This window comes from Mytilus trossulus, chromosome 3 (genome assembly GCF_036588685.1).
Source record: "Mytilus trossulus isolate FHL-02 chromosome 3, PNRI_Mtr1.1.1.hap1, whole genome shotgun sequence".
Lineage (NCBI taxonomy): Eukaryota > Metazoa > Mollusca > Bivalvia > Mytilida > Mytilidae > Mytilus > Mytilus trossulus.
In genome coordinates this window covers 49,009,665-49,081,753 of record NC_086375.1, presented here as the reverse complement: position 1 = coordinate 49,081,753, position 72,089 = coordinate 49,009,665, and the positions used below count along the sequence as shown (strand labels likewise).

Genomic DNA, 72,089 nt, shown 5'->3' with positions numbered 1-72,089 from the left:
TAAAATGATGTGTCTTTTTAAATCATAGGTCAAAGAAATTTCTATAATTATTAAAAATTCTCTCCGTGTTCATCTTCAGATTAAAACAATATTACTTCTTAATGTCCTTTAAAGTATCAGTTCTTAATTACAATTTCTTCTTGATTGAACTCAAGTTTAACTTATTTGAAAGCTGTACTTTTAGTAAAATTATTCATTTACGAGAATAATTAAAGGTTGTAATTACAAGTAGGCGAACTCCATATCGTTTTAGGAACTAATTACTTGCACGTGTTCGCATTTATCGGTAAAGAATGACAAAGAAAGCCCTTATAATCGGTAAATATGACATCTTTGCTACGCTTTGTTCATAGATCCGTAAAGTTCTTTCCCGCATAGTCTCCGGTGTTTATTTTTCTCAAACTGCGGGTTAACCTTACAGAGTTTCTTAGTTTCCTATAGATCTTGAATCATTTTTTAATGTGTTTTAAAGTAAATATCAATTTGATATTAATATGTTATTGTTCTACAGCGCATTCACGCTACCTTGAGTCGGAGATTACATCATAAATTTGACAACAACTTAATGAAGCCATTTCAGTCCAGTACAATTCAAAATGAAAGCAACACCAGATTTAGTTATGCTATGATCTTCATGTAATATCGAAAGTTGTTGCATTATATTATATGATTCTCTTCAACTCGCATCGTAGAAATTTAATGTTTTGTATGATAAGGGAGCAATAAGAGAGCAACAATTTAACGTCAAGGAAGAGGGAGGTAAAGTTTTTTTCGTCTGGGTCAGAATGTCTTTTTCGTTCAATACACGAACAGTTTTATTTTATTTTGCAACGCTATCAATCAAATTATTTTGTTCAAAATTTAACACTATAAGGTATGGAGAAATTCTGGAATCAGAATATTATTTTTTGTCCTCTGCTTGAAAGGAATAAAATTAAATCGTCAAATTGGGGATCAGAATATTTTTTGGGGGAAACACCATAACCACCCTTGAAGTTAAATGGTGGTTTCCCTTAAAACATCTAATTTCATCAATTTGTTTTTAACGGAAAAAAAATATTAACAAGCAAACAGTGTGCCTAAAATCTAAGAGTTGTTCTTCAGAGTGGTTAAAGCCAGAGACATTTTCAAATGAGATCTTCATAAATTTATAATAATGATTGTGTTCTTATTCATGTAAAATCTTTTATTTTTAAATTGTTTGACAAACGACCATTCTGTCTAGTTTAAAAAGAACATTAGAAAAGTAAAAACGTAAACATTAAGACAATGTATGATACTGTTAGGATCTCATCTGTGCTAAGGAGTGAATGTATGTATATATGATAGATTTGGCGTCACTAAAAGTATATGTACGTTATATTTGATAATTGTCTGAACTCATTATATTTCTATAAGTTTCGTTTCTTTCTATCGAAAGGACGTTAAATCATCCACTAGGGTGATTCAATATCTTGTGTTGAATATTATAGTACAGACTGATGAAAAATAACAGTCCCAAGGCCCGACTTATTGTTCCTGGAATAGAATTGTATGAAATATAGGTATCATCTTTCTACAGACTTAAAAATCAATCATCGACTCTTTAGGAAGCAATCTAACTTAGTTGTTATGAGGTTTTTGGTATCTTAACATATTAATTATGTAAGATGCTTTTAGTTTGATTAGTAATGTTGGGAATTGTTTCTTTCGTTGTCCTTTGAGAATATTATTACTCAATTATCAGCCAAGTTCACTGTCGCTGTATAGAATCTTGACTCTGTTGTCATCGCTAAGATTTTTTTTTGGTTCCATATTTGCAACATTAATGATCAAAATATTGAGAAACTTATTTAGACATTCAATACAAAGGAAAACTATATCTCTTTACTCGGTAACAAGTAAATTATTGAGATAGTTATCGACTATCTATTAATTAGATTAATTTCAGCATACAAAATGCTCATGTGAGAAAGGAGAAATTTTAACATCATTATTTTCTTTTGTCATAAAGATATGATACTATTGGTTTAAAAATCCTTAAAAACAAAATAAATATATCTATTTTATCAGTATGTGTAATTGAGTGGGGTAGACATTTCCCCATTTACTAATAGGAAACATTAAATTTCTTTAAATATTTGGAGAATCCCTGTTTGTTTCAACACATTATTTCCTCTTTAAATACTACAGATCTGTGTACTGTATATTCTGTTTGTCTTTTTATTTTTAGCCATGACGTTGTCAGTTTATTTTCAATCTATGAGTTTGACTGTTCCTCTAGTATCTTTCGTCCCACCTACATATACATACAACTCATCAAAATAGTGAAGTATTCCGATATCTCATATTGTGATTGTCAACTTACATAAAACAAAACAAAAAAAATGTTGCAAATTTTTAAATATTTGAACCCTTTATACGTATGTCCGATTAACAAAATGTTTACTTTATCTCCAACAGTATATAAAAAGGGCCTTCGTTACATTTGTTCAGATATTCAAAAATCGTTATCTTATTACTTTGACAGTAGTTTTTCTTTAAGAAATTCAAAACGTTTAGGGATATTGTGCACAACTTATAGAAGTAGCAATTTTTAAAACAAGCATCTGTTATGACATTAGACAAAAGTTAACTCAAAGCTAAACATGAAAATCCTCTGTAATGTTGAACATTTTAGTCTGTTATGATTCTAAAAGTAAAAATATACTTATACTGAGTACTTCTTTTGATTTTCACTGTTATTCACATTTGGTCGTTTCAGTTCTAGATAACACTAAAACGGTAGCAAATGCTGAATATTCAGTGCTTTATATGCTTTCATATTATGTCTGGGAAAACTGGAATCATTTAATACGAACCATGCTGATAACTCGAACAATTCAATGTTTCCTTATTAATATTTCAGTAGTTGTATTGTGTGGCATTAATATACTATGCAATATACAAAGGGATACTACCCGTCGAAAAGCGCATCAGGTGTTCTCCAAAATGTTTCGTCCATTTTATGACTACGTTGGAAATTATCTAGCTCCGCATGCAGCACACAGGATAAATATGATTATATCGTCAGAAATTAGTTTAACATAGTATCGAATTAATTTCGACGAGGTTGAGAAATAAGTGCTGAAAATAACTTGTGCATACTATTATTTTACTAGATTAGCTATGATACCAAGCATTTGTAATGAATTTTGGACTAAATTGTTTCTGAAACAAAGTTTTTGGTCAGTGAAAGAAGTCATCGAATTTGACAATCTTGTTTTTAGTACAACTTCATCACTTTTAAACTGTGTAAAGTCTTGAGACTTATTACGTATATATATATATATATATATATATATATGTTGGTTGAAGGAACTGCATTTAATTATAAATAGCTAGTCTCCACAAAATCTGCTATTGTACTTTCTGATCCCATAAAAGATAGTACACTGTACCAACTTTCTGTACAGAGTACTATCTTTTAATAAGGAAGTGAACAACAAGATAGTACTATGTACAAACTTGCCTGTACTTAGTTCTATCTTTTTACTAGGAAGTAAAACAACAAGACAGTTCTATGCACAAACCTTCTGTACAGAGTACTATCTTTTAACCAGGAAGTAAAACGACAAGAAAGTACTATGTACAAACTTTCTGTACAGTACTATACAAAGTTTAAATTGTATTTTTGTCGGCTTACTTCGGCCATCGTAATTATGTAATATAAACTCGAACAGCATCAAAGGGATACTAGCCGTCGAAAAGCTCATCAGGTGTTCTCCAAAAAGTGTCGTCTATTTTATGACTTCATGTATATACCTACATTGTCAGAAATTAGTATAACATAGTATCAAATTAATTCGACGAAGTTACAAAAACAAGTGCTGAAAATAACTTGTGCATACTGTTATTTTACTAGATTAGCTATGATACCAAGCATTTGTAATGAATTTGGGACTAAATTGTTTCTGAAACAAAGTTTAAGGTCAGTTAAAGAAGTCATTGAATTTGACAATCTTGTTTTTAGTACAACTTCATCCCTTGTAAACTGAAAATTTAATCAGAAATGCCACATGATCTTCAAGTTATGTCAATACTTAAGCACTGGTACAAGGATAAAATATTTAAACTGGTGGTTATCATTATGAAGTAAACTTTCGACGAAAGTTCACTCAGAGCTAACATGAAAATCCTCTGTAATGTTGACCATTTTAGTCTCTTATGATTCTAAAAGTTAAAATGTACTTATACTGAGTACTAGTACTTCTTTTGATTTTCACTGACATTCGGTTTTGATGGTTTCCGTTTTAGATAACCCTGAAACCGTAGCAAATGCTGAATATTCAGTGCGTTAAATGAATTCATATAGCTGTCAATGTATGTTAGGGAAAACTTGAATCATTAAATACAAACCATGCTGATAACTCGAATATTGATACTTAAACACACGTACAAGCATGAAATATATTAACTGGTGGTTATAAATAAAAAGTATATCAAAGACAAAAGCGTGAATTTCAAGCTTGTTAAGCATGCTTTCTAAAATGGTAATGCATAATCATCTGTTATCGTATGGGTGTTAAGTTTGCGAAAATCAACGCACATTCGAAGAAAACTTTTTTTCCCTAGTCTATTACTACGTTTACTACGTGCGATGAAAATTGTAAGTGGGACTTTTTAATAATCCCTGTTATCGAAAACTAGTGACTGTTAGAATTTATTACCTCGTACACGGGTGGTGTATGGTGAATATCTCTGTTTAAAATTATGGTAAACGTCAAGGTTAATCTCAAAGATAATGCAAAATTCATGTGGTGTTGCGGACTGAATTTGGATGAACCATTACTGATGTTAGATGGTATGGTATATCTGTGTCGATAAAGCCCGAAATGCATATGATGAACTTCGATGGTATAGTAATATGAACTGTGCTACATTCTTGATGACTGTCAATTGAAAATTGGTCCCCTCTAGCACCTTTTCTCGTAAAATGATGCAGCAGAGATATGTACACTAACGTGGGATTATATTTGCAGACTGTAGAAGTGTAAATCCGTGTCGTTGACGGAATGTTTCCATGATGTGTGTAAAGGAATTGGTACCAAGTATTCGCTGTCAAAAACAAATATACAATTGTGGTTCTGATCTAACTGTTTGATGTTATAATTCAACTTCTTAAATTCGAATGTTGTTTGGTATGTACTATCTACAAACGTTATATGTACAAGTCGATGGAAGGTCTGTATAGCTATATGTTGAAAAGCTGGTTGTAGCAGACGGTAGATCCAGTGTCTTATAAGACAGTTGATTGATGATAATTAATAACTGTTTTATCAGTCGATGTACCACTAAGTCCGAGTGACATCTTTTTAGTTTCAGTACTTTTACAAATCTACTGTGTGTGGCTGCTATCATGAATGTCCACTTCCCGTCCCTTAGAGTAGACATCTTGGTGTTTAAATGCTGCAACAAACCAAAGTTAAGTGTTACTTTACTTATTTGGAATTCAAATTTTTACGAAGAAACTTTGAAAAATTTGGTAATTGTCTTATGAATATAAGGTGTTAGGTGGTAATAGATATATAGCGAAAATTATTTGAATATTGAGTGAAAACTAATTTAAACTTAATATTACGTGAAAAAAAATAATGATACCAAGTCCTCAATTTATACTCATAAAATTGCAAAGTCGAAGAAGACGAAGTTAAATATCACATTATCAATTTGTACATTATATATTTAAATAAGCAATTTTTTTTTCATTTAAAAGAAAATATATATTAAGCCCTGGTAGAAAAGCAGAACACTAAAATGTTTATTAAATCTATAAATTAATATAGATGCAAAGAATAAGTTTATTCTTAACATTTATTTATTGATTTTTTTTAAATATTTTTTTTTTTTTATTCTATTTTTCGGATAAACTAAAACACAATTTTTAATTAACCCATATATCTATTGTAAAGCAAATTTATCATTATAATGAAAAGAAAAAAGACACAGTCTGTGTATTATCATTTACTACATTATCATATATATCATTGTCAATAAACGATTAACTTTCGATAACAACCAGAAAAGTGTTACGCCGCAAAAACAATACTACTTTATCATGCGACTGTTTTTTCATCTCATTAAATTACACTTTACCAAATAAAAACAAAGGCATTTGTAGACTCGATCAGTAGCAACATGTGGGAATAATGTCAACGAATAGCCGTTGGTGTCATATACTTTACTACTTGGATATGAAATATGTCGTCGTGGCATGCAACACCCAATGCGATACAACCATGTGTGACCAGCGTCAGTTACTGGCAGACGACACTGATCACACGTGCTGTTAAGACAAAATGATTGGCTCTGATGTCTCAAGACAGTCGTGTCTAAGAAAGTAAAATCTGTATTCTTTACCAATAAATGAATTAACCACGAATCAATATCGTCTTAAGGAAGAAAACAGTAGGATATGTTAGAATAAAGAAAAATTACTGGTTAAGATTATATATGCAGAGCCAATGGAATTCTATACCTTGTTTATTTTTTTTAACTAAAATAATATTAACCATTTCTTGAACACATTACGCGGAAATAAGTATAATTTAAATAAAGAAAGCATACACATTGTTTGAAGACAGAAATGTATTATCAAGAAGCATATTAATTTAAAATAGTATGCTGTACTTGAGGTTGAGTTTATAATATAATCAGAATTATTTTGAAAATAAATGTTTTGGAACCAAGAATAGTCGGAAGTCCAGACACAAATAGTTGACGACTATATTGATAAACTTTGGTTAGTTTAGTTTCACGGATATTTTTGAAAAAAGCAAAATAAAAAAAATCTTTTGGTTTTATTTACTTTTACTCTTCTCCGAATTATTATTGTTAAACTGTCTGATTAGTATGTCAATTATATAGTGGATACACAAATAAAAACGAGAAACCTATGTCATACTGTCAATTATTGCGTGTGCAATAACACTATGACACTTTGTAAGTATCGTAAATGTCATATTATAACGCTGGTAGATGCTTCTGTTGTTAATCAGAAAGATCATGCATCTATAAAAGTAAGAAATATGGATAACATAATGTCAGAACCTGTAGGATGCACATTTTAAATATGTATGCTAAATTTTAAAGCTCAAATGTACTGGAAGTTACTGATTATTACTGTCTTATTGATCTTCCCTTTCTTGGGATACTAAGTAATTAAAACTCAGATAATAAAGCGCCCACTACCAACTACTAGTATTTTAATAGAGTAGTCGTAGTAACGACTGTGCTGTTCGGATAAAGATAGTAAATTGATGAGGATTGACTAGTCAGAAAACAGTCCATATGTAATCTGTCTTTTTATAGGCAGGAATACTGAAACTGGTTGTTGTTGAGAGCCAGTTTTATCCAGAAACGTTGTGTCGATGGAATATATTTAGTTGTCACTTCAATTTCAAAAGAATTCACATCTTGTGTGGAATCGGGCTATTAACATCTTGGAATAGGGTTCATTCACTTGACTTTTGTGCAAGACAGAATGTCACTAGATTTTATTTTTTTAATTTATGATATTGATGGGTTCTTATCTTATTGACAAGCTACCTTTTTCATATTTGTTTAAATGCATTCACGGGTCTTCCCATAGGACTAGTGGTCATTAAATATTGAAAATTAAACAACATCCATCCGAAGTTCATAGACAATACAAAATATGCAAATGAATGTAAACAGTCTTGTGAGAAATTGTGTTGTAAGTAGTAATTAATCATTTAGAGTACAGTTGTCTTTCAGACAATAGCTCTTGAAAACGGTTTGTAGTTCTGAACAATAATTATCAAATAAAAGAAATTTTATTATGAATATTATAGCTTTTATCTGCAAAATCATCACAGACTTCAGGAAGTCGTTGTACTTTTTGCATTATCTTTCTCTTTCAGCTTATAGTCTAGCTCTTCTGGGAAAAAGACTAGAAAAGTGTAATCGAAGAAGAAACATTTATCATTCCGCAATTAATGAAGCATTTGTTATTGATTGGTCTAGAAAGATATTAATTTCTTCTCAGGTAAATTTTACGTTGACGCTTTAGGAGGAAAACGACGTTTACCGTAAGAAAATAAATATTTAATTGCCGTTCTAGTCTTGTATCTTGGTGATATTCATTTGACGAGATTGATCAAAGCCAGCCATTATCTACAAACTGCAAAGAACAACACTGAATATTTCTTTTAATTGAAATTCGAAGCAAATTAAATATTATGATGAAACAGACGGTTGATGAGATAGAATGGAACCCTCGAGACATTTTAGTGTCAACAAAAATACGGATATGTGTCGACTTGGCCATTAGATTTTCCTTTTTATGTTCACTGCGGCAATCACCTGTTTCTCAATATTGATATGCTAACTTATTGGAAAAGAAGCAATTTCTTATTGCTTCATAAAGGTTGTCCTAGCAGGTAGAAATAAAACTGTTTATTCAACAAATGAAATTATCTTTTAGCTGGATGCCGGAAGAAATATACGGTAAAACTTTGTTTACATGTACTTGACTCTGAATATCATCCGGAAAGACAAAGAAAATTGAAGTGGGTTCTTTTCCGAAAACAAAGAAATGATATAAGTGTTTTAAAAGCCTTTAAGTCTATAAGGTTATTCAGAAACTACAAAATTAAAAAGAAAATGTCTGTTTCCAGAATAAAAAGATAACTGTCAACTCGATATTCACCATTTGAAATTCTAAAAAAAAAAAAAAGGAGAAGACATTGTAAGGTTTAAGGGCATAGATTTTTTTTATTACAGGTGCCAGGATTATAATTTTATACACGAGACGCGCGTTTCGTCTGCATAAGACTCATAAGTGACGCTCAGATCAATAGTTATAAAGCCAAAGTACAAAGATAAATAGTTTTGAGGACCCAAAAATCCAAAAAGTTGTTCCAAATACGGCTAAGGTAATCTATTCCTGGGATAAGAAAATCCTTAGTTTTTCGAAAATTTTTGTGAACGAGAAATTTATAAAAATGACCATATAATTGATATTCGTGTCAACATACTGGGCAGGTGATACCCTCGGGGACGAAAGGTCTACCAGCACTGGTATCGACCCAGTGGTTTAAAAAATTACCAAAGGTACTAGGTTTATATTTGGGGCAGAGGAAAGGCGTGGAGAATGATAAATCTAATTGATTTCCACTTGGTTATTTTTTCCAAAATCGTATTTATTCTTTAACATGACTTACCTGCATGTTACCAATAATATAAAAAGATGGGGTATGATTGCTAATTAATCAGCTATTCACAAGAGACCAATTCGCGTAAATTCAAAAAGATATAGATATAGGAAGATGTGGTGTGAGTGCCAATGAGACAACTCTCCATCCAAATAACAATTTAAAAAATAAACCATTACAGGTTAAAGTACGGCCTTCAACACGGAGCCTTGGCTCACACCGAACAACAAGCTATAAAGGGCCCCAAAATTACTAGTGTAAAACCATTCAAACGGGGAAACCAACGGTCTAATCTATATAAACAAAAGGTATACATATGTTTTCAACACATTTAACAAGTAAATGCCGGTACTATTTTCCATTTAGTAATTAAATCTGTACATACTGTTTTCGAATTAAGTAGTATATTACACGCGAAGCAATGAATGTGGGTTTTTTTTTAATTTGATGTTTTTGTGCTTTTCTGTAAATGATTGTTTGTTTTGAGATTTTAACACAGTGATGACTGCTGTACCCAAATTTGTACTTTTATTTATTATGTCTGTTTTGTTCACGCATCGTTGTAAATATAACGGAATTTGATGCGACTGTCATATAAGTGAGAGGTTTCGCGCTATAAAACCCGGTTCAATCCACCATTTTCGACATTTGAAAATGCCTGTACCAAGTCAGAAATATGACAGTTGTTGTCCATTTGTTTGATGAATTTTGTTACTTTTTGTTTTCGCCATTAGATTACGGACTTTACGATTGAACTTTTCACGTAGTTCAGTATTTTTGTAATTTTTGAACTTTTTACATTTATTATTCGAAAAAGTAAGAAAAAAAATTTACTTTTTCCAAGGATTTCTGTAATAACAATTACGATACAAAATCTTGCTTTTCTTAAGATTTATTTGTTTACAAACCATAAATGCTCCTTGTTTTGCACAAGTCAAACCTTAACAGATGACAATTATTGGTTGTTGTCTATAATTGTGTAGGAAATACTGAAGCCGATATTTAAATGTTAAAGAGTGCAGGGATAGATCACATTGAACTGGATTCCATACTCTGAGGGCATTTGATGTCGATTTTTATACTTTTTTGTTACATTATTTATTTGATTATTTTCTTCTTCTTTTTCTTTAATATATTCATCAAAATATAGTATTGTGTTAGTTCTTAGAAAAAGAACCATCAGATTGGCAATCGAAATCACTGTTTTGTCATTGTAAGATTAAACAAATGTTCAAACAATAAGTAAAAACACAAATTCCACTAACACTACAAGGAAAACGAATGATGGAGCTACACTGACGGGGACAACTAAATAAAGGCAACAGTAGTATACCGCTGTTCGAAATTCATAAATCGATTGAGAATAAAAACAAATCCGGGTTACAAACTAAAACTGAAGGAAACACATCAAATATTAGAGAAGAACTACGACACAACAGAAACACAACAGTAAAATGTAACACACACAGAAACGAACTATAATCGGCGTTTTGCATTTGCGCCGATCTGCATTTCATTTGCGCCGTTTTTTTCTTTCATTTGCGCCGATTTTTGTTTTCATTTGCGCCGATTTTTTTTTTAGGTAAATTACAGGTGAAATGATATAAGAAGATGTGGTATGAGTGCCAATGAAACAACTCTCCATCCCAGTAATGTTATTTTCATTTATAATTAAAGACCTATTCCGTCAGCCAGTTGTACATATGTTATGAATTGTCAATCATAACATGTATATGTATATTGCTATAATATAGCAATGGCCATTTTCCTGACTTGTTGGGTTGAACTGAGTTTTGCTGCATGACAATCCACCCGCTTTTTTGGCAATGTTGAAAGAACATTAAAATGACAATTTCACATAACAAGACTATACAATACAAATAAATGGGAGAACATATAATACAGAGAAACACACGAATAATAGCTCAGAAAGAAAAAGGTACTAGGTTTAAAATTGAATACGACAGACGCGCGTTTCGTCCACACAATACTAACCAGTGACGCTCAGATGAAAAATTTTCGAAAGCCAAAGCAAGTACAAACTTGAAGAGCATTTTTATAGATACTTTTGTAAACAGTATTTTTTTCATAAGAAAAACAATTCTAGAATTACTCCAAAATTTGACAAGTGTTAAGTACCTCCAAAGGTCAACAAAATTTTAATTATTAAAATGAACTGGTGCATTAATGATTTTAAACAGGCAATCCGGCTATTGCAGAGTCAAAAAAAATGTCAACTTGTCGACCGTAATATTTGACAATTTATCATGGATGTAGACATTTTTTTTTGTCTACTTGACGACCTGTCTACTTGTAAACCTCAGTACAAGTTTGTTTTAAATTTTAATTTTCAACTTATAGAATGAAGTTAGTTTAAAGTCGACACTTATAAACAATATTTGAAAAAAATCACTCATTTATTCTCTAGAAAAAAAACAAAATCTGTAAGAAACTAAATATCCGTATACCCGCTAAGTGTTCCTGCTGCAGGTTATGACAGAAAAATATGTCTGGCGCAACGGAACTGTATTTTTAAACGTGTATCTTCTAACACCTCGGGAACATCTTTTATTTTGCAGGGCTGGTGTTGCTCAGAGATTAGTTTACTATATAGGGTAACGGGTTTAGTGGGTTCCTCAACAACTTCGAATGAGTTTTGAATGTCCCCTTGGTCGCATAATTTTTTAAATTGTCAAAGAAATTTTAAACTTTTTTTGTTATAAACGACAGCGAGACAGGTGGCAAAGTATGGGAAACCGGTTTTGAAGGACAATATTTTTTTTCTTATATTAGCATTGTTTTCGAAAAATCGATCTAGTCCTAGAAGATATCATAACAAAAGGGAAGCCTTCAAGTACATCTAACTCTTGAAATAACACTATAATCTATGTGAAATCTTATTTTAAAACAAATTTCTCATAAGAACAAATAGAGGTTTAAAAACAGATTTGTCAGTTCAAACAGTTTCTAAATAATATTAAATCATATCAAACTACAACAAGTTAAAAAAAAAAATACCTATGTTTTACATAGCGTAAAAAAACAATAACTTATAAAAAGCTATTCCATACCATCAACCGTCTGTCATTTTAAGTGTCACATTTTTTTGTTTGCTTTCAACAATGCGCATTTATATGTACTCCTCTGCCATACGGAATGTGTATTTTTTCCAAAAAAAGACACCCATTCAAAGTCAAAGCAAGCCAATATTGACAAAGTTTGGTAAAAAAAATCACGCAAAACTATACCTTGACAATTTTCTATAAAAGAAATTCTACTGTCTTTTTATAATTAAAATTGCAGTACAAAAAATATCCGGGTTTTCCTGTCTCTGTGATTTGATTTATTTATATGCACAGTTAATGTGTGGTAATTAAAATTAACCTATCCTAACTAGAAGGCTTATGGCCCTATTGTTATACAATTGAGGAATTCCGGTATGGTGACAAGTACCATTGATAATGATGACAATATTTGTTCGATTGTCATATTGTTGGAGTATTTTCCGAATGTCTTAAGTGTAAATATCTTTGAGATACCGGTCACACAAAGTATTTAGCAATTATTCATATTGTTTTCTAAAGAAATGTGGTCTTTGATCAATTGATTAAAGAAATAGCTTGTTAACACGAGACAATTATGATTAAAGAAATACAACTTTGTATTGGAGGAGAACAAATAGATAATGATTGAACTCCTCGAATCACTTAACTGGATAAAAATTTAAAAAACCAGATCAAGGATATGGTGGCAAATTTGACGCCACCAAGGGTCAACCGCACTAGAAGAGAACAAAATATAACAACATTTAATATATCTTTCTGTTGTTCATAGTATTGTCTGTCTGTCTTCTTTTTCTTGTTTTTTGAATGTCCGCTTTGGGTTTTTTCTGCTTCGTTGCCCATAGATTGTTCATAACCATAACCAATCTTTTGTCAATTTGTTTTCCATCGATTTTTTTTGGGTTTTTTTGTTACAGTTATGGGAAAAACATCTTGTTTTTTTTATTACCGTTTGTAAAACACGTGGATAAATAGGTACGCTTGATACAAATAATTTGAGAAGCAAATATAAATTAAAACGGTGAGAAGAACAAACTCACGCAAAACAGTCATATAAGCCAACTTGTCTGAAGTATACAAAATTTTTGAAAACGACAAACGGATTATGATCTTTGCTATTTGCAACACAGGTAGTCCGACAGCCAGCTTAGTTATGACAAATATCGATTTTTTACTCTTACGTTATATCTGACAACCTTTCTTTTGTTTAGTTTTCATGTAAGCAACCTTCATAAAAACAGGAAATCGTGAAATTGTGAATATCATGTTTTGTAATTAAATATTGGCTGAAGAAGAAAAAAGTTACCATCAGAAAGAAAAATCTGTCAACACTAGATATTTCAGAAGTGCTTTTCTCTTCTCACTTTATATATAAATATAAATCTTTAAATCTTTGAAATCATATGGCCGAAATGTAGATGAATTTGTATGTTCCAATAGCAATGTCAAAGCCATAACGGGTTAACTTTTCTGCTATATGCAGTTGTTTAGTCCATCTCGTTTAATTGCATCGACATTGGTACATGGCCATTTATTAAATACGGATGGGAAAAAAACAAGAAATAAAGATACCATAGGATATTTTTACAGTTTAAGAAAGATTCGGCGATGAATCGGATACAAGTTTTGTGCATGTTTCTGTCATAACTAGTTATGCTTCAGAATCTATAGACTTTGACCATTTCCAGAAATTACCAATACTGAATTAGATATTCGGATGAATGTTGACGATATTCTTATCCTTTGGAGACACCTACCGCTTTCTACCCGAGTTACTTTTGTTATTTCCCGCGCAACTTACACCGATGTCATTATCTTCTTATCTTACATGTATATTTCATATTTTTATAGAAGTTGTAGATAAGTCACTTTCAAAAGTCTTGGTCGAAGAAAAAAAATTAAATGTGTAATTATTGTTGTTTGAAATTAAAGCTGAAATTATGTATGCTGTAATAGATGTTCCATTAACGAATATTACTGTAAAAAGATATTCATATCCTTACAACCATACAATAATGAAAACACAATAAAATGGATTTCTTTTATTCACTTTAAATAATCGACAAAAGCTTTCATATGTCCTGGTAAAAATTTAATGCGCGCTCAATACAAAGGTATCTTTTTGAAAAGCTTTGATGGGGTAAAGTTGCTTAACAATTGAAAATACGAATGGCATAGACAATTGATGCATTATCTTTGGAAGCTTAAACAATTGTGCAAGTTTTATTGATGATTGAAGATGAGAATAGTGGATGTAAAAGGAACCGGTTATTAGAAATTAGTAGAAAATTTGATAAAGCGTTTCAAATAACACGAATCAAGGTGGAATCAATCGAACGTTTTATTGTTGTATAAACGCTTGACAGACTTTGGAATTGGACTTGAATATGATATGAAGAAAAGAATCATCTTGCTAATATTCAAAGCTCATCTCGCAAGTTTTAAATTTCAAAGTACAATATTCAGAGGTTAAAAAGAACATCGAAATCACATTATTATAAATCAAGCTATTTTCCTGTTACAGTTTGACATCTTCAGTGAATAGATATGATTTTATCGTTAAGCTATAGTTTTATAAAAAGTAAATAAAGCAATTGACAAAAGGAGGCTGATGACAACGCGAAAAAAACATTATGAATAAGTTCTTACAATGACATCTTCAAATCAAATATAAGTGGACACCATTGTCTCGCCTAATTACGAGGATGTTGATTCAAATAAAAGTTAAAATGTAAATTATTGAATAATTAAGGTGAACTTAACTAGAACGGAAAAAGAATGTGGGCAGTCATACTACTTTTGCTTTGTGTTTGTGAACACAGGAACACTTAACTGATATTGAAGGAAAATATGCGGCATCCCAAATGCTATGTTTTAGCGGTATTTGGTTTTGTCAATACAATGTCCATACAACTGTTGAGTATAACCGGCTTAATTGGTTCACGAACATAATATATTGACTATTCCCATCATGATTGTTTCAAAATTTGTATAGTATAGTTTTGAAATTGTATTAATTAAAACCTCGAGAAAATCAGCCCCTCGTATTTGATTGTTATGTTATCAAGGACTTTTAAGATTATAAAATGATATGGTTATAAGAAGTTTCGAAGACAAACCAATTATTGATAGTTTCGCAGACCATGCCAATTATTAAATAGTTTGGCAGACTTTGCCAATTATTAAATAGTTTCGCAGACCCTGCCAATTATTAGATAGTTTCGCACACCATGCCTTTATAAAATAGTTTCGCAGACTATGCCAATTATTAAAAAAGTTTCGCACTCCATGCCAATTATAAAATAGTTTCGCAAACGATGCCTATTATCAAATAGTTTCGCAGACCTTGCCAAATATCAAATAGTTTCGCAGAACATGCCAATTATTAAACAACAGTTTCGCAATCCATGCAAATTATAAACAAATTTCGCAGACCATGAAAATCATCAAATAGTTTCGTAGACCAAACCAATTATTAAATCAAATTTTGCTCCGTTTAATGGATGTGCAGTTCTGCGTTGACCTTCATCAGGAGTGCACAGGATCAATAGGAAGTAGAACCGAATAACGTCCTTGACTTTTTTCCTTGACGAAATTATTATTTAAGTGAAATGTAAAGAATTTCCTACATAAAAGTGAATAAGTACAGTTCAGTCTCCCGCGTTATTTGATGGCAACCTTTATGATTCGACGAGGCGGTAATTGGAAACAAATCATAATAGACCAATATGGACCTTTACAGTATTATAAATGTCTTTCTTCAAATAAAAAAATCTCCACAGTTCAAGACACGAATAATACCAAAACGATAAAAAAAAAATCCACGTAAGAAAAAGGTATCAATTTTCTCTTAATTTCAAGTTTCAGATTTGAATAATAGATATTACAATTGTTTTATCATAATGGTTATTAATTTTATGATATTTCTAATGCCCGCGTCACACTGTCCCGATTTTTATATACGATGCACACCCGAATGCAAAAATTGTAAGTTCGTACGAAGTTGGTTCCGATCTCGTTAAAAGGCCAAAAAGTTACCGAAGCAAGTACGACGAATAACGAAGTCTATACGATGGTGCCGAAATTATATACGATAGCAAAAGATGGACATACGAAGGTTAACCGAAGACGGGTATTTAAGCTTCATATCTCAGCCGAAGCCTACACGATGGATTGCGATGATGGCGCGATGGCCATACGATGTCTAAAAGACATCGTGTACAGCTTATTATCCCTTCGCCTTCTACATATAAGTTGCTTGTAGATAAAATTGTTATGCACACCCTAGAACCAAAATGCTCAAAACTTGGTATGGTGTTACTCGTTAGGAATATCTTAAGCGATATTGACTTTAAAGTTCAAAGGTGAAGGTCACAGTTACAGTTGTAATACAAGGCAATATCACCCTTGTGGACACTCTAAAACCAATATGCTTCAAAAGATTTTAACCACATTTGGTATATTGTTCCTCCTTGTATAAATGATCTGACATTTTTTACGTTCAAGGCCAAAGGTCAAGGTCATGCAGATGGACTTGTTTTTTCTCCTTGAAATAACATAATACACAGGAAATTGGTTGCTATTTTTTTACCTGGTGGTTCTAAAGACAATATTAAAGGTATTTCCAGTTACTGAATGTTTTGGTTGATTTCTAAAAAAATAGTTTATGTATCAAATATGCATATTCAATTTACCATTTTCTGCATGTGTCATATCTACAAATATAGTGTCCATATTTGTCCCCAATATGTTACATACGAGGGGATGCCACGCTCCGCATTGCCTTGTTTGAACTGTAAAATGAGTACACTAGTCTAAATAATCACCAATAAATATGCCAATGTTAACTGATCTATCTTAAAGGTAAGGTAATGGGTTCGTTGATCCCTTTTATTCAAAAAGAGCTCTTCCCAGGAGAATAACATTAATATAGACAAAAGGAAGGATTTGGGGAAAGCAACAAATGCGGCAAAATATGACATATATAGAAAACAAAATGGTTATGGAATAAACATTCGTGTGACAACAACTCAGACGATACATAAAAAAATCAGAATAATGAAGAAAAAAATGGTTTCCCTATATACGTGTACCTGCAGTGTTACTTGATATGAAAAATTGACAAAAAATAATAGTTTACTAGTAAAAGTAAATCCTGAACCTGAAATAGCTAGCTGCTCTTCTTGTTCTATTTGAATTAATAGAAACAACGCTGTTGCCTTTCTTGTTCTGATAGGATGATATGCTTTGAGCTCCATGTTTTGTGCACGTCTTTCTTAACTGTCGTATTACACGCCCAGTGCATATCGCGCTTGGCACTTTAAATGTATTTTAGCGCGAAAATAAACTTACATTTAGCTGGATATATTGCCGTCGTAGTTCCATCTTGTCGCCTTAGTACTTTTAATCGATGGCAACACGACGGGATTACGAGGTCTTTACGAAGTCGTGTTGCCATCGTATGACCTTCGGGTAGCTTCGTGATTCATTCGTGTAGACATCGTGATGTCAAAACTGCCCGATGGAAACGATGGAAACACGAAAGCAATACGATGTTCGAAGATGCATTCCCGGTGACATTACGATGGTAAGGATGGTGATACGAACTCAATAAGAACCCTCAACATCGGACGCACCTTCGGGGATTTTTTAACATGTTAAAAAATTTAGAACCCTTCCCGAAGTTGTTCCCGAAGGCTAGAAAAAGTGCCCGATGGTTAAAGATAACACTACGAATAGCCCGATCTGGATACGATTAGTCCCGATTTTGAAAATTTCCATAATCGTGTTGTCATCGGCGTTAAAATCGGGACAGTGTGACGCGGGCATAATCATAGGCATAGGAAGATCAGTGTGGTATGCGTGCCAATGAGACAACTCCATCCAAGTCACAATTTATAAAAGTTAACATTATAAGTCAATGTACGGTCTTCAACACACTGAACATCACGCTATAAATGGTCCAAAAAAAATACAAGTGTAAAACCATTAAAACGAGAAAACCAACAGGTAATCTATATAAAAAACGAGAAAGCCATAATGATAGCTTCGGTGCTATACATTATTATTGAAATACAGTGTTGATGCAATATGAAAATTGACCATTGAAGAATGCTGTTTAAAATCCCTTTTGGTTATACATGATCATCTCCCAACGTTTTGAATGTATTTACACATCACGGGCGTTTAAATGTTTCAGTTTGTGCATGGTGTATATAGTACTTTTCATTTTGAGGATATCTTTATAGCCAACGTGCGGTTTATTTTAGTATAGAATGGAACGTAGGAAAAGTGCTCTGGTATAAAATAAATGTATAAGCAACTAAATATTGATTTGTGAGTAAACTTCATACTTATACACACATACTCCAGATTGGCATCAGTTAAATTTGGCATTTGCGCGTTCGATCATTGTTGTGGTTTTGTTTGGAAACTAGTTTATGATAAGATATCTACATTTAATATCTACATTTATTTTTTTCTTGGTATATTTTTCTTTTTTAGAATAGAGGTTTTTACTCGATAAATATAGATATTGAGTTTTGATCTGATCTTCCGCTGTATCATTATCTGCCTGGTACTGCGAGTACTAAATTTCCTTTTAGAAAGTAAAAAGAAGTTGTCCAACTGGATAGGAAATATATGTTAATACTTTATATCTATAGGAGGAAATACTTCATATTGGCTGAGAAAAGTTCCGTGTCAGGCTTGTTTGATCACCGGTTTTATACAATGAAAATCACACGTGTGGTTAATTGTTGAATTGTCTAAATTAACATTAGGAAGTTATTAGAGTGAAATTAAGTTTTGAAAGGTTTAATAAGTACGAAGACAAATGCAAAATATTTTTTTCATTTAAAGTATGTCCCAGTATTGATGCATACTTTCTTGCGGTTCTTTTCTGAGATAATGAAAAAAAGTTTTAAAAAAACAACATGATTGTTTTAGTTTTTTTAGTCAGTATAACGTCGTTCAGGATTGCCGTTTGTTGCTGTCTACCATATTTGTTTCTCTTAACGTTTATCAGATATTATTTGTAGTTTTGTTAGTTTAAACATATTTATTGAGAGTGGATTGGGAAACAAGTTTTGCAACTTATATTAATCCCTTTCCACTTTGCGGGTGCGAGTGCTGCCTTGAAGCGGCATTATCCTACTCTTTTTCGAAATCTACAAGAGTGTCTTTAACGTGCAAGATTATTATTTGTATACATTAAATCTGAATTGTTTCACAATTTCTCATGCCCGCGCCTTGTCATGATATTAGGCTAGGATACTGGACTCTTTGATGAAGGTCATTCGGTGATCATTAGTTGTCTACATAATCGTGTTTTGGTCTATGGTTGCTTGTTGTATTATTGGCAATCAAACCATTCTTCTTTATTTTAATATCTAACTTGTATTTCAAATTTGTTTTTCTTCAAAATTTCTAGTCAGACCATGACTTTAAAGTACCATGATATATTTAATAGTCGTAGTTGAAAGCGATAAGCCATTGTTAAAAGAAGACGATTCCTGATATTACTGTTAAATTGTTTTATTGACTAATTACTTGAAATTAGATCTTCTAGAAGGACGTTTAATATAGAAAGTGGAAAGACATATGATATATAATGAATATCTGATGATAAATGTATTGATAAAACGTAAAGATACGCATCCATTATTCAAAACCAATGCCCAGATGACCAAAGACCTGACGCAAAAACAAATTTACTTTTGTCTGTAGATTCGACACCTTTGAGCAGACGACAATGGATAACAACTGATGACACTTGACAAAAGAAACGCTTATTGTTGTCAATAAGATGAAAAGCTTCGTGATATTGAAAAGTGTGGAGGAGATGTGTTGATTAGAACTGGACATGTCATAAATGGTCATAATTATCATTTGTAGTCAGTCTGAAAATTTAATAAAGCCACCATTAGATTTCTTTACCAAAAAAATAATGCTTCAAACATGATAAAAAGACCAGTCCCCGCCGTATGCCGTTACAACTGTGGAATAACACATTGTATATTCAAATTGTAAACTTTAAAATAATTTAAAAGCTACAGTTCTACGATTGGGCTGATAAGATTTGACTCCACGATCGGACAAATGCGATATTATCAGAGACATCTATGTTCCACATGTCGTATTCGCTGTCTCCGGTTGTCGTTCTTAACCTCCGAGCTAAATCAATGTGTAACAGTAAATAATAAATGTAGATGCCACAAGATACGAAAAATTAATTGTCGCAAGATTATCATAATAATGATTACTTATCTTCTAGCGATAGGACAGCTGTTGTCATCATACAAGTCATAACATTACTTCAAACAATTAATTGTGGAAATATTCAATGTAAAATGAAGATGGGCCAATGATATGTATTAAACTGTATTCACATATTTACAATGGCTTTTTCTTTTATACTTGATTATGAAAATAAGAAGATATGGTATGATTGCGCAATGAGACAACTCTTCATCTGAAACAAATGTCATAGAAGGTTACCAACTGTTGAAGCTAATTTTGCTTCCTTCGTCTTACTTTGTTCTGATAACAATTGTGTGTTGGCTTTCCAACAAATATAAAACACGATGTTTAATGGAGGGTAACTATCTAAGACTGAGTTATAGTATTATTCGTAAGTTTCAAAAAGAATTAATCCATTAAGTTAGTTGCTTTCCATAATTAGTTAGGTTTTGTGGTTTTTAATTTCTACGAATATCTTCTTGATTTCCTACTGTCTTGTTGAATTTGAACAAAGTTGTTCATCGTATATCCATATTTGATATCTGGGACGCACGTGCGCGTCGTAGAGAGAAGCAAGTCAGCCCGACAACGCAAATATAGGGAAAACAATACCACTTGATTAATGAGTTAATTTACTAAAATGTGACACGTGCACAAATGTATTTATATTTTATTTGAAGAGACTGGAAAATATCGGTTGATGATTTAGCGTGTTCAGTATGTAACAGTTGGTCAGTCTATTTTGCCTGTGGCTTCTTCAGGCGCAGATAATCTTAAATTAAGTATTGTCTAACCAATAAGCACAACAATGTGTTTAATCTATAATCAGTTTACTGTCTGATTACGTCAGTTTTTGTTATTAGTAATAAATTCTGATGATCGTACACTAGATTCTTTTAGTTCTTCATTATTAAAAACCAAAAACAAAAAGTGAAATAAGTGTCCAAAACAGACATGATTGGCATTTGTATATGTTATTGTAAAATGTAATGACAAAAGATAGAGTAGACGGTTTACTTTTGTATACGGAAGACATTAAATTTGTTGATAACACACATTTTGGTAAATAAACCCCAGTGTTCGATTCTAAAATTTTGAAACTAAATACACAAAGATACAGCATTGTAAATGTTCCAATTCTGACCAAAAGTGGCTGCGATTTTAAATTTCCCGCAGAACCAAACGGATGCCAAAGTTCGACAATGATTTTACTATCACAACGGGTGAAGTCCATGGATTACCATATGTCTATACCAAATTTATCCTTGGGTTTGTTTGGAATTGAACATATAAAATAAGCATTGACAGCAAAGAATTAAACCAAGACTAAAAAGACAAACAAAAACCGCCTATATAATTAACAAATTTAGTGAGCTGATATTTTCCATATAAAATTACTATTTCAAGAAATGTGTATTTGCAGTAAATTGTTTTAATACCATTCCTATATTATATAAATATTTCCACACTTTGAAAAAGCACATTTTTAGTAATTTGGAGATTTTTGTGGATTTTTAACTTAGACTAAACGAGCCATATAAAGAAGATATGTTGTATTTTTTAAATTTTGTCTTTTACTATAATAATGAACTGTCAAAGAAAAAATGTAATAAATTTCAGATATCAATCTTGAAACATACAATTTAAGTAAATATTATATTTTCAAACTGTAAGAAAATCTAATATACACAAATAATAGTACATAAAGTACACAACATGTAAATTCTATACCAACATTTTTCTTCTTTGGTTAAATTGTCGGGCCAATTTAATCCTGCCAAAAATTTCGTGTGTTATATTTGTTTCTTTGCTCATATGGTTATTCATGAATGAAATATTTTAACTCTTCAATTCTTTAAAATGTCTTTTTTCATTAATCAATGAATAGAATTCTATAATATTTTATCACACCAGTGCAGTATAAATTATAATGACAATGTGAAGCCATAAAGATGACATTGACAAAACCGGATTTGACCATGAGTTTTATGTAAAATATAGATATAGAGAACGTCTTTAAATGATCTTAAATATCATTATACTTCTTCCTCTTTCGCAATATTTTGATAAACCTACTCGAGAATGAATTGTATTTTTATACCTTTTCACCTACAATTTTATACAAGGAGAGAAAATACCAGGGAAATCAAAACCCGTAAGTCGAAGAAAAAACCTTACAACACCATGTCTAACAGAAAAATGACAACACCATGCCAAACAGAAAACTGAAAACACTATGTATAAAATTACAACACCATGACTAAAAGAAAACTGAGCAGAGCAATACTTATCTTAAGTCGAAGAAAAACTGACAACACCATTTCTAACACCAAAATGAAAACACCATGATTAACAGAAAACAGACACATATTGTCTAAAATGATAACAAAATGACCAACATAAAACTGACAACATCATCACTAACAGAAAACTGACAACATCTTGAATAACAGACAACTGATAACATCGTGACTAACAGAAAACTGACAACATATATTGACTAACAGACAACTGACAACAGCATAACTAACAGACAACTGACAAAATCATGACTAACAGAAAACTGACAACACATATTGACTTACAGACAGCTGACAACATCATGACTAACAGACAACTGACAACATCATGACTAACAGACAACTGACAACATCATGACTAACAGAAAACTGACAACACATATTGACTTACAGACAGCTGACAACACAATGACTAACAAAAAACTGACAACATCATTACTAACAGAAAACTAACAACATCATGACTAACAAAATCTGACTACACCTTGACTAACACAAAACTAACATCATCATGACAACAGAAAACTGACAACACATCATGACTAAAAGAAAAACTGACAACATCATGACTAACAGAAATCTAACAACATCATGACTAACAGAAAACTGACAACAACATGACTAACAGAAAACTAACAACATTTTGACTTACAGAATACTGACAACATCATGACTAACAGAAATCTAACAACATCATGACTAAACAGAAAACTGACAACACATCATGACTAAAAGAAAAACTGACAACATCATGACTAACAGAAAACTGACAACAACATGACTAACAGAAAACTAACAACATTTTGACTTACAGAATACTGATAACATCATGACTAACAGAAATCTGACAACACTATGACTAAAAGAAAACTGACAAAACAAATGGTAACAGAAAATGATGAAAAAACAAAAGTCAACAAAGCACCACACAGAATATCAAAGATTGAGCAATATGTATTCTATCAAAAACCTGTATTGTTCCCAAGTTCTCTGGAATTGTTTCGTGGCATTGAGGTGTTTTGGCTTCCTAGCTACCTGGTTCCAGCCACGCCTATCAGAAACATTTAAGAAGTACAAAATAAGACTTATTGTTTCATGTATCTATTGGCAACCCGTTTGACGCAAGAAAAGTAATATACGCTTATTAACAAGGTGGAAAATACAATTACTTTAATCTCTTATTAGTCTGAAGGCTCGCTTTTCTTTAAACCATTCACACTTCCTACGGGTGATAATAACAGGTATTATACCTACCTTAATTATCTTTTGTGTATTAAAAGAAACATATGATAGTTCTTTCTTTATCACGATTCTTATATAAAAGTGATAAAGAGGGATAAATTGATCACCGATATTGTTGTTACATTGGTTTATTTTTCAGAAAACATCTGTCAAAATACTCAATGACGAAGGAAGCTGTATGTTCATTTCTATACATGTACATGTATCATATTGTCGTCTTGAAGGATTGTATTTCAGTGGATAGTTTCCAACTTTCTTAGTTATGAATTCTAAATATATATTTAATGTTTATTCTCTTGTTTTTTAGTTTTTCTTAAGGCACTTGGGCATGATTATTAAAAGCATTGATGGTAAGCACCACCTTGCTTCCTGTTTCATTAAAAATTCTCTTTAGCATTAAAGTTTTACAGGACTTTTCCCTGCAGTATATGTGAAGATTTGAACAACACTATTTTACGTTTGCTATTATAGCTTGGTTACGTCACAAACCGCATAAATTAAGCACCTTTACATATTTATTGTAGAAACTATTCATTGTATTCGTTAAAGGAGTAGGTTCAGTAAGACCCCTTTTTGGCCTCAAACTATAGTAGTTTTAGAAAATTGTGACACTGTAATATTTAAGCTATATTTTGGAAAGTAAAATGCTTCTGCTACATAAATATGAGCTGTTTTTGACAATTAAATGCAGAAATATCGCGTTCTAGCATCATTAAGTCATGTTAAGTTACTGAAATCTTAAAAAATTTTGCATTTTGGTTAATTTTTAGATGGTTTCCGTCTAAAATGAAAGTGGTCGCATTCGTGTTCATTCATAATATTGAAATGTTAGTTGTATTTGATGATATAAATACAAAACATATATATGGTTGTGGATGAGCACGGATGCGGCCACTTTCATTTTTGACAAAAACCATCTAAAAAGTGATGTTTTGTGGCATATCTGATAGAGTTGTCATATTTAAGCTTGAATCAGAGCGTTTTTAATGACTAAATCAGTTATAATCTTTTACATAAACTAATCAAATCACTTGAAAGAGACACTTTTAAAAGTGTTTAAAAGTGTCCAAAAACTTTCGTTAGATGAACCTGAAATTTGAGGCCAAAATCGGCCGGTACCGGACCTACTCCTTTGTTTTATAAACTTCAATTTCACGAAAACAAATATAAGTGGACTTTAAGCAGCAAATGCATTCCAAAATTCTGAAATGTTTAATCTCTGTAGAATGCTATGGTATATACAATGGCTAATTTTGTCGTTCAGAAGTTTTATCCTCGCGTTTCGGCTTTCACTGCGTTGTACTTTTAAATATCAGACGAAAGCTTCAATTTCAAGATGAATTTACCTGTTTGTAAACAATGCAATACTTGGATTAATAATCATGTGAGCGTCAATTAGTTCTTACGACTTAATAATCGTTACAGTTTTTCGCACATCTCTTGCTAATGTGTTTCTTTATTACCAATACAGGTTTCAGTTTGTTTCGTTTTGCATTCATATGTGAACAAAACAGGTAATAAATCGACATTTTCTCCTTCAATAGGCAATTTCTATTTCAAGAGCGTACAAAGGAAATACTTTTCTTCTACTTAAGCGACAAATGCAAAATTTGAATAGATCTTTTCAAAGCCTTTCTTGGTTCCACGATACTGAAAAGCATGATTTATAATGGTCTTATTTCATAAAAACTGTTTTCTAAAACCTCTTTTTGTATGGAAGACGTAGTCAACTTTGTTAAATAAAACCAGAAAGGATATTGGACAATAATATGGAATTCTTAGAAGAAATCAATCGTTCTGAATATAAAACATTCAAACACTAATTACACTATCGTTCGTTTCTAGAACATCACTGACAAATTATGGTTTAAACGAAACGAAAAAAGTATAAGCTTTAAATTTTCACGGGTGAATAATTTTGTAAAGAGTGAACTTTTAGGTACTGTTGCCTTGGTTTCTGTATGTTAAACATTTCCTTTGTCTTTTCTTTAACTTGCATCATGCACATACTTCCCTTGCATTGCAGACATTTTTTTATTACCACCAAACAAGCTGTTTGCATTATGCTGTAGGGATGTTAACTTTATATGTTAAAGACTCTTTGACATTATTTGTCAATGTAAAAAAGTCAATTATTTGCTGAAATATTTCCGTACCAAGAGAAAAGTTTCTCCCATCTGATGTCAATAAAGATGAAATAGTACACTCAAAACGCTCGATGAAAAAAAATATTTTCAATTAGCAAATTGAGACTTGCGTCTCAAGGCGGATAGCGAAAAAATAATTAAAATTTAGTTTGAACATGCTCCTATTACTAACGCTTTCGTTTCCAAGATGTTTGTTTTAAGGTCAAGAAAAGATTTCATAATTGGAAATTATTGATAAAAAATCAAATTACCACCGTTTCTTTAAACAGTTAAATGGAATCAATTTACCTGAGTAATTGGCCCATTCTTTGTTGCATAATCACTGTTGATTCTACCAAACAATGGAGATATAGTCAATGCAAAGATGCAAATAATGTGCACTTTATTTCTAGCCACGTTTTCTTTTCTTCAAGAGAAAAGTTCCAGTTGTGTCTAATATAATTCATACGCACGTATTGTTTGTAAACTGTCATTTTTAATTGAAGATTTTTATCGTTTTTGATTTTGTCTTTTGAATTAAAGAAAAAGTATGATAATTTCATGTTGAGATTTCACAGACAATCATTATCAAGCAAGTGGTTGATTAAGTTTATCTCATCGAGTCCAGATCTCAGCGATTCCATTTTTTTCCCTTTAATTCGGTAACATTTATCAATCAAATTTGATAAAACATGGTTGTTTAGGAAGATAGATATGACTTGCCCCGTGCCATGAGGTATATCGCGTCTCTAGCATAAAAAAAATAATTCAAAATGATTCGTTAAAATAAAACTTTCATGGTCCGTAGCTGAGGCTAAACGGTTTTGCCCAACAATCCATTTATTCCATGTAACAGTCAAAATGCGTTCCACTTTTTGTTTCGTATCTCGCTCCCGATTTCCACTTTATATGCATGTATCGTCTCGGTATAGCCTCTTTGTGCAACTGGACTGTTTAAAAACATTAACCAAAACATAGATTGAATTTCATATTTGACTAAAAACATAGGTTTTTTTTAATTTTCTTACCAGATTCTTTTATGATAAACTTTCTGCAGTTGAATGAATAACTGACATTTATAAAATCAAGCACCAAAAACCACGCGGTTTTATTTTCCCGAATTTTATCTGCGAACACATATTTTTGTTTATTTTTATATGGATATAAATTATTCTATCATTTTAGTTCTGATAGTATTGGGTATTCTATATTTATGATATTCGCTGCTTGTAACATCGGAACTTCTAATGATGTCAGACAGCAAGCAACATCTTTAAGTGATTCTGTGACCGATAAATTTATTGTGTAATGACATTTAAAAAGTCAATGGTCTAACTAATAACCATCAGAAGTAACCACCGCCATCATCATCCCCTCATCAGTCAATAGGATAGAAAAATACAATGTTTACGATGCACTCCTAAAGAACAAAACCTTTTTCATAAGAAAACAAGCTAAAAAGGATTAGACATCATTATTTTATTTTTAAGTACTTGGGTCAACATAATATCTCTCTAGAGCCGGCGTCTTTTGATGAATGAAGATGTTCTCGAGACCACATTTACACTGTATCCCGAAAAACTTAATAACCAATATCATTATATTTTTTCTATTCATTCTTTTTTCTTGTCACCGTATTGTGTTTGTTTGACAATCAATTCAAAATCTGAAATTACAATACGTTGTCTAAGGGCAGATGTTAAAAGACAATAAAAAATGCCCACTTAAAACTTTTTCAACACGAAAGCGTTAAGAAATGATATCCCCGACCGAGTTTTGACAAAATTTGATTTAAGGTGATTTTCTGTGGCGTGAAGCGGCAAACAATTTAATAGATAAAATCCATCACATTTTGCGACAATCTTGCCGCAATATGATTAGATGCCCCGGTCATATATTTAAAATTTTAAATTGGGGTACCTCATTAGAAGAGCACATTAAAAAGCTTGTAAATCATTGATAATGCACTCGCAGGTGCATCAAGATGTGTTTAAAATCACTTCATTACATAATGACATCACTCAAAATTACGCAAAACGGGGGAATATTACTTGCAATTTCTTATTTGTCCTTTGAAAGGCCTCACAAAGACATTAATCAAATGATCACTATCGCCTTTACACTGTAAGTACCGCCACAAGGTCTTAAAATCTGGACAATTTAATTTTTCATTTGGACAAAAGACGTGATAATGTTCCTTGCTACAGGTGAGATCATAATGAGATGTAAATATGAATACAAGTGTTGACAGTAGGCACGTGTCCAGTTTTACACCGTTAACCATGCTTATCCGAAAGTGAGATATTTGCACCATAGCGTGTAAAGGGCATGACGAGATAAATCGTCACGACAAAAGTGATAGATGAGTAGGAAAGATTGTGACAGAACGGAGAAGTTGATTCCGGAATCAAAAAAAGCATTAGCGCATTAGCGTGCATTATATTTAAATATTTGTAAAATTAAAAAAAAATATTGAGTAATCATGAAAAAGATATGAAGATAAAAAAAAAGTTGCGTTTTTTCTTGTGTGGCTTGGTAAATAAGAAGGGGTCTGTTTATCTTGTGTTGTTCATCATTAATAATACGTTAACAAAGAAACATACAAACGTACACACGCTAAAAAGATCCAAGAACATATAAAACGATTGATTCTTTTGGTCAACTATCCAATATGCCTTGCTTTTTAAGGAAAAGAGTAATGCAAGGGAGGAAAATTTGGCTTGCAATAGGGAAATTATGGTATTTTGGATGAGGATAGAATTGAGTTATCAGAAGTTACAGGTCATTTTGTCACAAAATAATAATGCATTCATGACCTTTTAGTCTTTTCGTCGAGTTAACAGCGATATTGTATAGAAGTTGTTACAAAAAATATGATACACACTTGAGTTTCATTTTTAAAAAGTTGAAATGAAAATTTATCAATTAGAATCTTTTTGATATTTTATACTCAAGGGACAAGATTAGAATAAACTATTCTTTCATATAAAATGAATGCATTCGGTCTCATAATATTGACAGTTGTACATGTATTTAAATTATTATATCAGAAAATTCCAGTTTTTGTTCTGGGTTATCACAGTTCAAAACTAGTAAGCAGCAAAATTGACTTAAGTCGCTTTTTTTGCTCCCATTCTTGCATTGTTTTATACCTTTTGAAATTTTCTATCCTACCTCATAATATCAAGACATCACTTTATGTCGGTAAATTAGCATTTATGATTTTTGTCACAGGCACTTGTCTCAGAAAAAACCCCACCTATATTCCTTAATATGCTATCTTCTGAGACACGTGCCTGTGCTTTTTGTACTTAATTGGGAACTTCAGATATAATTATTTTACTTTTCTCACCAGTATAAACCAAACAATATGACACACTGTCTTTAAAGAAAAAATTCTGTAGTTTTTCAGTTGTAAGCGATATAAGTTTGCTTAAAAAGACTTCTCACATTAAAAATCGATTATTTAAAAAAAAAAATTGTCAAAACGTGGTTTCTCAGCAATGAAAGGTTAATTTTGTTTCAATAAATAACATACTACTCACGATTTCCCACCCACATATTACACACATAAATTAATTGAGTATGATGATGAATGACAACCTTATTGGAAAAAAATTATCATTTCTATAATTTCCAATAAGCAGAATACAATGTAAACGCTTAGCAAGATCTTAATGTTATGATAAATTCTATAAGAATATTTCTACCCATTTAGAAAACTCAATATTTATATCTTTTCATTCACCAAAATTGATTTTACATTAGGGTCAGATTTAATTTATGTGTGAACATTTGTAGATTTTACATGTTTAATGATCCTACTATTTAATTGTGTTTCAGAAAAAAATCGAACCAGACCAAATGACAGGTATTTTTGTCGGTCTTGTCTGAATTTAATGTGTTCTACATATCAACCCTGTTGTCAGAGTTCATTACCTGACAAATGTTTAGCTCATTTTTATCAATTTTGAAACCGTCCAAAGCATTGTCATCGCAGTTTGATTTGTATGATACAGATTTGTGAAAAAGTGTGTACTACTTCAGTTTACAAACTTTATGATAAAGTATGCGAATAATAGCATTTCTCAGAAAACTTCCAACTGTATTACGGTATGGACAGGTTGTATTCTACATATTTTTTGCGGTCTTATACACACGCACACATACTGTAGATCATTATTTCCTTGATAAAGGATTACTGAATCAAGGTTTCTAAGTGCAAAAGTTAAAGTCATTCCTTCGAATATTTTACGGACGCCCCCATGATTTGGTTGACCGTATATAATTGTGTCACAAAGGACCATGCAAATGTTCCACTTTTCGTTACCAAAATCCCGTTCTCTTTCCCCATTTGAGACATTATCGAATTCTACGTATCATCAGATTTAATTTGCATGAGCAATATGTACGACCGGAGCAACATAAGGAGCAGAACTTCTGTACCCTTCCGCGGCACCTGCAGTTACCTTGATTTTTGGTGGGGTTTGTGTTACACAAACTTTGTTTTTTCTGTGAAATGTTTTGTTTCATGATGCAGGCTTTATTTTCGTCTTTTTAATATTTTTCGTGATGTTGAAATTTTACGGCTGTCTCCTTTATATTTCCGGGAGAGATCCGTTTGCGCTAAAAATGCGTCCTTTTACGCCACAACTTTTTTCTCCAATGCTTCGTTTGCGCCAACTGTTTCAAAACTACATCAGTGGTATCATTTCCGCCAAAAATAAAACATACGAATGCGCCAATTAGTAGAAAAATGTCTTCCCTCCTCCTTTATTCGGACTTAGAACCGGCGGTTTACACGGCAAATGTTTTCTTTTCTGAAACACATCATCTTCTTTCTGCTGCCGCATGGGTACTTCCCAATTTAATGTATATAGTTGCTTATAACTTTACTTTATTGTCCAAAAACACAAACATTAGAAAGTTTGAAATGCATAAAATAGTTCATACAAATTCCATTTCAAATTCCATCTGTTCCATTACTGGTTCGTCTTGCGGTAGATAGGTTAGGCTCATAAACATGTGGCTAAAACATAATCAGAAAAAGCTTCTTTTTCTTCATTTAGCATATCTTGTATTAAATATTAAGCAAAGCAATAAGTTTTCTTCTCTCTGTACATGTACTATCTAATACATGTTATGTCATTTCTCTCTATATGCTCATTTTCATGGTGAAATATCTCCGGATAAATGATACTTTTTAAGCCAAAAAGTATAATAAATTATATTTATCATTAATATTTATCATAGATATGTGTACAGGTAAATCGGCGCAAATAAGCTCCGAATATAAGGGCAAAAGATACATTTAGAAAAAAAAATTGGCGCATATGATACCCCTGAAAAACAGTAATTGGCGCAAAAAGACTCCTGCCATATTTTCTCCGTCTCTCCTTAAGCCTGTCTGGCAAATTGTCAACGACTTCGTTACATACGACATTTTTTTGGGGGGGAGGGGGGCATCTTTTTGGAATCAACTGTCATAATGTTAACGCCTACTTGCTCTTTTAAAACAATTTAAACAGGCTTCATACTCGAATCTTTGCAGAAGCAAAATCCTTTTAACTTTATTTTCTTCTATATAAATGAGGAACCATGTCTTTTAGTTTATAATTTAAAGTTTGTTGACTATTTTGAATGCATCTATCCATTTATCAAACTTGAAATAACGGATAAAACAGATAGAGTCTAGTTAAAGCATGATTTACTATTAAAATCACTAACTAATAAATAAATAAAGGCAACAGTAGTATAGCTCTGTTCAAAAGTAATAAATCGCTTGAGATAAACAAGAGGAAAACAACAGAACAACAAAAACAAACGCTTACATACAAGAGAAGAACCACGACACAACAGAAACACAACACTAAAATGCAACATACACAGAAACGAACTGTTAGATATAACAATGGCCATATTCCTGACTTGGTACTTGACATTTTAAGAATAAATGATGCGTTCAACCTGATTTTATGGGTCTTATGTAGACGAAACGCGCGTCTGGCGTATTTCAATTATAAGCCTGGTATCTTTTGATAGCTATTAATTGTGTGTTTCTTTGTCTTTTGTGTTCACTCATTTATTTGTATTGTATACGTAGTCCTGTCATGTAATATTGTCGTTATGAAGTTATGATTTACATTGCCATAAAAGCGGAAGGTTTGGCTAGACACAAAACTAGGTTCAACCCATTATTTTTTCTTAAAATGTCCAATTCAGAAAAATGGCCATTGTTATATGTAACAGTTCGTTTCTGTGTATGTTGCATTTAGTGTTGTGTTTCTGTTGTGTCATGGGTCTCCTCTTATATTTGATGTGTTTCTTTGTTTTAGTTTGTATCCCGGATTTGCTTTTATTTCTCAATCGATTTATGAATTTCAAACAGCGGTATAAAACTGTTGCCTGTATATAAAGATAACCAAATCTCCCGCTTATATGGCAATGTTAAAAAATATCTCTAAAATGACAACACAACGTAACAGGAATACGGTACAAACAAACGCTTAAATCACTCAGAACAGATAATCGTTGAATCAAATTATATAAAAGTACACAAGTAACATGTAAACCATGTACATTTGACATGGATCATTTCAGTACCAGAACAAACTCGACGATTCTAATTTTGAGACTATCAATTTCTCACACCTCACTTAGCAATATACCTACTTCACCGGCACATTATATATCGTTACCTAACTTATTCAGTATTCAACTAGAGCGTGCAGCTCCTACTCAGACTTTGTAAAACATCACCAGTGTATGAGCGGAAAGTTGATGAACAAAGGGTAGGTCAAAGAAAGTCTTGTCGTTTTCTAAAATAAAGTTCATCGAAAGGTACCACGACCTTGTTGGTGAATATTCCGTATCAACTTCACAAATATTTCTAGTACAAGGTGGTCTTGAATTGTAGATTCTCGGTATATTACTTTTACTGTTTAGTCTGTTTTTGTTGATATCCATTTGACGTGGCTTGTTACTTGTACATCCCGTCATTGTCTTATTGTTCTATGATATTTCTCGTATTATTGTCTTTCATTTTTGCCAATGTGCTTTGTCTATATGCCTTTTGGTTGTTTTTTTTATACATATGACATGGTTGTGTACTTGTACATTCCAGTATTGTGCTATTGTAAACACTTCTGTATTCTTGTCTTTCATTTTTGCTAAAATGCTTTGTATATATGCCTTTTTATGTTTTTATGATACATATATATGACGTGATGTTAGATTATTTTTTAATTTGATGTTACTATCATTTTTTTTCGTTTTAGTTGAATTTTTCATATCCAACCTATTTATTATGATTTAAAGACGTATTGTGCATTTCGATGTTGATTTCCAGTTTTATTTAATACCTTGTTAATGATATATTTGTATGTTCTTGTCTTTAATTGTTGCTTATTTGTTTGGTCTGTATGCCATTTTGTGCTTGCATTGTTCCACTTTTTTTTAATAGTAATAAAGATTAAAATACAATGTTGACTGATGTACCCCTGTTTTTGACATTTTACACACTAAAAATAAAATTGAGAACAGAAATGGGGAATGTGTCAAATAGACAACAACCCGACCAAATAAAAAAACAACAGCAGAAGGTCACCAACAGGTCTTCAATGTAGCGAGAAATTCCCGCACCCGGAGGCGTCCTTCAGCTGGCCCCTAAACAAATATATACTAGTTCAGTGATAATGAACGCCATACTAATTTCCAAATTGTACACAAGAAACTAAAATTAAAATAATACAAGACTAACAAAGGCCAGAGGCTCCTGACTTGGGACAGACGCAAAAATGCGGCGGGGTTAAACATGTTTGTGAGATCTCAACCCTCCCCCTATACCTCTAACCAATGTAGAAAAGTAAACGCATAACAATACGCACATTAAAATTCAGTTCAAGAGAAGTCCGAGTCTGATGTCAGAAGATGTAACCAAAGAAAATAAACAAAATGACAATAATACATATATAACAACAGACTACTAGCAGTTAACTGACATGCCAGCTCCAGACTTCAATTAAACTGACTAAAAGATTATGATTTCATCATATGAACATCAGGCACAATCCTTCCCGTAAGGGGTTTAGTATCATACCATCATAACATATATGAGAAGAACATAACCCGTGTCATGCCAAAAACTGTTTTTAGAATAAATGTGTTTAGTTCCTACGCAAAGACCTTATCAGTGACTCAATATTAACGCCAAAATATGCAATCTTTAATGACTTGACAACAGTATCGTAATTATATCCCTTCTTAATAAGTCTATTCAAAGGTTTTGTAAGTTTCGGGGGTGAATACTGACACCTTTGTGCTTTATAAAGATTATTTCCATAAAAAATTGGATGTGGAATACCTGAACGTATAAGAAGTCTGCATGTTGAGCTATATTTACGAATGATGTCTTTATACCGATGATAAAATTTAGTAAATGTTTTGACTAGTTTGTGATATCGAAAACCCTGGTGTAATAATTTTTCAGTAATACATAAATTTCTCTCATTAAAATCTAAAACATTGTTACATACACGAGCGAATCGTACAAGTTGAGATATATAAACACCGTAAGATGGTGACAAGGGAACGTAAGTTTGTTTTTTTTGTTCACTCATCGTAGTCAATTTAATGGAATTTGTTGCAACTGTCATACAAGTGAGAGATTTAGCTAGCTTTAAACCAGCTTTTATCTACCATTTTCTACATAAGAAAATGTCTATACTAAGTCAGGAATATGATAGTTGTTAACCATTCGTGTGATGTGTTTGAGCTGTCAATTTTGCCATTTGATTAGGGACTTTCCTTTTTGAATTTTCCTCGGAGTTCAGTAATTTTGTGAATTTACTTTTCCTTGGAGTTTAGTGTTTTTGTTATTTTACTTTTTATTTTACGAATTGATTTATTTTATGTCATGACAGGTCCTCAGTTAGTTTAAATATCAAACGGCATGGGTTTTGCTCAGATTGAAAGCCATATGGTGATCCATAGTTGTGTACTTCCACGTCCTTTTGTCTCTGGCAGATAATTGCCTCATTGTCGTTTCTGTGTGTGTTACATATTGGTGTTGTGTTTCTGTTGTGTCGTCGTTCTCCTATACTTGATACGTTTCCCCCAGTTTTAGTTTGTAACCCGGTTTTGTTTTTTCTCTATCGATTTATGAATTTCAAACAGCAGTATACTACTGTTGCCTTTATTTGTCGACCATGCCACATCTCCTAATAGATGCAAAACCTGTGTGTCATGCCTATCAGTATCAACGTAAAGTGTGTTGATGTTTTCTAAGTGTTTATAGTTCCCATTAGGATGGGTATAATTTACTAAAAGGCATTTCACTTTTTTTAACTGTATCGGATGACTATCGACAAATTTACATTCTATATAAGACATCATTATAATCTCATAACTTTCACAGACAAACTTTGTCTGTATTTGATATTATTGAAATTTGAATCAGTAAATTAAAAAGATAAATTATGCCGAAGGTTTCACAGCTTTTATGACTCTCCTGGATGTGATTATACATATTTCGTGAGGGCACCTTCTCCTTTCTGATACAAACTGGTACTTAATTGAGGTCTTAATTGCTTCATTCAAGATTTATTGTGCTCAAGGTGTAAAACTTGTGATGGTGCCCTAGATTGGATATGCAGGTGATTTGCAGATGATATTTGCAGTTTGCTTAAAAAAACTCAGGAAACTTAATATGAGCTTAAGTATTGTTTATAGACGTAGTAATATTCGCTATCTGTTATATAAATTTGTAGTGTGTCTTTCATAGCTGAACGTATGATGACATTATTACGAAGGTAGTTAAAAAACAATTGAAAAGAACAGACGACAACATGATAAGAAAACAAAGAAAAACGCAAAAAAAGAAACGACACGAGACGAGACGAGACGAGAGGAGACGACACACAATTGTCCTAGAAACTTTCAAATAATAAAGATTACCCCTAATACATAGTGTACCCCTAGAACACAGTTATTCTATGACTTAAATTATTAAGATCAAATAATACAAATATAAAAAAAATGCACGTGTATTTCTCAATAAGGTATAACAGTGAGGTGCGCTACTTTTGGGACTGATTATATCAAAATTATATAAAAAAAAATGTATGGTCAATTTTATGTAAAGTGGTTTTCAATTCAGTTTGCAGCTTCATTCATTTTTGATACCTTTATCAGTTAGACCAATCTATACTTTACCTCAGTTCAAAGGGGTCCTTGCTGTCAAATTCATGTCCCCCGATTTGACACACATTCTCGTATTTTGTTTATACCATACTTGCTGTAATGTATCAACGTTTCGTGCGTGTGTGAGGCTTAGTTGACATTTAGTTATCCATCGAGATGACCTCCGAAGACTGTTGATCGTCATATTACCCAATATACGTGCAAAAAGTCAATATACGTGCAAACGTTAAATAGGGATTATTCTAGGTCTGTTTGATTTCATGTCAAAGGTTCAAAATATATAAATACACTCATGATTGATACCAGGACTAAATTTTGTATATACGTCAGACGTGCGTTTCGTCTACAAAAGACTCATCAGTGACGCTCGAATCCAAAAAGTTAAAAGGGCCAAATAAAGTACGAAGTTGAAGAGCAGTACGGACCTAAATTCCTAAAAAATTGCCAAATACAGCCAAGGTAATCTATGTCTGAGGTAGAAAAGCCTTAGAATAACAAAAATTCTAAATTTTGTAAACAGTTAATTATAAATATAACCATATCAATGATAATTCATGTCAGCACAAAAGTGCTGACTACTGGGCTGGTGATACGCTCGGTGAAATAACTTGATCTCCACCAGCAGTGGCATCGACCCAGCGGTTGTAAATAAACTTATCATAGATACCAGGACTAAATTTTGTATATACGCCAGACGCGCGTTATAAGACTCGAAAATGACGCTCAAATCCAAAAAGTAAAAAGGGTCAAATAAAGTACGAAGTTGAAGAGCAGTACGGACAGGAATTCCTAAAAGTTTTGCAAAATACAGCTGAGGTATTCTATGCCTGAGTTAGAAAAGCCTTAGAATTTCAAAAATTCTAAATTTTGTAAAGGGTTAATCTATAAATATAACTATATCAATGATAATTCATGTTAGCACAAAAGTGATGACTACTGGGCTGGTGATACCCTCTGGGAAATAAATCTCCACCAGCAGTGGCATCGACCCAGTGGTTGTAAATAAACTCATCATATATACCAGGACTAAATCTTGTATATACGCCAGACGCGCGCTATAAGACTCGTCAGTGACGCTCAAATCCAAAAAGTAAAAAGGGCCAAATAAAGTACGAAGTTGAAGAGCAGTACGGACAGGAATTCCCAAAAGTTTTGCAAAATATAGCTGAGGTATTCTATGCCTGAGTTAGAAAAGCCTGAGAATTTCAAAAATTCTAAATTTTGTAAAGAGTTAATTTATAAATATAACTATATCAATGATAATTCATGTTAGCACAAAAGTGCTGACTACTGGGCTGGTGATACCCTCTGGGAAATAAATCTCCACCAGCAGTGGCATCGACCCAGTGGTTGTAAATAAACTCATCATAGATATCAGGACTAAATTTTGTATATACGCCAAATGCGCGCTATAAGACTCGTCAGTGACGCTCAAATCCAAAAAGTAAAAAGGGCCAAATAAAGTACGAAGTGGAAGAGCAGTACGGACCGGAATTCCCAAAAGTTTGGCAAAATATAGCTGAGGTATTCTATGCCTGAGTTAGAAAAGCCTGAGAATTTCAAAAATTCTAAATTTTGTAAAGAGTTAATTTATAAATATAACTATATCAATGATAATTCATGTTAGCAAAAATGTGCTGACTACTGGGCTGGTAATACCCTCTGGGAAATAAATCTCCACCAGCATTGGCATCTACCCAGTGGTTGTAAATAAACTCATCATAGATACCAGGACTAAATTGTGTATATACGCCAGACGCTCGTTATAAAACTCGTCAGTGACGCACAAATCCAAAAAGTTAAAAGGGCCAAATAAAGTACGGAGTTGAAGAGCAGTACGGACCAAAATTCCTAAAAGTTTTGCCAATTACAGCTAAGGTAATCTATGCCTGAGTTAGAAAAGCCTTAAAATTTCAAAAATTCTAAATTTTGTAAAGAGTTAATTTATAAATATAACCATTTCAATGATGATTCATGTCATCACAAAAGTGCTGACTACTGGGCTGGTGATACCCTCGGTTAAAATAAATATTCACCAGCAGTGGTATCGACCCAGTGGTTGTAAATAAACTCATCATAGAAACCAGGACTTAATTTTGCATATACGCCAGATGCGCGTTTCGTCTACAAAAGACTCATCGTTTTACCTGTATAATAACGATTTTTCTTGTCCGGATTAAGAAACAAAATTAGCATTCCTGGTGTTTCATTTGTTTTACGTTTCAATGTTTTGGTTGAAAGAACATGTTGACAACATTTTGAACAAATGCACAAACCATCTTCGCTAGAGGTAAAATCAAAGGTAACATACATACGGATTTTAAAAAAATTGAGTTATTGACTTGCAAGCCAATAATACATCCTATTTTAGCTCATTTTCAATAAATCGAACCATACTGACTGCTTATAGAGAAAGTATTCCCATTAAAGCAGTAAAATTTTAGAGTAAACGAGTTCAAACCCAAAATTTTCCGTATTTAGTTGAGTTGGTGTTGTTCAATCTTTAGTTTTATTGAATTTGTTTTGTGGGCAATTCTGTCCTTGTTTATTTTTCGTCTTAAGGCTAAGGTATTGTATGTCTTTCCTCAACTTATGACTTGTCGTCAGGTGTGAGAAACATTACAGGTGCAATATTTGGAGCAGGTTCTGCTTACCCTTCTTGAGGAAGCATCTGAGATCGCCGTTGTTTTTTGTTTAGGTTTTTACTTTTTTCTGTTGTGTTTTGATTACTGTTGATTGTTTTTGGCTTGGTTTTTATCCTTGTCATCTCGTTTTCAAATTATGAGTTTGAATCCTTTTGCTACCTTTCACCTTTCTTTTATGGTCTCTTCTTACTTGATTATTGCACTTATCTTGTAAATTAGCTTTACAATGCAGTCAGACATAAAAATTAGGAGATATAATTTCTAATGCGATTACTTTTCATAAAAGACACAACACACCGACTTGAACAACTTCTGATCCCCATACAGCTTTCAATGATGAGCAAAACGAAAACTAGGTTGACAAAATGTGAAACAATTCAAAAGAGAAAAACAACCACCTAAATTATACCATACAAGATGAAAAACAATTATGGCAATAACAATCACCAGATTCCAGGCTTCTGGCTTGGGCTAGGCACACAAAGAATTTGGTAGTGTTAAATTTGCATCTGGTCTAAATGGTGTAATCAGTATCATAACCAACATCAGTATTGCGGTTGTCAATACTGTTATGAAAATGATTCTTTAATTACTGTGTACATTAGGCACGAACAAGAACAGCATCTATATTTTCTAAAATTTCAGAGAGCATCAGAGACAAAGATACCAAAATCTTTCTCATTTCAAATAATTTTATTCTTCTATTCTAAAGAATTGTTTACAGAAATGGAAAAATATGTCATCATATACATAACATCTTTAACAATCTTGTATTATATATGAAGGAATGTCATAAAATTGGTTGACGATTAACTTGGATTGGTTTAGATCAAGCACAAAATACATAACAAAATATCTGGACAAAAACATTATATATTTACAAGACATCAAATAATATCATATTAATCCTGAAAGATCCTTTACACATACACCATAGGTAATGACATGTAATAATCAAAAGTAACCTGGTTTTAAAAGATACTAAAATTATCTTTGTATTTTGTCTCATCTTAAAGTATTTTTGTCACTAATAATCATGTATTTCCAGTGAAAGTAACTTTTACCTGCAGGAACAAGCCAAATATACAGGAAATATTTTACTTAAATTTCATTAAACTTATCTTATGGTAATTAACTTTGCGTTTCGTAGCATTTATATTTTATTTAAATAAAATTCTACGCTACATGCTTCTTTCAAATGAATTTTACTAAATATTTTCATTTAATATACATTTATAATTTTACCATTTTCAGAATGTCATTCATGGAATAGTAATCAAATGAATTATATGTAAAAAAACAAAAAAAATATCAAATCGAAGAAAATACTTTTATATTTAATTCTAATATATTTTATTATAATTACAAAAAATAATTATATTGTGTAAGGTTATATAACATTAGATATACTATGTTAAATTAATGACCAACTACCACCAATTAATTTATATTGCACAAATCTGAGACAATGACTGTTTTTTACATATATATATTGCACAAAAAAAAAGTTTTGATATAGAAAAATGATTGTAAATGACAAAGCAATATAAAAAATGTGTGGAATTCTACAGAATAAAACATGTACGACTATCATCATAAAATTTAAGAGATCATTGAGAACGGACAAAATGAAACTGTATTTTATTTAAGGGCCTACTACAAAGGACAAAAGCACTTTACGTGAGTAAACACATTCAAAATAACAAATTTTTACATCTGCCATTTAAGGCTGTAACTTAATTCAAATTTGTTCTTTTGATTTTTAAATAACTTAATAACAATCTTTTAAAACCTAATTATTTTCTATCAATAAAAGAGACACATTGAAATCAATTGTTAATAAATTTCAAACGCCAATTTATTGACATAAACTACTTTACTTAACAATTAAGAAATAAAAACGGTCTAACACAAGATGTCACCTATCAGAAACAATATGTCAATTTTTGGAGAGCTACATTTACTTGTTAGAAGAGAAAAAACATTCATACTTTTCAGCTGTAACAGGTGGCAGCACCTACATATTGTTTACAAGTCATTTGATTGGTTAAGTGGCACTACCACCATATTGTCTGTTGGTGTTGTAATTGGATAGGTAACTTTTCTCCAAGGGAGGTCTTGGAAGAAAACATGTAATAATTTTCTACTAATTAATTTTAAACAGATAGTTAATCTTCCATGACAAATGTTTCATTAGGACTCCAGTAGAGAGTTATAAAAATCACACAAATGTCAAACACCATATATAGGGTAAATAATTACACCTTTACTTCCAAGACACTGAGTGTTTGATTATTTAAATTAACACTTTCCCTAAGAAATTCAAAGTGTCATCAAGTTTATACATTTTTGTGTTTATATTTGTAGCTCACAAACTAACAAACTGTGATATACATAAAATAAATAACTAATTTTCAGGGTAGTGTTTTTAGACGTCTTTTATTACTTCAGGACTCCCCCTTAGTTCTTATTTTTTGCAATATCATGTGTTTTTCATAAAAGACCCGATTGTTTCAATATGCATTTATGTTTAAAAGGCTAAAAATGACTGTACAAAACTTTCAGAATTATTGTTTTTGTAACAATACCTGAAAACTTGTCAAACAAAATAATAAAAAAAATACTGATTAAACAAGTAAATGGTCTTGGAATTCAAATCAAACAAAAATCAACAATCAAATAATGTAAAACATGACTAGATATTCACAACTGAGCATTTCTGGAACGTAAAAAATGGAATGAAAAGTAGTAAAGCTAACGGAATCAATGGTATGGTTTTGTTTGAATGGCATTGAACCTGGACTAATTTGTCTATTTAGCCCTAGTTGGAATTGAGAAAAACTTTTAATACAAGAAATAACATAACAATAGAAAAATACAAAATGGTAAAATTTATAAAAGTTACATCATCTTATGTACATTTTCATGCAAAATATTTGTTCCAATTACCACAAAAAAATATCTTCTTCAGACACCATGTATTTTTACTGCATGTTGGTGCAATTAAAAAATTTGTCAATAATAACTATTTAAAATGAAGAAAACACTAAAATAAATGTGGACAAATGGCAACCAAAAAAATACTGAATCAATGTTAATGGACATATAAATTGACAGGTAAAATTATGCAAGATCGTGTATCAAACAATTAGATACCATGCAGGTGAAAATGGAAATAAAGAAATAAATAATGACAGTAATCTCAACAAAGAAAAACTAATTAACAAAATATTTTAATTAGTACACCTGGTATAAAGGTAAAACAACAAAAAAATAAATAATTGCACCTTAACTGACTAACAAAGTATCTGAACACAACCCACAGGTCTGAAAGTAAGTCAAACTGCTTTTTAACTATAAGAAATACAAAGTAAATCTTTCTCAGGGATGCCCTCGTTCATGCTATTGAACATTTTCATTGGAACCAGCAACTTTGAATTTTGATTTTCATTCAATGACGTTCTATTGTCAATTAGCATTCCTCTTTCTCTCCAGTTTTTCTTACTTTCTCTGACCATTTAATGACATCTTCATAGAATAATCATACATAATTATAATAGAAATACTGTTGTAAAAAACAACTACCAATTATAATGTTAAGGACAATAATAATGGCTTCCTTTTCTCTGCAATTATTGAGCTAATAGATAATATATCTAAAATATTATAAATTATAAACTTCCTTCTGGTGTAATACAGACAATATCACCAAGGACAATGTTTTTTTATTCAAGTACTTTTGTCATTCGGTCCATCTCCTACGCATATAACCTTTAATCAGGTCAGAGTTAATACATAAGTAAGAACTTTGTGAACTTGGGCTTTATATACTATCTTTATTGAGTTTAGAATCACATATCTCCTAGCTGGTCCATCCAGTTAGGTGATTTGAAGTATTCTGGGAGAACATCGTCCATCCTAGCTATCACTTTGTATATGGCTTTCTTCCATGATGGTTCTGTGTCTTTGTTAGCCATTACAGATTTGAAAAATTCTCTATAAGTGGCTTGTACAACCATTCTAAAGTTATCTGGAACCTGAAATATAAAGTATTCCAATTATAAATAAAAGATCTAACTTTACAAAATTCTAAAAACACTTTTCAAATTTATGAGATATAAAAAAAAATACTGAAAAAAATGGTATTGTGTCTAATGGCCCTATTATAATTTTAAAATGATTTATGCATTCTGTTTAAAACCACAAAAGTAACCTCAAAATAATAATTTCACCTGAAAAATAAAAGTTGATAATATACCTTGAAATGAACCGTGCTATCTGTCAAATTTCACGGTGATAATCCTCATACATTTTCATCAATACCTTTTCATCAGATAAAATCTTCAATTTATGGTTAAAGATTTTAAAATGTGCTTTAAAAGCATATAAGATTAAGAACATCTGCTATTCTAAATCATTGAATTCCTTCTACTTTAAAGGACAAAAGTAGCCTTCGAGACTATATATCATACTTCACCAGAAAATGTTTAATTAAACTTTTCCTTGCTCCCTGACATAGTCAAATTGATCTATACTTTAATTTTCAACCTTAAGTCTTAAGCTTTCACGAATACAACCCCTGTACTGTCAAGATCGCCTGATAACAAGCTGAAAAATGATGGAAAAACAAAAATCCTAATTCATCATTTTCTTAGAAATTCTAAGCCTTAATTACAACTTAAGATCGGCAGTTGTGATGTTAATAACATGAAAAATGACAAAGACTTTAATGAAACTAGTAGCAAAATAAAATAAGAATCAGACTTGAGTTAGCTTGTGAATGTCAATTGAAGGACAAGAGTGACACCTTACTTAAACCCATGACATATCTTAGGCTTTTCTTGTTCTACAAATCCCCCCATTTTTAACTCATTCAATTATGTCGCTGATAGTTAGCTTAAGTGTGACAGGGGATCCTTAGGGTTAAAAGATGGCCATACTTTCTACACAGTGGTTTACATATGGCAGTAATATTGGTACCTTTGATTGAGCCATTACAGTGGATTGATTTGTACCATTAGTTCCTATTCAAAGTTTTAGCTTTTCCAATATAACAATGTAATATAGCTTTCAACTTTAAAAAATATTTAAAATTTAATTCGATTAATTAAAAATGAATCAACTAAATGTGTTTTGTTTTTGTTAGATTTGACATATTATACATGAATACTAAAAATAACTAAATATAAAAATGTTTGTGATCGTGCTTGCTTTCAATGACCCTAAATTGGAGTCAGCAGGGAAGAGTTTTTGAAATTTTGAAGAAGAAAAAAATATAATTTAATGACAGTTACAAATTGATGGCTAAAGTTAATGTTAAACTTTTTCAGCACCAGGTTAGCTTTTAAAATAACAATTTGCTCTTACAAAATTTTAGAGTTTAAAGATACCACAGCAAAATTAGTGCTCCAAGTAAATGTTCGAGTTTAAAGATACCATAGCAAAACTAGCTATGTAAAAATATACTTAATTACTTATTCATAACTAATCTTACTATTACTCAAAGTTTCTTGTTGAAAATGACATGGATTAAGATGGAAGAAGAGAAATGCTGGCTCCTTGACAACTTAATACCATAGGTTCCTTGTCAAAACGTAAGGAGGATTACAGCAAATCAACTCTTACAACACAAGGAATGCAAATTTCAATTGATGTGATAGGTGGCGCTCAATAACAACTTGAATAAAGATGGGGAATCTGACAAACAAGTAATGGATGGTCAAATTACTTCTTGATAGATAAGCAAAAAAACTTAACCTTTTAAACACAAAAATAATATGTCTCACAAAAGTATTAGATAAAATGTGAAAGGCCTAGTGCAAAAGAATAAGATTTTTTAACCTCTCTTAATAGGAAACAAGAGATAATCATCTTCAGACGCTTCAGAAAGCACAAATAAATTACACTCAATCCTTTTCATGGCTTTAACGACTTTTTCTTGTAACATGCAGAATTTACTTCTTTCAGGTTATTATAAGAGAAGGACAGTCAGAATGGGAGATGATAGAACTATTATTGAAAGTCACAAAAGAAGTCAATACTCTCTGACTTTAGAAATAAGGCAAGAAGCAACTTAAGTATGATCCAACAGGTTCTAGATATGTTCATTTCATGTCAATTTCATGGGCCAACAGCTGATTATGGGAAGAGATTAAACCTTAATGTGGGTATATAGAAATGCAAGACCGAAATTAAATGTAATATAACCAAAGATGTAATCTTCATAATTATATGGGATGAATTCAGTATGGTTTCCTATATAAAGAATTGTATAGAGTTATTTAACATGGCACGTTGCACCTTAGCTATAACAATTTAAAAAGGGACGGTTTTAAAATGTCATTAATTTTAAAGAAGTGTGGCGAGTTTAAATGCATCAGTGCACATGTATAGATTTAATCGTAATATGAATGTCTCTAGAAAAGTAGCATCTTTTCTTACCAGTTTAATTCCCTATTAAAAGGCATAGAAATTATCTGATCATAAAAAGCATTTTTTATTTTGTTTGGTTATAGCAACAATTTTGTACCACAAAAACAAGATCACATTTAAGAAGGAACAAAGAAGAAAATGGCAAAAAATTCAAAGGTGGAACAAAAAAATGTCACACATGGATTTATTTCAAAGCATTTTATCATTACTGTAGATTATAAAATTTTCTTTTTTTATAACGAAGAAAAAAATGTTATCCAGATGCATAATTTTCAGGTTTTAATTTCTCTCAGACATTATATAAATCTGACTTTAAAAGGTATTCTGTTGTTAAATAATGTTAATAAGACTATAAAATAGAGTTCAAAGTTAATAATAAAAGAAAATTAAACATTGTGTTGCATAAGTCACATGAAAATAGGAGATGCTTTAAAATTGACAGTATTGTCTGATTTATACTTTATGCTTTTATACCATTAAAACTTCTACTTAATAATTTTAATGTTTTTATACCAGCAACATTCATGTACCTCCCAAACTAATCTTAGGAAACATGAAACAAAAAGCATGTGGTTCCATTGCTGACAATATACCAAAGGTCCAAATATTTTAAAGATCAGTGCACTCATTATATAATATTACTCGACTAAAGTTACATTTGTTTGTAATGGATTTTATGACTTTAAGGTTCCCAATACATTTTTTTCGAAAAAGATTAATGTAGACATTATACAAATCATTTTTGTAGGTTATTTAGTCATTTGCAATATACAATGGAATTATCAATTAAACATACACTTGTTGGAAATCTTTAATATCAATATGAGAACTTATTGTCCTGAGTAGAACATTGTTAATATATCTTTTAGATGATACAAAAGACATATGTTACATATAAGGGTAAATCTGATATGCCGAAATCAATGGAAAACTAAAGGAAAGCAACTTATAATCTTTAAATAATTGGTCATGTTACACATAATTTAAAAATGTATTGTATGGATGTAGTTTTGTGAAGAAGATCGTACTATTATTATCCATAGATTGGACTTATTCTATGTATTGACTTCTTAAAATTTGTAAAGGACCAAACTATCATCTTTAATATTATCAGCATATTAATCTGCACAGGTGTGCAGCGCTGTTTTATCTTAATACATGAATTCAAATTATTGCATTATAATTCACATTCAGAAAATGCAGTTCATCTGAACTAAGTTTTTGTCTTCTTTTTTGTAAAATTTAAGTTCTTAAGGACCTCAGTTATGCATTATAAAAGTTATAGTCAAGTATCCTTCAATCCAATAAAATTTTATTATTTGATAAAATTACTTTGTTGTATTATGACTTTTGATGATTTTTTTGGGTTAATTGTTGGGTTGCTTTTGCATCGATACAGCTCATTTTCAAAAACAAAATAAGCAATCTCAAAATTTTTCCCTGGTCAAAGTCATTGCTCATGGTGACAGACAAAAACAATTTAAACAATTTAAAAATATAAATGACTAATTTGATAAGTATATATCTAACAAAAAACTAATTTCTTTAAATTTTCAAAGTCAAAGTTTAATTAATAATTTTATATCACAAATAAAATGAGAAAATTGCAAAAAAAACATGAAATATCAAAGATCTATTAGCACTGAATGATAATAAGGTTTTCAACCTGGCAACAATGGTGATTAGAGGAGCTGATGATTTAGGTGTCAGGAGTTCTGAGTTTATTACTCTCTTGGAACATAACTAAGTGCTGCTAGTTTTTACAGATATGATTGCTCTATCTGAATCCTTTGTGATAATAACATGTATAGGAATGCTCTATGGTATCGTAGTCTTCTCCGTAATGATAACTGTGTCGAGGAATCGAGAAAAGTAGTATGCACTTCTCTATCCTACTGACTTGTCACCGAGGACAGATAAAAAAGATTGACCAACTTCATAAAAATGTGATTACACATCAACTTTCTTTTGAATTAAAAGATTTATGGTTACATATCACAACACGAAAATCTTTTTGTGCCCATTGTCTGAGAAATATCACATTTTCTCATCTAGAGTAACACCATTGTAGTCGATCATCACAGACCCTTAGGGAACTAGAAACGAGGAAAATTAATGTATCGTCAAAGAAGATGCACCCTATACAATCATCACAAATATTCTGCCGCATTTCCTCTTTCAAGTAGATTGAAAAGTAATTCCCGAAAGAACATAGATAGCGATATTAATAAACTTGAAGTAAACATACATTAGTTAATTGTATGTCTTGGCAATAATTCAGATATTGAAAAGAGTCCCATGAACAATATGAAATGTCTTCATTCGACTTTACCGACTCCAAAAGTAGGTGTCGAGGGAGTTTCCGATATCAATTATGAATGAGACATTTTATGCCATTTGAAAGAATGGCTATGCAAAGAGAACTAGAAAAAATTAATAAGAACCAAGTGAAAATACAAATTAATTGAGTTAGAATACATGGAACTCATAAACAATAAATTATAACTTGGCAGCCATTATGAGACAGATGACAGAAAAAGCAAATAATGGTTTACTTTATTACTACAACCATGTATTGTGAAAGTCCATATAAACAAGTGATAAATATCCTTTTACTACAAAAACAAGCTTTAAAACAGCTTCATGCTATGGGTATGACAGCAATTATCTAATTAATTATACATAAGGAAGAGTATTTGTTACATTTATTTTTCATTTCAGTCATCATGCAAGGCAAATAATCTGAATTTTTCTTGATGGTTGGAAATAGCAATACTCGAAAGGCTACCTTGGTGCCTTATTAGAGTACTCCACATGGAAAAAATCTTCAAATTTTACATCTTTTTATTTTGTTTTTAAAAAGTACGCACCTCTATCTGGTTATTTCTGTTGTAATGCAAATTCAAGATTCTGTATAACTCAGCATCTGTCGAAACAACAAGGTCTTCTGCATGTTTGACACCTTCAGCAATGGCTTGTCTGGCATATTTTTCCATCTGAATATAGTAAAACTCTCTGAAAAAGAAAATGTCAAATTTTGCATTAAGTATATCAAAATTTAATAAGGAACATCTCACTGCCCTTTTTCTTTATATTGTATACAAGTGTGGACACAGATGAGTGTGGATAGTATGTTTGGATGTTTGACAGTGTCTTATTATGTTCTATGTTTTTCCTATATTATTGTATATAAGCTTACCAATTATTTTTTTTATATCACCAGACACATGCATGATGTATACTGTGAATGATCCTTGATTTGTGTCATTTGTTCATGACATTTTACTTATGCTTACAGTTTCCTTATTTTTCTTTTCTAAAATTAAAATTTCCCCAATAAAGATACTCTTGGCATAAGAGGCAACGACAAGACAACAGTCATTGAAAAAGGGTTTAAACATTGGATATACTATATCGAGTCTCTAGTACATATTTTATATATTATATTATATATATATTTGCTAAGTTTATTTTGCTATTGGTGCCATAATCAATGGAAGCTCATCTATGTGAAGTCTGGCTTAATAAGCTTTTTTCCATAAATAAAAGCTATAGAGTAAGTTTAATATATATGAATAAATAATGTACTTATTAAATGCTTAAGTTGTGACCAAAGCATGTCCTGATGAAGCTAAAAGTCTTTGACAAAGAAACAATGAAGCATTTTTTCTATCAAGGATCAGAAAACATTTAATAACAGAAAATTGTGGTGAAAAGATAAGCCTCAACGATCAAGTAAAAGCTCTTAACAACCAGGATTTAGTTAAGTATTTGTTCTTTAATTACCAATATTCTGTTCTATGTTGGAAAGGAACTGACAAATACCCGACTTATTTCTGAATCAATACCCTCAAAGATATCACAGGTTAATTAAGATTTTTACCAGGTATAAAGTCAATCTTGGAGAAGATTAATTTCTCTTTCTATACTGATCCAACTAATTTTCTATGAAAAGGAATGGAGACATAATCCCTATGTCATTATCTGAATATTGTTACAACAAAATCATATTGACAAAAAGACTTAATATTATATTTCTGCTACAAGATATCAGTTTCAATCTTTGCCAATTTAATGTAAGAACTCACAAGAAATGTCAATATTTACTAATGGGATAAGAATTCATGGATTTGATTTGAAACATACCTTATTGCAATAGAAAACAATTGCAATCATATTGATATATTACTTATAATGAACAATGAACCATATGGTCAAAGTTTTTCCAAATTTTCACTTTTGTCGACCAAGTTATCAGTCTCAGTATTTAGTTTTAACAGGTTCCTTAAAACAAAATAAATAAGCTCTTTTAGAGAAGATTGAAAGATAGTAAAATGTGCTCTTAGAACTTGATTTATTTCATTTATAATAATCAGGTTAAACCATCTTCTTTCCTAGATTCTAAATTCACAAGGGAATTGAATTCAATTTCTAAGCCTTGACTAATAATTTTTAAATCAAAGTCTTTCTTAGAAATAATCTCCTATCAGAATGCAGGCATCAAATCAATATAAACAAACTTAGTTCTAACCTTAAATGGGAAGATCCTATTTAATATAAATTGTCATGATTTATTATTTTATCACCACATAATTAGATGGCACGAAGATTTTACATCCTCTTGGGCGGGGAATGGGGAAATAGAACTATCTATTAAGATCGATGGAGAAAAGAAAGCATTTAAACACCTCTTTCAATCTCTCTATAATCTAATAACAGAGTACAAATGGGGATTGCTGTTCGTGTAAAGCCGTCACAAAGTCTGACAGAAGACAGGAACACAGCGACATCAGCCCACATTATCTTTCAATAAAGATTTCTATAGCGATTAGTGAATGTCAAGCAATATGTAATTTTCTTGTTCATCAGTGGTTTTCTTAAATAACAGCTTCTTGACAATGGATAATGTATCAGATAAACGCCCAGTAATCAGAGCTATTCTCATTAGCACTTTATTAAGTACTTTGTCTTTATTTTATTCTATACCCAATAAATTGCTACCATTAAAGTAAATTATATTCGAATTGAGAATATTATCTTAATAAGAATAGAAATTTTACCATAAATGTCAAATGATTGAAAACACTTTAGACAAATATATAAATGATTATATAAATTTCATATAAAGATGGAGATTTTTTTTTTTTAATGGAAGATTACTGATACTTGTACTTTAATAGAGAATATTATTTAACTTTATTTTAGAATTATGAGTTACTTTTATTTCATTAAAGGGAGTTAATTCCATTCAGGTAATAACTGCAATTATAGATCTTCATTATAAAATCCATGTCAACTTTGCTACCAAGTAATTAATTCTTCCTACAAGTCAGATGTTATAAATATTTTCTCATGTAAAAGACGGACGAAAAAAAAGTGTTCAGAATCCTTCTTTTATCCTCATTCTATGTTTAGTTCCTGGTGTCAATTTCAACATGTATTTTGTTGGAACAAAGAAGAAAAGATATTTATATCTTAGATAGAATCAATTCTGTGCTATGCACCTGTTTAAATGTAATCAATCCGAGACTGTAATTATTATTATCATTATAAAGATGTGTTAATGTTTCTGAAAATTCGGGACTCCAAAATTAGTTTTCTTCATTCCTTATTTTAATTCCACAAATCTTTCTATGACCTTTACATTGAATGACTAACTAGCATTTAATTTGATACTCTTCACATAATTAGAAAATTAAGACATTATGTAATAAAAAAAAGAACAAAATATATTTATAATGGTGGAATATAGACATATGACAGAAGCCTAGATTTCGAAGGCAGATCTTGATGATTAAACCTTATAAAAATTCGTGTTTGTCAGTTTATGAGAAATTTTATGACGACTATCTTCTTAATGACATCAATTTACAAGCGACACACATAAATTACAAAATTGCCTGTGATGATAGGTCTGATTATCAATAAATTGTGCATAAAATTTCCTTTGCAATTTTCATCCTTCAAACTCTGTTAATTTCTTGTGAGAACGACCAATTTTCTCCTTTTGGTCCAACTATAATGATCTAATTTCTAAGTATTGCAGCCTTTTGTGAGTGACAATAATCATCATTTTTTCTCCAAGGTTTCAGAAAGTGACAGCCAAATGGTGATGGCAAAACTAAACCATTCTGTAATTGCTGATAAGATATTAAATAGAGAAAAGTAATATCCATACAGATGGCCTTTTAAGCTTATTTTAAATGTCATATTAGGGAAGTATTTACTCAATGAAGACAAAGAGAAAATCTTTCGTGTCCAATTCCCACATTCAACAGTCACAGGGTTTACTCTCATTCCTGTTTGGTGTGATATTTCCTGACAGAATCACAGATTTTTATATATGTCCCTGTGAGAATTCTTATTAATCAGAACAAATGCAACAAAAAATTCTCTGCTAAAGATGGGAAAATGTCAAAAAATTTGATTGCTTAAAAAGTATTCTGTACAATACTATCATGTTTTTAGATCAAACCGCAACAATTTTGATATTTCTTTTGACCTAACTTTGAATGTCAACATAGTTTTCAATAAGCCAGATGTGTTTATTGTCTTTATTTATCATTTCTGGCTATTTACCTATCCTCTCCCTGTCACAGTGTCATATGCAACATATTTCACTGCATAAACTAGAAACAATGTAAACTTGTGTCAGAAGAAAACTTTGTTTATATAATAAACAATGAATTTTTCACCAGATTGAGTCAAACAATGTCTCATATATTATCCTTTCATAAAACTAGACCAGTCAAGTCAAGTCTGTGAAATTCTTGTGGAAAGATGTAAATATTTTTCATTATTTTATAATTTATAATTTTTTCACAACTGTCCAAGACTATGTGGGTTTTTTTCCTGTTCAAATAAGACATTGAATTGAAGAAGAAATACTCAGTTTAATATTAGAGGTCACAAGGGTCAAGAATTCTAAATTGCATCTGAAACTTATTTTATTTTCAGATTTACAAAACCATATTTCAATGATTGATATTTTTAAATGTTACATTCTATTTTAATATATAACACTTAAGATGTTAGATAAAAGTCTTTTTGACTTTCTGTTAAGGAATAGTACCCCACTATGAAAAAATTTAGGTATTCTGCCAACTTTCATATGCGCCAGTTTCTTCTATCTTCCTTTAAATATCTTTCTTAAAAATTATTTATTTCCGTCCTTTTTTCAATCAGGAAATGATAAATTGAGATGCTTTATTTTCCCAGTTTAAGAAATCAAGATAGTTATCTTACTATATAAACTTAAATATCATGCCAAAGTTATTTTCTAGGAAATAATGTTAATTTTAGTGATTTCTTTAAAATGGTTCAAATATTAAATCTTTTGTGGGTGGTTTATGTTTCTGTGAAAATAAAGAGTGAATACTTATGAAATCGGAAAAGTGTTTCTTCCTTGAGAGGTCTTGCAGAGTTGAATCACTTGAGAAAGGAAGTACCTCTCAAATAGATTAAAATGTTACTTATAAACACTTATTGAAACAAAAAGAAATAGATATTGATGTGTACTTCTGACATATTGTTGATTTTGCAATTTTTTTTGCAATACATTTATAAAATTGAAACAAAGGGTTTTATTTATGTCCTATCTACTACTATTCATTGTAAATTTATGAATTATATCGCTTAAAATTTAATTGTCAAATGTGCATCTGGTGCTATAAAATTGGTATTGTTTATATTGAATAAAATATTCTGGAAAAAAATGGTTTTAAAGTTTTAATCCTTGGTTAATAATTCTATTTTTCTTGAAATTCTCCTATGCATAACCACTTATTATTAAGTGGGATCTAAATTCAAAACTTTTTTATACTAATTGTTGCAGTGGTTAAAATTATTCAAAAGGAAAAGGTTATTGTTATAAATTTTTAACTATATGGAGCTCTACTATTAAAGAAATTAACAGACTCTTCTTTTCATCTTGACATTTGATCTTTTTCCCTTTATTTTTCGCCTGCAATAACTTACTTCATGGTCTAATAGATTTCTGATCACTTCTATAGAAAAGCATATCATGTTGATGAGAAATCCCAAGACAGACATAAGATTGTCATAAAATAATTAAACCCCTTCACCAAGGCACCTAATTCTAAAAATGAATTGTAAAAATTAATCACCAAATGGCTTAGAAATGGCCATTTCTTTTCCTTTTTTCAGCAAATTCTATATAAACTGCTAGTTCACAACAGGAAGCGATATGAAAAGCTATTATGAAATAAAGAAATGTATTGCCTAATGTTCTAGCTATTGTGTCTTGGAATACATAATTCAATAATGAAATTTAAAAATTTGTTTGAAGTGAATATTTCAAAGACAATAAAGTGAAAATATTGATGAGAATACAGCTAGAAACAGAAATGAACAAATATCATTAAGAACGAACGGGTGTTCCCTTAACACCTATCAATTCTTATCAATTTTGTCATAATTAATAGTTTCTTGAAATATATTTGCCAAAAAAATATCGTATTCTAAGAGTACAAAATCAACAGTTCCATGGCAGCTTGGAACTTATTAGAATTGGAAAATTGGAATAAAACGACTAAATTTTTTGTAATGACCAAGACTAAAGAATAAAATGGCAGATAAAAAGTAAATACATGTAGCAGTAAATATTTATTATGAAAAGACTTCTTAAAAATTCTCTATGAAGACAAATTGGTAAGAGTGCCACAAGCCTCTATTTATATATCATTGTTTGTATAATCTTGTATGGACTCTTACAATGGAAGAAGAAGCATATCCTTGTATGTATTTTACACCAATTACTGTGAAACTGCACTGTTTTACAACGGATACCAAGGAATCTCAGCTCGTTTTTACATTCTAAGACTTACAGAAAGCTGGCAAGTATTACTCACTAGTATGATAGTAAGTAACAAAAATACTACATATTTGTACCAAATATATTTTCTAAATAAATCTATACTGAGTGTGTTATAAATTAAATCATCAATTGTAAAAAAAACTTACCTAAAGTTGCTAAACCATTTAACAAGCTGTGCTGTATTATTCTTGTTGAACTTGACATCTGGGAAATACACCTTCAGTATGGCTGAGCTTGGGTATCTTACATAGAAAAACATCAGCTTGGCTTTCCGTAGATGCATTGGTGTTAATGTAGAGGTGTAAGTAGAGTTAAGGATAAATATTCATATAATAAGACATTTTCGATTGTATCAAAAATGTCACAAAGATACAATTTTTTTATGAAAAATATTTTACATTTCATGAAAGTATACGTAAAAAAAATATAACAGGAATAAAACAGTAAAACAAAATGCACCAATCACCACCACTTGACTTCTCAATTTTATTTTTGGGTAACTTTTCAAAGAAAGACAAACCACAACAAACAACTAATAGTCATGATAGTCTGACTTGGTATCAAGGCACAAAATACGGTGGCGTTAAAGTTGCACAAGGTTTGCGTGGGAAACCCAGGAAACTTTGATGATTATCAGTTAAAACTTATTCTGAAGTTCAAATTCAGACATTCAGGCCCTGAGCATTTCAAGGAAATCATGCAAATCCTAGTACGCCAAACAAAAAGATATGAGTATCAACCATTTCCCTCTAAAGAAAAATAGCGTAGGTAGATTTGTTTTTATTTTTTATTTGTTTACCTTGACCCTAAAATTTGTCCTTGTACTCAACAGCTAAAGGTGCCAATTTTCCTTTAAAGTAATAAAGTTGTCAATGGTGATAAAGCAATAGAGGTAGAAGTTGGTGATTGGTGAAACCTCAATCCTGTCTGGTCAAGTCACAGCAAACATGCTTTAATGTGAAACCTCAGTTCTTATATCTGGTATAGTCAAAACGGATAAAAGGACAATCAAACCTGCTTAACAATATGTATTATATTTGTGAAAAATTGTAACTACTGATATGTTTCGTTCAATAATTATAAAGGAAGGTAAAAAGAAAAGACAGGAAAAACTTCTAATTATTTTTTTTACATCAGAAACTTAATTGAAATGTAATCTTGATTAAATTTAAGTATTTACTCCATGGTACTTGATTGTACTGGTATGAAGTGTTCAAATATCTTTATAGATAACATGCCATGTGTACGAAATAAACATGATAAAAACAAACAAATACCAAATTCTTGGCTTAACATCAAATTTTTCTTTATTTCAGATAAAAGTTCAATAATTAAACCAATTGTATAATGTCTATTTTAAAACACTTCAAATCTTTTCAAAGTCCAAAATACATGCATCATACACCTAAAAGTTAAACAAATCATTTTAACTCAGAATGTAAGATTTCTGAAAAAATCCATCTATTTAACAAATCGTATTTCAAATCCAAATTTTCAAGTTATTGATAATTTTTGGTCCAATTATAAAATTGATAAAGCTGAACATCTAGACATTATTTTTTTACTATAGTAGATATTATGACATTCCCAATAATGGTGAAACGGGAACTCAGAAATGCAAATAAACCAATTTGGAGAATGTATAATTTACATAAATGGTATTCCAACATTCTTAAATTGACTTATTACAATTAAATCAACTCCTAAATGCTTAATTACTTGATTGTTACAGTAAATTACTGCGTTCATAAAAGTGCACAGTACTTGTAGTTGGTTTTTGTCAATAACCGCAGAGGATAAGAAAAGTGCATAGTACTTATTGAGGTTTGGTCAATAACACGAGGATAAGATTCCTGTCCACCCTGGGTAGGTGTAATAGTTTAAAATATGATAATCTTAAGTCAAGGTACAGTATTACACAAAAGATGTGTATTCAGAGAGGCCATAAGGGCATTATGTCAAACTTAGGATAGGAGAGATAACCAACATTTACACACCAAAACAAACAAACAAACACATACAAGAGCACAAGACCATTGTAGTTGAAAAAAACATTTTTAACACTGGGTTAAATAGAACATACTTTATTTAAGAACATTCACACCATGGAAAAATTGATTAAAAAATCTCTATTTTCTGACCATAAAACAAGCTATCCAGCCTAATTTTGCAATACTTTAAGATTTTTGTTTTCTTGTTAAAATCACTATATTTATTTGTTGTAGAAAAAATACAAGTTTTATGGTGTAGATATCAATTTTATAAGTTCATGGTAATACCAGGTACACATTTTGGTAAGAGAATGTAGTTCAAGTGATTTTGTCATATTAACTCACTTAGAAGGTGTCAAAATGGCATCATCCAGTGAGTTTCTAAGATCTTAATCAGATCTTAACATATTCTTTAGTTACACTTGTACAAATTTGTATGTGTAACAAGATGTAATATACATATGGCATGACAATAATACAAGTGATCTGTTTTTCAATATTTTCTTGCCACTCTGATTTAAGGACCCAAATCACAGAAATGCAACTCAGCCTCTCTATGAAAAAAACCTCTTTGTTAAATGGGGAAAAAATGATGAAGATCGGTGCATTAAAGCCATTCTGATATGCCTGTCTGGAAAATAACAGATGAATGTCTTTTGTAAAATTGGAATCACAATTATAACATTACCATCAGTAATTTAAGGTGATATAAATCATTTTAAGTGAAACAGAAAATTGTTTCTAAGAACAAAACAGGTATTGATAATGCCTTTGAGAAGACTAAACATAATCTGCAGACTTTGATCTTGGCAAGGAAACCATTCAGATAGAAACATTCTGAAAACTTAAGGAAATTACAGCATATTTAATAAATTGATTCCCAGACCAATCTACCTTATTTTCACATAAAGTCATTTCCTTGTCATAAAAATATAATTTCTAGAATTTAAAGGTTGTTATCATTTCCTTTGTTTAGTGTGATAAATTTGCAATTGACTATAGTCTTGTTTCATTCTAGATCCTGTTGATATTCTTCAAAGATTTAAGACCAAGCCAGACATAGCTCTTTAAGGCATTCTTGAGATATGAATTTTATGACAAGTCTCCATCTTTCTGCAGTCAAATATCAGAAAATTAAGAACTATAGAACAATTACCGGTATGCCATTATTAAAATAAAAAAGTAAAAAATAATAATTGCAATTTCAAAAATTCATGGTCATCACCTGAAAGTATTTGTTTTTTATAAACAAAATTCTAAACATTGATTTATAATGTATACTTAATGGATCATTTGTGTCCAGTGGCAAATATTACATGTATAATCAGGCATTTATTTTGACTCTACGCAAACCAATGTTGGCTTTTACCAATGAAAGCTGCATGTTTTATGGGGGACCACCAAGTACAAATTTAAAAGGCTTTGTGTTTAAACTTAGAGAGGATCAAATCTACACTCAATAGTGCTTACTGTATATATATATATATAGAAATATCATATTTTTCTTAAGACCTAAATTTTAATAGATTCATCTTATTGAGGCAGAAAATGGTGTAAGTGACTTTACCCTATTAAACCGAATGTATAAAAGAGCATTGTTACCCATTGTAATAGATCCAACAAATAGAAATTGGTGTCAATATTGTTTACACAGTATATTTTAGTCATGCGATATTAATGTCTGACTGAATTTCTCTATGTACCATTTATATGGTCATACAGATTTTTTTATTAAATTTATTATATGGTAACTATCCCACAAACATGAAATATTTTTTTACCATACGAAATTGACCATAAAAAACATTTCACGAGAACATTTATTTAATTTACTCTTTTTATTTTCAGCGTAAAAGACAGTAGAAAACATGTCTTATTTGCTTTATGACCAATAAAAGTCGAAACCAATCGTATCCAAGTGATATCTTAAAGAATATGTCTGTCTTGTCTTTATCTCCACCTCAAAGCTAATTCCATTTGGGACTCATCCAATTCTGGTATCGCTTCATCAGCTTTTAAGAGCCAATAAGTTTTCATTTGTAAAAGTACCGCATAACAAGCCACATTCAATTTGTATCCAGCCTTTCTTCACAAAGATATCTAATTTTCTTAATAGCATCAGTGTCCTTATGAAGTGAAGACTCTCAACAAATAGTAAGATAATAGTTTTTCAATACACTTGTGTTTTGGTATCCTTTTGTGTTAAGAAACTCAATTAGGCGGCCGTCTACAAACACATGTTTCCCTGGGGAGGCCTCTGATTTCCTCAGTCATCTTTTAATGTTGTGTTTTCCACTTTACTAATGCACATTTACTACATCTTTAATTAATATTTAATAAAAGTGGATACAACTTTATACAAATTAGTGATCAATTTTATTCTAAACAAGATGAAATCAACACTAGCCATCCATTTCTGGATGAAAAGAAGTTGGTTTATTGTTAAGTGACTAAGAAAGAAAAAAGCCAATTTCATTAAAGTTATTGAGTAGCATTGGGATCTGAGGAAAACAAATTTGTTTCATCTATAAGCTTGTTGCTTTTGTAGGGGGAAATTATTTCTAATCAAGTTTGAAGATCCAGCTAATTGATTGACTAAAGAAATACATTTTTTTAAATTCTTTTCTTTTTCTTTCAATTGGATTGATAAGCACTGGGAATAAAAAACAATAAATGTTCTGTTAATATTTTTTTTCTTAGTCATATCATTCATCTTCAGTTATATTTAATAAAGTGCAAACCCAAAAAAATGAGGACATTTCCAAAGAAACTTCCAAAATATTTGTTATAGGTCATTACTTTCTGTTATGTTATGGCAGGTTCCTTTTAAGACATTATCAAAAAGTTAAAATAATAGGCTGCTAAACATAAGTTTTCTTTATTTTCCCATTAACTTTTCGAAAGGATGTAAGAAAAGATTTGAATTATTTCCTTAAATAATCAGGAAAGATAATCTAAACTTGAAAATAAAAGAAATTATTTCTAGGAAAACATCTTTTGATTAGATATGAAGTTTTCAAAATAATTAAACGTTTAACAAAAGATAACAATTTGTTTATACAAATACAAATACTGTCAAAGATTGAACATTTGACGAATGAGTAGACCAAATGTTACAAAGTTTTAATTTATTCCTTGGAAGCAGGCAATATATAAGAGAAAATAAAGTGGTATATATTTCATTTTGATTAAGTTGCTGTAATTACTTCTGCCACGAATATATTACTTGAGCAACAGGTGTAATGCCTTCAGGACAAGGAATATGGTAAAATATCGTAAAACTAGATACTGATGAATACCGTGTAATATCGGAACATTGGTCGTTAATGACAAAGGATGCGACATGTTTTTGTCACAAGGAAAAAATCATGATAAAATGAAGAATTGTCAATCTATTATTCCAAATAGCCATCCTAGAATTATTAAATTTCACAAAAACAAAAAAGGTAAAGTCGAAAAAAAAATCCCAATATGGACAGGCGTTATAAAAGTAATAAATTTTCTTGGTAAATGACATCAACTTTTTTCCATGATGCAGACATCCGAGACAAATTTAGTAACTCAATATCTCAATAAACCTTGCCACATATTGCAAGTCCCATCAAACTGAAAATTCTTCGAAATTTAATATTTATTTTGTAACAATATATTTTTTCAACAATGAGGTAATTTGATGTCTTGAGACAAAGTATTGACATTTTCTATCATTTATCATTTCCTTTGTATATTTACATCAAGTCCTGTGTTTATTTTTTGCAACAGTTTGTCAGATAAGTTCATTGACTTTTCTTCAAGATAAGGAGACAGACGGAGATGGGTTTCTAAAATCAAAACTTAAAATTTCTACAACTAATTCAAACTATTAGTCATTGTTACAACATTACATAACTTCAGATATTATAAATTTGCTTTTATTTCACAGGTAATGGTGAATTATCATTTAAAAATTTCAACAAAAAACACATTTACTATATGTCTCTGTACAAAATATGTCAAATCCATGAAATCAACAGTTTTGCTAAATTCTAGAAAAATAGTGTTTAAAAAATTAGTTAAGCTATAAAAGTATGCCTTTTCAAATGATCTAATAGGATATATTTAGGCTAAACTGCAATAATGCTGCCAAAAAATGTATACTTTAAGTTAATTATCTCCCTTAGCGCAACTTGTAAGTTGATTATCTCCCTTATAGCAAATTTTGTAATAGAAGTGATAAGGTTTATTTTGGTTTAAATGCCAATTTAAGCATCTATGGATATAGTATGGTGCCCGGTTGTTATTGTCTTAGAAGCCTGAGTACCTGGAAGGATCCATAGACCTTAGATGGTAAGAAAAAAACAGCTTTTTGAATGTCCATAATGATTGGGTAGTCGAAAAAAAACACACTTGCTACAAGTATGTAGGTTTCATACCCACAACTTGAAGAGTTCAAAGGTTTGTTATCACAGAAGATGAACTTGTTCAACCATTTGCTAACAGAAGCAACAAAAAGACAAGGTAAATGGAAAAAGAGGTACTGGTACAAAACAAAATAGTTGTTTATCTTTGACATTCTATTCTAAAGATAAAAGTTGTTGAGGGAAAAGCATGTATTATGTTTGTGAGTTTGATTAACTTGAACTAATTCTACATCAGATGATTGAGTAGGTCTTGGCACCTGAAAAACACAACATGTCAGTATGGAAATGTCAACATCTAGATTTGGAACATTGACAGTGTGAGAAAGTTTCTATATGGAATTTTCTTATTGAACTTTTGTCAACCTATCTATTGTTTAAAGTGATGTGACACATTGTGAACTAAGACAGTTTCTACTATCAAGGTTGGAATGATTCACTGCTGTTGTACACCTGCAAATACCATGTGCAAGATGTGATGTTTTCAAAACTACAAATCAAATATATTATGTCAACAGAGGTCCTGCAACTCTCTGTGAAATGAAGTACATTAGAAATTCCTACATTTAGTTTTATTTACACTTCAAGTGACAACGTTATAAACTTAATTTCTTTAGAAAGCAAACAAAATCAGTACTTTATAAGATAGAGACATCAATATTTGTTAGCTTTATTATAATAAACTATGTTTTTACTCTCAAACTTAACATCTGTTGATGCTGTGACATAAACAGCATAAGCTACTGTTGCTTCACGATATTCTTTCCCTTCCTTTAAAGGCTCAGACAAAAGCTCAAAACATGGTCTGGACACAATATAACAACATGCCTCTATCTAAAGTCATTTGGTCCTTTAAGTATATTGTATGTTTTTATGAAAATTTTCAGTACTTCTCTGTTCTTAGACTTGTAAATGAAAGCTGATTATACCCTTCTAATTTTTATTTGCTTAACAATTTGGTTCCCTTCCTTAAAATTATATGTAAAGGCTGGAGCAAATACATTCTATAGAATGTACTACTACCACATGTTCATCCTTAGTATAGAAAAGGAATGTTATAAGTATTGATGTTAAATTCATTATTAAAACTAAATGTCAGAACAGAATAATTATCAAAATTTCTATATTTCCAATGTCTAACAAGTGAACTCCCATGTGACATAAAAGGAAAGACATATGCTTCCCGGTACTTAGTTGGTGATTTGAATAAATTACAATTTAGAGCAAAATATACGAAGACCAGCCTTAATCTTACTTTTTTTAAGTTTAAAGAAAACAAAATTTATGCTTGAAAGGAGACTAACACCATCAAAAGTATGGTAATTCAAGATTAAAGTATGTCCATTAAGGAATATTTCATATCTTAATGGCACTGCAACTTGATCTCCGAAACGCCCTCTTCGCTCTCTAAAGGAAAATGAGTTTTATTAATTATTTATAAAGTGTGATCATCATTGCTGCTTAAGTTGTTGGTTGTGTTTATAAATGCTTGGATGATATTTGATTCAAAGTAACAACAATAAGAAGTCTCACGAGCTTTGTGATCATTACTGGACATATTCCCCATTACTAACTGTTAAAAGATCACTGAACACTCTAAGACGATTAACTTCCACATGACTACCTGACCAGAAACTTCCCCAACTTTTCAATAAAATAAGATCAATGTTGCTTGCCTTAAAACCCTTGACAATTACAGTCTTCAAAATTTTCTTAGGAACGGACTTGATATCTTTTAATAATTCATAACTTAGGCACCAAGAATTCATTGTTTATTCATACTCCAATTACATTACCATCTTTTCGTTGCTCTGTTTGAGTTTAAATTAAGATAACTTCACCTCAAGAGGCTGTCTTTAGAATTTGTGAATTTCTTAAAATGTACATTCTTGAAAGTTGCAAATTTCAATTAGTTTGTTCATTCAGGTGAAGACTGTTTACCGTTAAGATCATCTTTCAGCATTTATGGAAGATTAAATTCTGTCTCAATTTCAATAAAACCCATTAAAGGTCTCTTTTGTCATCAACAGAATAAAAGACTTTCATGCTGTGTCTAGAAATGGACAGTTATCAAACTGAATTATAAAATGAATTACAAACTGTCCAGGTAAAAAAAGGCTGAAAGTAAATAGAACGAAGTGGTATTTCAACTATATTTTCATATGAATTAAAAAATTATATCAAACACAGCTACAATGAATCATTTAACAATCAAATTGGAAATCTTTTATAAAAAATAGCAAAAGGTAATTCAATAAAGAGAACAACCATTTCAAATATATGATACTAAAACTCAAATTCTCAATGTAAAATTCTGTGATATCTTGATGAATCCAGTACTTTAATAGTATGTAAATTTACTTCTTTGCTTAAAGTGATTGAAAAATCCTGATTTGTTGCTATGAAATATAAGGCCAAAACATTTCAATTACTTCAGGCTACTGGAAGATTAAACAACTACTTTTATAATTCATAAGCTTAATTCTAAAATTCAAAACCTTGGAATCATCTGATAAGTAGATTGAACTCTATTTTTCTGTATCTTAATGCCATTTTCTTGTAACTGTTATCCAAAGAATGACCAAATAACGTATTGATGGTAAACCATGATTATCTGGAGGAAATTCACCAGAAAATCTCAAAGATCTTGACAATTAATTATAACAAAATGAGAAAATACACCCACTCTTACACTGATATTGCATAAAAGGATAGAATAAGCAGAGCTCACTTTACTTCAAGAGTCTGATATGCAATTATTCAGGTGACTAAAAGATGATATCAGAACATCTTTTCATTAAATAGACGATCAATGTTTGCTACCTTTGGCGTGCAGTTACCAAAGATAAGTGTTATTCAAATGGCAATAAAAGGATGCTATTTCTGCAATTAAGGTTGTCAGCTAAAGCTGTCATTAATTTTCCTTAAAGCTTTCTAACATTTGCATAAATTTACATTACTAATGGAAAATAAGCTGCTTAATTAACAAATGAAAGAAAGTAATAATTCACAAATGAAGTGCTGAAACTTACATGATACAGATTGAAAATGTTTTTGTAGTTTCATTTACAAAGTTTTTTGACACTATCTGAAGTTTAATTAGTCCTAACATTTTTATTTTTTAGTAAAAGACATGATGGGGTCAATTTTGCAACAATTAAAAATTTTATTTTTTCTATTGACAATTTACTAAAACACAAAACTGGTATATAGCTGTAATTAATCTCACAACTTCCTTAGTTGTTCAAATTTTTAACAAAAAACTGAAATAAATTCTGAATTACTATAGTCTGCAAGATTTCTCTGAATTATGTTTGGGGTTTTTTCATCCATCATATTATTATAATATAAGTGTGTCCTTATTTGATTTTCCTCTCATTATTTTGAAATTTAATGTTTTTTTTATGAATGAAGCTGAATATATCTTTTTTTTAACTAAAACTGAGTCAATGCTTAAACAATGCAAAAGGATTAAGATATGAAAGGCTTTCAATTACAATAAAATGGTCATTGTCATCACTTACAAAACAAATAAATAAAATTATACATCCATGCAAAAAAGAAAATGGCTTACTTTGCTTACTGCAACACTTCTTTGTTTTATTATTCATTTCTTTAAAAAGGATATGACATGCATGTGATGACCATCAAAGCTGTCGGAACCGTCAAACATCTTGTAGCTGTCTGATGGAGAACTGACGGAACAACTTGGTGATGGGTGGTCAGCATGAAGAGGTGAGTGGTTACTTGAGCGTGGATCACCAAATTGATGCTCTCCTCGATAAAACCCTAATATGTCAGATGGATTCTGTAAACTAGGATTAGGAATCGCCACACTTGTTGGAAGATGATGTGGAATTAGTCCAGGAAAATGGTGTCTCTGTTCTGCCTGTTCCATATGTAAATGAGCAAAAGACATTGGATCTTGTCCCAATAATGCTCTAGCAGTTTTTGGTGAAATTCTAGTGTCTGTAACTTTTGTACGTTTCTTCTTTGGTGTATTCACAACTAATGGCAATGGTTCTGTTTGTTCTGATTCAGATAGTGGAGCACAAGAGTAGATAGATGGCGGATGCAGTAAATGAGATTGCGGAAAATAAGAAAATGGTAGATGAAATGGTAATGATGGATGTAGATGTGGAGGTCTATTAAAATCTGGAGTTAGGCCTCTTGGTGGCTCAAAGGCACTAGCTTTTTCTAAAATTCTGGCCATTTGACCAATGTGATCATGCATTGGTTCACGCATGGGTGATGATCTGAAAGGTGGTGGATGTGGCATCATAAGTTTAGGTTTTTCTTCTTTGACCCTTTCTGGTATTTCTCTTACTGGTATTGGACTTGGTACTGGTTCTGGTTTAGACTTTGGTTTCTCATTTTCTACTCTCTTTGGTTTATCTTTCAACAATTCACAAACTACACTTTCTACAGCATTTGATACAGCATCAGTGATTTTAGTCTTTAAAGAGTTTGCAAGATTAGAAACATCTAATTGCTGAAGTGGTTCACTAATTACTGGCCTAGCTTGTTGGTTATTTGGTTCTTCACATAGTCTATTTATTTTTTCTTTGATGTTGTTTGTTCTATTCATCTGCAAAGGTTCATTTTCAAACATTTTGTGATTAAACAAAGGTTTATCTAAATTCATTCTGAATTGGAATGGACTTTCATTTTCTTCTTCGCCATTGACTTGTTCATCGTCATACTGTATTTCTAGGTACCGTTTCTGGACAAGTTGCAACTGTTGCTGAAGTTGAAGTAATTGATCTTGTAATGCTAACTTTTCTAGTTTTCTGTATTTGTTGCCTGAATGATCAAGAAATTTAGAATCATGTTGTTGCGGTTGGTATTGTTTTCTTTTTGGTCGCCGCACCTCTTGTGAATGGTTATCACCTTGATCCCCTGGGCTAGGAGGGGACTGTCTTATATGTGATAAAATGTTTTCAACACGTGCACGCTTTGCTTCTTTATTTTCATCACCGTCGACAGAGTTCCTGTCATTATTTTTCATATCATACATAGACTCGCTGCCCTCCATTTCATCCATTAATTGATTTTGATCGCTGCCATAGTCGCTGCCATCTAATGACAGTTCATCAGAAGAATGTTCAGATTCCTGTTCGTGGTTATCTCCCCTATATGTGGTAGCCATTGCTTTCATTGTCATTTTTTCTAAATCTGATGTCTGACAAGAATCTTCTTGAATATTTCCACAGATTTCCTTTATACTGTTATTATTACCTATATTTTCTTGCATTTGTTTTTCTCGGTTTTGTAGAATATCTCTCAATATTTGTGCAGAATCATTTATGTCTTCGGTTTTCATCTTATTTCAGGACCAAAGTTTTTAATCGGAAAATGTTTTTGTAGAAATTATGAAAATGCACACATCCTCAAATGGTTGATTTCATCCAACTGATTTCTTCAATATACTGTGAACCTACAAGAAGTTAAAAAGTTATACAGTCTAGTTTTAAAGTAGTCTTTCTATACTGTCTGTCCACATATTAAATAAGTACAAATGAATTATTTTGGTCTTCATTATTTTGGTCGTAACTCCTGATTTTGAAACAGCATTTTGGTGACCAATTAAGTCAAAACTCCATTTCCTAATACTACTATTAGATGTACAAAAATTGTTAGCAAGAATTAAATACATGTTATCTTATTTTTGAATTTATATCAAATTTCTCTTACCAAGTAATTATCAAAAATGTGTTTTAAATTCTTCTTTAAAAAAGATTCTTTAATCATAAAATTAAGATTATTTTTTATACTAAATGTCTCTGTTTTTTAATAAAAATTAAACAAAAGTCATACCTATATATAAAAATTAATTCATTAAATTTAGATAATAAATTGGAATAATTTTTTTTATATAAACCACAAGAAGTAGTAATAGAGAACTATAAACCACTTTAATACAGTATTTAGAACATTATTTATTTTAAAATGATCAATGTGTTGCAAAAAAATCTATTTATTTTATAAAATTAGCAGAAATTCTACAAAGAAAGATTGCTGTTAACTTTCGATTTCCGTTCGCCATAAATATTGTAATATAAAAACATTTAGAGCTAGGGGATAACCACAGGCTTGTTAAGGATGGTGGTTCTTGGTTCTAACATTTTTAGAACACTCATGGATTTCCAACATAGACACCCACATGTTAAAAGCATTATAAAAGGTATTTTTAAAATATGTTTTCAACAATCAAGGCCATTATTTAGTGTCATCCTCATAAATTTATCTGCCATGATTCGGAAAGTCAAGAAAATTAAAAATTTTGTTTGAATTCCAGTTTCCAATTTTGCTTACTTTTAGAATCTAGACTTTATTTAGAATAAAGTAGTCTAAATTTGAAATCTTAATTTCTCTTAGTGTTGAAATAATTGCACAAACATATTTTTTTTCTAAATAAATGAACCACATTTAGAACATATTTCCAATAATCTGAGACATAATATATTGAATGTAAGTACATGTATACTATGCCCACCCATAAAATTACAATTTTGTTGTTTTATATCAGCTGTTTGCTTTTTTAATTAATATTCTGTAACTATCTCAAACATGCAAGAAATTGTAAGAAGTTTCAAATACTGTTTATTACAAAAATGAATTTAGTTGTAGATGTTGAACAGTGTAGTGAAATTCATCCTATTATTATTTTTAGTCTGGTAGAATAGAGAGAAGAGTGATCATTGTGACAGTTGTAATGAATACAACAAATCAATATTTATCCATATTTTATTTCCTTCAATGAAGGTAAAAAACAATCATTTATTTAGCCATATATATTAAAAAAAACATAATTAAAATTTTTAAAAAAACCGGCACCAAATAACTTCAAAGCTTAGATTTTTTAACATGCTATTTTGTTCTTTCAATTGTAGTTGTTTTTCTTTTGAGAAACTTTGACAATATTTTGTCCCAAAAAAAGCCAAGCTTATAAAAACTATATTATATACAGGGTGCCACCAATTTTATAAATAGTTGAATATTAATTTTGCAAATAATAGAAAATAATCATGATTTTTTTTTTTAAACTTTTAAAGGGAGACTACTCTATTAAAATAGAAAACTCATGAAAAATGTCAAAACTATTGTTTTATTATATATCCAGTCACCTCACCTTAAAAATGAATATCAACTTACCAACATCTTTTCTGTATTTGTTTTACACTATTTTTAATTTGTTTTCCATAAAAAAAGAATTAGCTAAAATTTGCTGTATTTTAAATGATGTGGTTATTGCAGAAAAATTATTAATAGGGTTTTTCCAAGTTTGAACCAAAATGGTCTTTTAAATATTAAGACATATTACCAAGATTTAGAAACATGACAGATAGCATTAATATTATTGTTCTAGGGACAAACTGATTAAAATATCATATAATTTTGTCAACTCTTTTACTGAAGTCTTTACTGATATTACAATAAAACTTCTTGTAGGGATTTAATTTTATATATAGGGTTTCAAGTTTCAAATGACCAACATCACTAACTGACCACATCAACAAAGGTGTTTATACTAGTTTTATAATTATGATCTATTGTCACGCTCGACTTGCCAGAATATTGAGCATGTTGAATGTGTGGAGTTTATGGGAGATGAAGACAAGCTTTCAGACTTACGAATGGTTGTTTTGTAACCTGAGGAATAATGTTACACTATAAAACTGATAAAAATAATAAACTGTAATGAAAAGCTGGTCACCTGTCGCGGACATCCTTGGTCAGTTTAATACAAAAGGTACAAGTGACCACGCGACATCGAAATTACGTTACCTGGTTATTTGACAATGGCGCGTGCGACAGGTGAGAGAGGCCTGACGGTGATTTGTTTAATAACAACGGCGTAAAAGATGTCATCTTTTATGGTGTTTAAATATAACCCTCTTATCACAATTTACATATGCTACTGGAAATAATTAGTCCATCGGTTTACCTGGAAAATATTCAATGGCCAATAAGGGACAAGACGGCGTATTGGCTGTAGGGTTATTATATCGCACCGTTCTGCCATAGTACACATTCGTCGGCCTTCTTGTGTAATGTGACAAATGAACCACATAATACTAGGCTGTCCCATAATTATTCGGCCTTTAAATCTTTAAGTGTAATTTCTTAAGTCTATTTAACTTAGTTAAATATGATTTCAGTTAATGGGACAATTTATCAAAAGTCGATTATAATTGATTATTTGATAATGGCTTCAACAGCTTTTAAAAAATCAAATAAATCATCTAATTCAACTTCACCCAATGATTTCAATACCAAGTGCAGCTGAAGTCACGTATATATTCAATTGCATTATATTTTTATTTTTTGTTAAATTTATATCAATTTCGTTTACCTAATTTTCATTCCTTTAATCAGAGACATATAATACATTATATTATATGTCTCTGCTTTAATAAACGTTAATTATTTTGATATTTTGACCCCGAAATTGTTCACAAGTTAAGCCATAGTTTCAATTTCTTTTAGGTCGTTTATGGATAAAATAAATAGTTTACCTGCTTTAAAAGAAACCTCTCCGTCCTTCAAATACAATTTTATTTTCAATTTACTTAAGAGATAAAAAGATTGGTCAAAGTTCCGAGGTCCTGATAATCTTATTACATTAGTAGTTAAAATGAACAGATTGTTTATCAACATTTAGGATTGTGGAAACTATATCATTGTACCTTGCACTTTTTTTACAGAAAATTTGCCAAGATCTGAGATCATCTTTGGTTGCAGCCTATTAATAACTACTACCCCGTATTAAGTGCGACCAAAGGTAAGAAAGTGGGAGATATCGAGAACTGAAAGTGAAATATAGATAAAAAGAGGACTTTAACCTTTTTAACTGATAAAAAAAAAGTTTCACATTAAATTGTGTTATTTAATTTTCTCTTAAATCAAAAATAAATATTTTAATACATGTCTCTGGTTTGAATTCAAGGCATAGTAACATGCTAAATTAAGATTTGATTGTAAACAAGTTTAGCAATTGTATAGCATTAAATTTTCGGAACTCGGGGGAAAATGAATTTGTTTAAAGTATCGGCGCATTGAAATATGAAACAACAGGTGCTTTGGGGATTTCATCAATTGATAATATTGTTTTTCTCACGTCACGGCACGATGGCATATTTCTTTCAATATTAAATAAGTGTAAGAACAATGAATTGGTAAATACAATAACACACGAAAGCAAATATAAGATTGTTATAAATGTAAATTCAATGACTTGAAAAATACGAACAAAAATGAAATTAGTACAATAAGTATTTCCCCCGTAATAATAAATTATGCGAATTTAATTATAAGATTGTTTAATAGACGAAAATTGATAGGAAAAAAAATAGAAGTATGCACATTAGTCAAATAAATAATTTAACAATACCTAGAGATAGAGAATATAAATTAATTTATCTTTATATAATCAGTATTACTATAAAACAAATGGTATTATATTTACTTACAAATATTAAAGCTGTACTCTTCAAAGTTTTCTTTTTGTATCCAAAATTTCAAAGAAATGAATTATATGTTTTTTTTCTTCATAACATGCTATATCTGTAATATCTGTACACTTGGTGACAACTGAGATAATCAAAATCTCATTCTAAGTAAAACTTGATTGAATATTAGAAACCCACCCCAATCACACGCGACTTTACACTTGATCGATGTACACTCGTGGAAATTCATCCTTAGCTGATTTCTTATTGGTTATTGTTAAACCACGCCTACGACAAGATATTTGAATAGTAGAATGATTTTTTTTTTCGATTTAGAAGAATTTGGTTTGGAGAAAGCTATTATTTAAACATAGGATTAATAGAAATGCTCTCATGCTACACAATGTTAAAGATTGATTGATGGGTTAACATGTTATTTCTTTACTATTTTACAAAGCATTGAACACATTGACTTGAAACTTTGATTTTTTTAAACTACATAAAAAAAAGTAACGTACCTTTACACTTAAACCGTTATTGAACACATAAAACATTTGAGAGAGCCGAATTTTAATTCTAATTTCCGAAGACTGGCGTTCTTTTTGAAAACAGGCTGGATAAGTTTTCTACGACCTAGAAAATTAGAAAGCGTGTCCACTGAACTACTGATAAGTGAAGCATCAATCTGATTTTAATTCTTTTATTAATTTAAGTTGAAAAACAAATAACGTTCCATCCACCACACCTTTTTAGATACACATTTTTATCGAAATTACTTGCATCATTTAATGTGCATTATCAAAAACGTGCCAATGGCTTTTGATTCGTTACTTTGCTCAAAAGAGTAAAAGATATAAGAATTATCCCAAATGTTATTTCAGTGGTTACATTCCGATTATTCAAAGGATTCAGTAAAATTTAAAGAAACACTTGAAGCAAACATGCGAATAAACGAATTTCAGTTATACGTCGAAAACATTTATTTCATTTTTCAACTTAACATTTTACATTCTGGAAATACATCTGTCAGATTTATCATTATGATACTTGTATTTTAAATATCCGGGGACATTTAGAAGATTGTAAACATTATCCTTGTTTTAATGAATATAGATACTGCCTGGCAATCATACCACTAGCACATGTCATCTCGGCTTATTTTTGTATCTACATATACCATTACCAAATCTTGAATATAGGTGACAATAGCAAACGATTTAAACGCGTGTGTGTCAAATAGGGAAGTTTTCGCCATATCCAATATCGCGAAATAGATATAAATAAAAATCAAGAATTTTTATGGTAGGAAATTTATAAGTTACTATTAAAATCCTTGATAAATGTAAAAATAGGGAGATTTTCACGGTATGATTGCGAATGAAAAATTATCCACCACAGTTCAAATGAAGTGGGTGTAAGTAATTATATGCAACCCGGCGTATCATCATTGTAATTTGTGTTATTATTTGCGCAACCCCGAATAAGTCTCTATCGAAAAATGTTCAAGAATGTATACAAGAATGTATCAGTTTCAACAGATTTTTATAGTTTGTTCTTATGTTGTCATAGACGGATCCAGGGGGGCCCTCCCCTTTCAAAGGAAAAATTTGGTTGCTGATATAAGGAATCACTAAAGCATGACTGGAGCGGCCAACCTTAGGTCAGTCAGCGCCCCCCTTCATGAAAAGTTCTGGAACCGCCACTGGTTGTACTGTAACACCACTGTCATAGGTTAGGGGAGGCTTCATTGGGGCCCCGCTAACATGTTTAACCCGCCGCATTTTGTATGTATGTGCCTGTCCTAACTTGACAAGCCAGGAGCCTGCAATTCAGTGATTATCGTTTCTTGATGTTTTATATAATTTTTTTTCGTTTTTTTTTTTGTACATGAATTAGGCCGTTAGTTTTCTCGTTTGAATTGATTTGAATTGTCATTTCAGGGCCTTTTATACAGTATGGACTTTGCTCTAT

General features: G+C 31.0%; 1 protein-coding gene across 3 annotated transcripts; it reads right to left on the bottom strand.

Annotated features, from left to right (window-relative positions):
* Window positions 1-39,724: 39,724 nt before the first annotated feature.
* On the bottom strand, window positions 39,725-70,348 carry LOC134711721 (prospero homeobox protein 1-like). 3 transcript variants are annotated; one of them, XM_063572539.1, is made up of 5 exons: window positions 68,615-68,689; window positions 64,296-66,103; window positions 54,425-54,580; window positions 48,313-48,457; window positions 39,725-43,047 (listed from the first exon to the last, which is right to left on the bottom strand). In XM_063572539.1, exons 2-5 carry the CDS (start codon window positions 65,987-65,989, stop codon window positions 42,862-42,864), a joined length of 2,181 nt encoding a protein of 726 aa, XP_063428609.1. In that variant the 5' UTR covers window positions 65,990-66,103; window positions 68,615-68,689; the 3' UTR covers window positions 39,725-42,861. The 3 variants fall into 3 exon arrangements, with proteins under 3 accessions (XP_063428609.1, XP_063428608.1, XP_063428607.1); XM_063572538.1 differs by lacking the exon at window positions 68,615-68,689 and adding an exon at window positions 68,384-68,402; XM_063572537.1 differs by lacking the exon at window positions 68,615-68,689 and adding an exon at window positions 70,140-70,348 and having other exon boundaries at window positions 39,726-43,047.
* Between the last annotated feature and the right edge of the window lie 1,741 nt (window positions 70,349-72,089).

Coding starts and splice junctions, on each gene's coding strand:
- LOC134711721 (XM_063572537.1), bottom strand. CDS start 65,989: ATGAAAACCGAAGACATAAATGATTCTGCACAAATATTGAGAGATATT. Junction 54,581..64,295: donor GATGGTCATCACATGCATGT/CATATCCTTTTT, acceptor TAACTCTACTTA/CACCTCTACATTAACACCAA. Junction 48,458..54,424: donor AAATGGTTTAGCAACTTTAG/GTAAGTTTTTTT, acceptor TTTCTTTTTCAG/AGAGTTTTACTATATTCAGA.